Consider the following 72,089-nt stretch of genomic DNA (forward strand, 5'->3'; position numbering starts at 1 on the left):
GTGACGACGGAAAAGCAAGAAGCTGTCGCGTGAAGTTCTGCACTCCACACATACTCGCTAGATCTTGGGGTACAGTAGGAGGATGACGTCACAAGGAAAGGTAGGGGATGTCATCGGGAGAGGCGGAGCTCTTCTTAGCTCATCTTTTCATTGGGTTAACAAAGTAAGTTCACATTTTCGTACTTTTTATCCTCGGCCCACTTACAGATGATGTCGGGTCATTTACAGAGCATGCCAGCATGTTGAAACTTGAGGACGATGATTGAGAATTGTTGAAAAAACAACTTTCCCAGGCACACTGGAATCAGCGTCGGTGCCACTCTCCTCTTTGTATTCGATACCACGGGTCTTGCACTCATTTCCATTCCTACTTTATTCCATTTTTTTATCCAGGTCTCTCATCTTCAACTGTGCAAAAAGATTAACATTTTTTCTGCGTGGTCTCGTATTCTATTTTACCAACGGTGGCCGTTGGTAAAAATTAATGAGTTGCAGCGAAAGGAGGGAATGTACCCGATAGGAGATGGAGCGATGAGATTATCTCGTGTGCGGGAGCGACGTTTATCGTTTGCATAATGTGACCGTGAGGAATGGCAGCAGCTTAGGGAAGCTTTTATCCAGCATTGGATAGCTCGTGGGTGCTAATGATCACCTCTCATGTATCTACAGTATGTGTATGTATGTTTAACTTATTTCTCACCATATGCAGACAACCATGACAATCGAAGGTTTGGTGAAGCACAATAAACTAAACACAAAATAAATAAGTTTTCAGTCTAAATTAAAATTTTCATAGCTCCAGTGGCTTGCTTATATTTGAAGCATGAGAATTCCAAATTTAAGCGCACCTGAAAACGCACGATGCAGTGACCGTCTTTGTTCGACGGCTAGCCAAGAGCCACTGCGGGATGATCGGAGTTCGCGTGATGGCTTTAACTCCTTGACTAGATCAGCAAGGAATTATGCTTTATTTGTGGCAAGCACTTTGTGTGTAATGAGTGCGACCTCATAATGTATTCGTTCAGCAATCTGACGTCAATGCAGCTCATGAGGTTATGAATACATATTTTATTCATTGTAGTATAGTAATTGTATTGTATACGTTATATGCATAAATACATATTATGTAGTTACGTGTTTTATTTAAATGGTATTGTTCATATTTGAAAGTGTGTTGTTTAGCGTGAACATTTTATAGTCAGATAGTGTTTGTTGTGTCTGCTCCTTTTATCCATGTGCATAAACATTCAATCCAATGGTTCAGAGGCATACATGCTCTGACCTTGTACCAGTACCGTATTTTCCCGCATATAATCCACGGGGTATACCACTTTTTACAAACAAAACAAGACCCTGCGGAGTATATGGAGGTGCGGGCTATCCAAAAAATATTTTACACGTGTGGCATGTCATGACTCGTTATTTTTTTTCATGGTAGGACTATCCACTATGCAACACTTACCTTGGAGGTATTTTGCACGTCAAGTGAGCGGTGACGTCACATCTGTGATGTCACCCGCATGCGGCAGCGTCACGCAGTGTGCCTGCTGACGTCACGCACCCCCCCACCCTCCACATAGAATCCAAGTCTCCGGCGAAGCCAGGTCATAAAGCTAGTTATTCCATAAAGTAATGTTATAATTTCAATACAGATGTCATGTTAATATTGAAAAGCAACTTATTTTCTCATTACATTTGGTGAAGAGGAATAGTTTGATTTGTAAACAGTTAAAATAATGTTGGGATTTATTTTTTAGTCTACTGAAGAGTTGTTCGACAACAAGGTAAATGAACACTAATGGGTTCAAGATATAGCTTATGCTTAAGTCACTGTTACATATAAACTGCATAAAAGTGCCTTCGCATTGATGTATGACTTTAGTGGTCACATGTATGAACAAAGACAAAAACTGTCACTATGTTGGCTCTGGGTTTATTTTGAACCTGCTCCATCTGACGCAATGCCAAACGCACTCATGTCCGGCACAAATACCAGGTGGATATTATTCGCAAACGAAGGCTATAAAGGGAAAACATAACTTTTTCTCCCACGGAAATGGGAAAATGTTAAGTTAATATTCATTATTCCTCTTACTCTTATAAAATAACAATGTGTAATACATAACGCCCATTATTTACCCAGGCAAAGCCTGAGTCTAGGGAACCCTTTCAGGAGGCTTCTGGGAAATTTGGTCAATTCCAATCATGAGGACTTGGAATGTGGAAAGAAACCTGAGAATCTGGAGAAAACCCACACACGCGACGCATTAACACTCAGCACTGCCATCTGCTGGTGAGCTCACGAGTGTGACCTCTGAATTTGCCATTTAAGCAAAAATGTCCATTAATTTGCGTATCGTGTATTTCTTATTTAAATTATACGGGTACATATTGTGACGATACACGGCACTTTTGAGATGTATAAGCTGGCAATGGAATGATGGAGCACCAGGTGCTTGGGTTGCACGGGGAAAAAATTCCTGCCTTAACAGGTTCATGCAACAGGGATACTGCGTTCACAGTTTGGGAGGGAGTGGTTAATGGCGATGGTCTCTCACAGTTCTCAGCAGGTGAAATTAATAGCATTACGGTTGCTTATTTTGAAAAAATAATGTGTTAAATAAACGGTGCATTGATTTAGACCTCAGAAAGAGATCAGTTGGTGTCTGTCACGTGCGTTGATATGAATGCCATTGCTAATGAGGAGCCCAAAAAGACAAAGCTAGTTGATTGTGATGCTTTTGGACAGATTTGCATTCTACAGAGATTTCAAGTAAATAATTAAAAGCTTTATCTACAAGATTTGTTGGATAGAATTGCGAACGTAGCATTCATATAGCATCAATCACATTGGGAACAAAATACTAAACATATATTGCAAAGATTACATTTAAGTCTGATAACCGGAATACATGTTTATTGATAAAATCCATAAATTTTTCTGATATTTTTTTTATATACTCTACCGTATCAAAATTTTCAACAACATACTTCTCGACATTTCATGCATCACATAAGGTCCATGCTGCAGTGATTTGGAATGTTTTTGAAATAATTAGAATCTATTTATAAACAAATGTAAAAGTTTGCAAATTTTTTACGGCTCATTCCAATTAGTCTAATGGCAGTTTGTATTTTCCACTATATCCATCCTTTTTTCCATCATTCTTCTCCACGTAAAAAAATTATAATTCAAGGTTAAACCTTAAACAGGATGACAAAAAGTAAATAATTCTTGGGGAAACAGACATCACACTACTACTCAGTATATATAATCACTTATCACTTGTGTATATTATTGAGTAGTGTAACATCTGTCGTGCCAATAATTATTACATTTTCGTCTAAATCCGACAAGTTTTATCTTGAGTCAGGTTTTCTTTAGCATTTTGCACATTCATCCTTACTGGTATCAGTTCTTGTAAACCCATTTCCCTGCAATACATTTTAGAGAACAGTCCTACAATGACAGAAAATTGAGGTTTCTGCTGCATTCTTGCATATCAAACTTCCACCATCTCCTGTAGTAAATCCAAGGAAGCTTCCCAGTCCAGTAATGCTTTGCTTGGATTGATACGTATACATAATTAGTATGAACAGTACATGTTTCAGATGGGTCTCCTAACCACTATTTTGACATTTTTTGTCTCTGTTAAATGCTTGCCTATTTTGACATTGCTGTTTTGACCATTTATTTACCATCAGATGTGAATTTGAAGTACAACACTTTTGTGTGTGATTTTTGTCCATATTCAGTTAATTTAATTTTTTTAGTTATGTTCTTTCAGATCATACAGTACAATTACTATGGTGCATTTTCTAATTATGTCTAGAAAGCACCTATATGTCTATTGTCATCCTCATAACTGAGGGTTGATAGTCTCTCGTGGAGATTCCCATCCCAACTGCTCACTTTGTTCCAGAAACTGATCCGCTATCTTCCTTTTCGAATTCTTCCTTCCGTTTTCCCTATCCAATGCAATAACGTTTAAATTACAATGTACTTGTTTTTTTAGAATGTAACACGTAGGATTTGGCGACCAATATGATTCATAATAAGGGTTTTTGGGTTATATTGTGTCAATATAAAGTTAACCCACCACCACCCGACACAGCCAATTAGTTTTGCTGATGATTATAATTATGGCAAATCGCCTGATGTACCAGCAAAACGTCATACACAATTGTAAATGTTGTGTGTGGGTTTACTCGGCATCAATCCGATTTGCTGAAGTAATTTGCTAATTGGCACATTTTGTTCACGTGGCAAACCTTACTAATTGGCTGTGTCGGGTGTTGGTGGGTTAATGACACATATATGCTATAACATATTCCTGCGGAGGGAGCTGGTAGGAACGTTGGGTTGCTCGGTCAATGGCCAGGGTCAACGGCGGCGTGGTGTATTCCGCAAATATGGCCGACTGTGAGGGCGGGCACAAGCCGGCGTGAGTAAGTTAAACGTTTAAGGGCACCATGGGGTGACCAGCCCCTCCCCACCCAGCCCCACCCCTCCCACCCCCCACCCAGCCCCGCCCCACCCTCCCCTCCCCACCCAGCCCCTCCCCACCCTCCCCACCCAGCCCCTCCCCACCCAGCCCCTCCCCACCCTCCCCTCTCCACCCAGCCCCACCCCTCCCATATTTTCGATGCACGACGAACGGACACAACCCCTGTGGGCTGGTGTAACCAGAAGGTTCCTACCAGTATAACCTTTATTATGAGTACTTCTTTTTCACTGCAGAGTAAATCAATAAAAACACGAAAGATCATAACAAAACGACGATTGTTAACCCAGTGCCTTGCTGCACCCAGTCATGAAGTAGTGTGCAAACATCTATGTTGAGCAACTGCTATATTTTAAATTGCTCGAATGTAGATCGGTGTACCACAATGCATTAGCTTGAAAGAAATCACACTTTGCGAAATATTATAGGAAAATCAACGTCAAAGTTTAATATTGGCAGAAAAGTTTTTTTTCTGTCACACTCACCTTCGTCCATTTTGTGTGGTACTTAAAAAACTTGTTTTTCTTTCTAATACATTGCCATGCAACATTAATGTTCCATGTTTAATAAAACATTTTATTCAAAGAGCATGTACTGTAATGTCACAGTGCAAAGGCTTTCATTTAACTAGGTCACCTGTTTCATTTTTACCCAGGCTATGTGGTCCATTCATCAAAAAATGGCAGGCTGCATAGCAGGGTTGTGCAGTCAGGTGTGTTTTTATAACATTCCCAACGAAGTGATTAACAGTCCACTGCATTGCCGTAGCATTGTACACGCACTGGAAATCTTTAACGAAAATACGTGAGGCTTGTCCACATTCAATAAACACACGTTTAAAGGGGGAAAATGTGGCATTTAATGACACATCAATTCATAGATTACAGTAAAAATCATGATACATTAAATATTGAATCATGCATGTAATAAATGATTATTTATGGTTCAGGTAATTTATACATACGTGATGAGCTAATTTTCCATTTAGACTAAGGGAGCAAAACGAACTTAACAGACTGGACTACACAAAGTTCAAATAGTCAAACGAATTTAGTTGCCCTGGCATATGTGGCAATTCATAAAATGTTGTAGCCGAGTGAATCGATTCGTGCCTCATGCAAAAGTGTTGCATGAGGCTATTGGTATTTCATTTTAGGATTATGTGTTACTCAATTTTGAACTGCATTTGTTTTTTTTCCAGGTGATGGGGAATCTCATTATCTAGAGAGGATGTTATCTTGTTTTTACCAGATTTCACTACTTATCTGAAGTGGCTTCATTGCATGCCACTGACATTGTGGCCACTCGCAAGTCATATTTCCACATCATGACATTAAGTGATGTGTGTAAGACACACAATTTACAATTATGTCGGAGGGGATTAACCAGATTGGATGGATGGATCGATAATGACATGATAAAACTTGGGAAAGCAGAACATACTGTGTTTATAAGTGTGTTATGGCAGGATAATTTTTATCACAAATGTGCGAATACCATTTTTATCTGAGATATTATTGACGTTAGAAGATTAGGTATTATGAGAGATAAACAGATGCACATGTAAGAATTTGTCATAGCTGGTGATGAAAACGCACTGACACTGTGTGTTATGCTGTAACACTTGATTTCTAAGTAAATTGTATGCTACATTTCTTGAAATTCAAGCAAGAAGTATTTTAATGATATTCTTTACAACAAAGAAACTCTGATCTCTGTTTTCATTACCAACATTTTCATTATTTAAATACAATGTCGAGGATGATGTGCAATTTTAAAAGTGTTTTCAGCATTGCAGTGAGCATATATCTTCCAAGAATGAGTCTGTATACGAAATGATAAAACATTGTTTTTTTAAGTGACTGGAGTTTTCAATAAAATATGAGCATCCCTTTTCATATTCAAATAATACTTTGTATTAAAAAAGAAAATATCATGATGGTGCAGCAGAGAAATGTTCCAATTGATTGGAGAAATTGGGTAATTTACTAATTTCAACATTGAAAACGGTTAATTACATACACAATTTTGTGCACTGAAGTAATCCTGCACCAACAGTTCTCAATCTCACGTAATGGGGGTGAGACTCAAAATTAGATTTGATGTTAGTTTCTATGAGGTTAGGTTGTGTACGCTAACTCTTAAAATTGCAATCAGCGATTAGTTTGCCAACTTGCTGTTAATTAATGGACATATATATCAGGGATTAACCTGTACCATGAAAACTCGGAGGTGGGAAGCCAGGCTTTGGAGGAATGGGTCGTGGAGGTGACAGCGTCAACACTGATGGTCCTGTTGCTCCATCCCCAGCGTTTTGTGCCAGTTGTTTCTTTCTAAGAGTGTTTGCAAGATCATCTAGGAAGTTGGGCTTGGGTGGAGGGATGGGATTGACAGGTGTTTTTTTGAGGACCACATTACTAGGGTTAACTGCTTTTACATGCATGGTTGAACTCGATGTAACTGGTGATGGTGGCGGTGGCGGCGGCGGCGGTGGTGGTGGTACTGCAGCACCAGGAGGGGCTGAGATGGACACATCTGGCATGCTGGGTTGAGCTGAGGGTAAGGAATTGTGGGCTCTCGGTGCTTGATGTATTGTGCCAACTTTGTTATGGAGCTGTGGAGCACATGGGATTTGGGGAGGCTGTGGTGCCTTGCCAGCTGGTGGATGTGGTTTTGGAAAAGAAGGAAGTGTAGGAGCATTGCAAGGGGGTGGAGGTGGCAGTGCCATTTCTTGTGGAGGGTAATATTTTGGTGGTGGAGGAAGGAAAGATGGAGGAGGTGGCATAAACTCTTCAGGCGGGGGTGGTGGTGGAAAGTCATCTGCCATCATCGTGCCTTGCACCTGTTCTATGTCGCTGCTTGAAAGGCGGCTCGATTTGCGTTGTGGCACTGATGGAGGTTTCTTTGCTCTGACTGCCACAACAACTCCGCTCGCCGGATTGGCACTCATTCTAGCTGCCGGTGCTGGCCTGCTTTGAGGTATTGCTGCTGGAGGAGGTGGGGGAGGAAAGGTGTCAGGTGGAGGAGGAGGAAACCCAACACATGGAGGAGGTGGAGAAGAAACATCATCTGGCTTGATAATGGGCCGAGTTTGTGGCGCTGGGCCTTGGACCTTGGTTTGCACAAAAGATTCAGGAGGAGGAGGAAAGGACATTTCTGCTCCTGCTGTGTCCGAGTTCTCCAGAGCACCAGGTGGTGGAGGGAGTGGCAGGAATACATCATCCAGTTGATTCTCCTGCAAAAATTTGGCACGCACATTTTGGTCAGGCAATAATGGTAACACTCTTAGGTTTTTTCGGTAAAGTCACGTAGGTAAAAAAATAATAAAAATAAAATATTAATTGAAAATAAATCAATTGATTTATTTTCATTTATTATTGCAGTCACGAAAGCTTCAAATCTAGAAATATTGGTTATTACAGTCACACTTAAAATAAACAAATTATGACTGTCATCTCCTATGGCAATGCAAATAGCAGCACTCTTTGGGAAGTAAGGGTGGTTGTTCTACACAGAAGTGGCCCCCATCATAAAGATGTGCAATTGGCATCGATGAATCAAAACTGACAATGGAAACTAATGTAGCCCCATTTTGTAATTGAATACAGAGACACTTTAACTTGGCTGTATGAGGTCAGTCATTTTCAATACATATGTAGTATTTACATAAATGTCACACATCAACTAATTTTTGGGTGTCAAGTTGATCGGTTACTTTCAGGACATCACATTCATATGTGTATGCTAGATACAAATTAATTACTGTGTACATAAATCCTGATCGTAATCATATGTATAGGATATTCGATCGGGGATGCGTTCCTGAAAGGTGCAATGAATATCGAAACGATGTAAATCAAAGCAATTTACAGGGTAGGCAGAGGCCAAGGCAGAGGTGACGGATATGATAAAGGATGGATGATGCTGTCAACCATGTAGGTGTGGGTTGAGGGAACTCAAATCAGGTAGTGGTATTAAGTAATGACATATGTGGGTGGTAACTGGAGTACCTGGCGAAAACCTGAGCTTGTGAAGGGGCAACGCTCGATCCCATAAATATGGAACTGGTTTGGGTCCACATTTACTGTTCTGCATTCTCATGGCAAGCCAGGAAGGGAGTTTCCCAATACTTATTTGATCCACCAACCCTCGTCTCTACAGTGTTGGATTATATGCGTTGCTAGCCACCACCACCAAGCGAATATTTAAAAACATATGTTAGGATGTACATATTTTTAATATGTGAGCTGTACTTTTAATTTGTTTCATTGCTTAAATACACATCAATATCAAATTATGACCCAGATATATGGCAAACTGACAATGAAGGCAAAATATCTTAAATCATTGTTAATTACCGGCCTCCATAATCATTGTGCAGAATTTGTTTATAAATGTACCATTATGTAAGCAAAATCAGTGGAGCATGGTGACATAGTGGTTGGTGCATTTTGCTCTGAAAATGGCAACTTGGGTTCATTTCTTGGCCATGGCAAACATTGGTGATGAGTAATACCTGAGCCGGTCTTAACCATCCTGCACTGACGAACGTGGTGGAATATGGTAAAAATAAAAATCACCTTCATGACAGACAGTGTGTGGGGAGACCTTCGTCCAGCAATGGATGACATACAGTTGTAACTAATGAAGCAAACATAGTCACCATGTTTCACCATTATCAAATTCTGTCAGGATGTTTGATAATATGTGATGATTCGTGAGTGTTTGCACGTGGAAGACAGGGTCGCCTCGTGATAAATGATGTTCATAAGAGGCAAATCAATTGTGGCTCTCTGGAAATCTTCAGCTACTGATATTATGATACCCGTTAAAAAATATTTTCAACAATGGAAACACCAGGCCATTTCCCAAAGAAGCTCGTGTTACATAACACGAAATATGTTTTATGTAAATGTTTTTTGTCGTCAACTTGCAATGCGAGTTCAAACGCTTGAGCAGACAAGACGTATGAATCATTGATGTCAGTAACATTTTTGGGCTGTATAAAGGTTAACCCATTACCATTTATGTAACACCTTTCATTGCACCAGAAAAGCACCCAACCAATGGGCAAATTCATATTGGAAGGAATGTCCAAAACACTTTGCAAAGGTGATTTGCCACATTGTTGATGATGACAAAGGCATATGATTGTTTTGTATAGGAACATTTACCCAACATATGAATCTGTACCCCTGTACATCAACAGACAATAAAGTGACATGTACACTAGGGATAGAAAAACTTATTTGAATACAAATATTTTGTTCTCAAAAAGGGAGAGAAAAAAAATGTTGCCATGTAAAATCCTATATCTATAGCCATAGAGTGTAGTAGAATATTTTTAATCTTGATTTGACGTTTTCGTGACTGCAGGAATCCATACTCTTTGGTTCTTTTGGTAAAGTCACGTTGCTTGTGTGGCGATCGAAACGTTGTGATATATTATTGTTTCTACCTACGTGACTTTACCGAAAGAACCAAAGAATATTTTCAGTAAAAAAAAAATACTGGATCCTAAGCCATAAAACCCATATTGCTCTAAATACTAATGGACACTGAATTTTATTGTAGAGACACTTTTATGACTCCATCAACACAGAAACTAAGTAGGTTACCAGCTGCCACCAATGAGAGTGTGCTCTTAGTCACAGAGTGTTTATTTTGTGTTTGTTTAACCTTCGATGAACCGCAATGACTTATGACTTATATCAGGTGACACTAGACTTGATTTACAGGTTACAACACCAGTGGCAATATCAGTCACATTTAACATGACAAGGCTCAAATCGAAACTGAATAACATGTTATTCCATACACTGAATTCTTTATGCCCGTGCATTATGCAGGATTAGCAGCATCAAAGGGAGGGGTTAGACGCTGTCGCCTCGACAGACCTGGTTTTCACCTGAAGACGGCTGCTTGCGTTGTGGCCGAAACGTCGTGAGAATTATTTTATTATGTTTTATTTTTATTATTTTATTACTTCCCTTCTACGTGACTTTACCGAAAGAATCAAGAAGATGTTATTCAGTGTTGGAAATGCTAATAGCGTTCACTCTAAATGAAACTACACTGCGATTCGATTTGACATTATTGCAAGCATTACTTTCTAGCGTACGTGTACGTGCATGCATAGAATAACACCGCCTAACTCCTCGTTGTAAATGCAAGGTCAACAATATTCTCTTTCGCTTACAACTGGGTTCCATGTTTGTGTTGGAATTTCGTTTTTATTATTCATGATACACTATAAAAACAATTGTGCACAGATACATTGATTTTAATGCTCTGAATATATAAATTAATTGCCTGCATTTGAAAATCCAGATGCGATGCACTACTGTGTTGTTTGTCACTTGATAAACGTGCCAACATACAGAGGGAACACTGATTCGCAAGAGCAGCAATGCATGGTGTGATTTTGATTATTCTATGAAGCATTAATCTGCCCACTCTTCACTGGCTCTTGTAATCTATCCATGGGCCTTTTCCCCAGTAACATGCTGTGGCCTCTTGTATCTCTACAAAAAATTCATCTCTTTGGTTACCTGGCATCCTAAAAAAATGAGGTTATGACCCGTGGTGCCAACTGTTTTTATAATCCGTGGGCATACTCACAAAGACAAAGATCCCCCATATAGCTTTAACAGACTGTTGGGGTAAGTCCTGTTAGCGAGCACCTATGAAGATCAGCACGGCACACGAGGGGGTGGGTGGCCAGCACCACGTCCAGCCGCCTTTGTCTCCCTAGTGATGATGTTTACACATCGCACCAGGTACTCATTTATCCAGACCTCGGGGAGGCCCAGGACCGGTTCAGAAAATCATCACTGATGTTGGCCGTGAGCGGGAATCGAACCCGGGTAGTCAGGTTCGTAGCGCAGACCGTTAACCGTTGCACTATCGCTCTCTACTGAACATATACACACTCGTATACACACATGCACACAAAAATGCATCCACACCAAAGATTGGCTGCGTAACCGGGACATATATCCATAGCAATGGCCTAACGCACGCACACACACATGACCGCACTGACCCGGTGGACTTGCGTGAGCTCGGTGCCTCGTTTCCAAGCCTCGGAGAAGATGGCGCTGACGGTGTTGGTGCTGCGCACTCCTTTCGATGTCGGGCTGTCGGCCACCACACCTACACAGCACAGTCACCCGCGTGTCACGAAGAACTTTGTAGGTGATGAGTTTGTTCTTTGCAACTCAGGCTTCTATGTATTTACGTGTATCTTGCTGTGACTTAACTGGCTTGTCCGTACCTGGTGTAGGCTCTGGTGTTTTGACAACCAAGTTGGCCAGGGTGGGCCAGCCCTCGCCCGCCTTCCTGTTCGCCTCCTTGAAGTTGTCATAGAGATACTTGCCATACTGTATGAGAAGAGGATGAAGGAACAGCTCCTTAACCACTTTCAAAAGAAAATGAACTAACTTCTGCTTCCAGTAAATAACTGCTGAATTGTATTGTATGTTGGACTTCTTTCGCACCGTATGTAGCCAACCGAACTAATCGGAGGTATTCAATAAGTACAGCAAGTGTTTGTGAAAGCATCAACAGATGATGTTTATAAAAAAAAGGTTGAAAAAGTCCTATTCTATGCATTTAATAGCACTTTAATAATTGAAGACAGCATTTATTTTGTATGAAGTTATTATGTGAACAAATGGATAGTTAATGTTAACATTTATTTATTTCTTTATGATAAAAGGGGTATGTCGGTGCTAAAATGTCTTGCTGAGCAGCAGTTAATTTGTGTTGCTCAGTGAATGTTCTCTTTGCCCACGCTTGTTTGTTTTCTTCCACAGGTCACATTTTCATCCACTGTGCTACGAAGTTATTGAGCATTCTCGCTCTTCACCATCGAGCCACATTTCACTCCTTTTTGTTTTTTTTATCAAACTGAAACGTTTAGGAGCATAAACCATCACGCGAACTCCGGTCATCCTTGCAGCAGCTTTTGGCCAGCCATTGAACAAAGACGTTTATCGCATCGCACGCTTTTAAATGTGCTTCTGCGGCCGTCTGAAAGCTCTTCTCTACGATCTTAGGAAGCCACTGGAGCTATTCACTTTTAAAACTAGATTGAAAACTCATTTATTTTTAACAGCTTTTTGTGTTTAGTTTATTGTCCTTCCCCCACACCTCCGATTAGCATGGTTGACTATGTACGGTGCAAAAGAAGTTTAACAAACATACTTATGTTAATTCTGAGCGTCACAACAAAGTATGGTGATGGTACCTTGGCAATGCGGATGCCAGTGACCCACTGATGAAGGCTTCGTGCATCATCGCAACACAGGTACTTGATATACTGCGACTTCTTCTGAATCTGAGGGTGCTGGGGAGAATCATCACGTATGATGTAAAAATGAGAAATGTTCCTCATAATACCATAATATTTGCATATTTCAAAGAAAAAAAAGGTTTAAATTTAACAGAATTTGTTCATTCATCCTATGTGATTGTGATATATAGGGGTCATTAGAAAAAAAGTGTGGTTTCAAAGAAATATGTAACTCATTGAATCATAGTGTCTATTCATTTAGACAATATGGCAATCAATATGCACCTCACTTTGGAGTGCTGTTCTTTACAAGTTATGAGCGCAGTGATTAAACGTGAAATTTATCAATATAAATAACGATCCTGTTGCTCCCACGTGTACTTTGAACATCTAGGAAAACTGTACCCTATTACATTCTTTATATCTTACTCTCAATACAGATTGACATTCACTGTGCATTATCACATTCCGGTAAGTACCTTCAGCGCGAAGCAGCAGTCTGTTGGTGCTTTGTACTTGTTCTTGTAGTCCAGGCAGTAGTACACATTGAGATTCTCAAACTGGATGAAGCAGGTGAGGTCCCGCAGGGTCTGACAACATACAGTGTGATATGTGACATTCAAAAGGTTGCATATGCTGTATTACATACAGTATATAGTGCTGCATTTTTAACTAATGCAGGCTTTTCTAAAAAAGTATTTCTAAAAAAGACAAAGGAAAGACGTCACGGATCAACCAACACAGTACGAGAATAACTAATGCTGTCCTCTACCTTTGAACATCATTGTGCATAACAGACTCTATGAAAGGGTATTTTTGGTAGTAAGTAGCAATTGATATCATTAAAAGCTCGTACGCAGTATGGTTCCGTTTGTTGCTTGTTAGGGTAGTCAGTACATCTGTAGTGGCATGGTTGAACATGATTGCCACTACCTATAGCCGGCAATACTAGCTTGTGCCAGTAGGGAGCGGAAGGGAGGCTGAACCTGCTGGATAATGATGACGGGCCATTGGCCCGAGGCAATCCCTGGGGGGAGCATCGTGACAAACGGTCGGGACCCCAGACCCCAGGAAGGGGGCTGGGGGATGATGTCATTCTCCAGGCCCTTGGAGATGGTCCTGGAAAGAAGGCGTGGCTAGGGGCGGAGTGAGCCGGGACCCTGTATATAAGCCAGGTCCCTGAGCGGTCCCGGCAGTCATCGTCAGACCGAAGTGCCTCACCTAGAGCCCTGAAGAGAAGAGCCCAATGGACAGAGCCGAACCCCTGGCTAGGGTCGGCTCGAGCTCGTACCAGTGAGAGCTCCAGCTTATAACCAGTGAAGACTCAAGAGAAGACTCAAGCCCCAGCAGTGTAGGCGTAGCCAGTAAGAGGCGAGCTAGCCTGGAGGGACTCCCTCCATAGAGTATCGAGTAAAAGGGGCCGTTACCCCTTTGTGTTGTAGTCTGGTGTTGTAATAAACGTGTTGCCTCAGAGTAAGCTTCCTCCAGTTTATTACCCACTACACATCCTTAACTTTAATACTACAATCTGTATGTATCATTGCGTGGAAATGTGTTATAATTGATGACATAGAAGAGGGTGGGCAGGTAGTCCAAGAGTGCTAATGCCATGGCGTATGACTGATCTCACACAGCTGAGATCCTGTGTTTGTATCTGGGCAGCCATCTATGAGCACATCTGTGTGCTCAAGTGTATTATATTCATTTGACGGTACCAGCCCTGTTACTAATGATAGCTAAAAAAATCTATCTTACTGGCCTTTGTTATTTAATTTCAGCTTATTTCAGTTTCTGAGAATTAAACGTTTCAGTTTGATCGAATGCGACAAACGTTGTGTGAATGGTGTGCCTTAAAAGTGTGCAGACAGTGTCAAGGAAATTTGAAGGCATAGCAGTTCAATTCTGTTATCTGGGGGTCATTTTATGTATATACATTGTATTTGCACTGCTAGAATAAAAACATGGAAATGTGTTCATCTCATTATATGGGAGAAAATAAAAGCAAAACAAGGAGCAAACATTTTTGTTTACAGATTTCCTACAGCTTCCGTGAAAGCCGGTTAACCAAACTGTCATTGTTCACAGGGCATGATGTCGCATCACAGCACCATGGGGCCCACTCACCTTGGTCTTGCCCTTGGGCACAAAGTAGATTCCAGAGGCTCGAAGCAGAAAGTAGCGCCGCTTCCATGACTTTTTGCCATCTTCCTTGAGGAAAAGCTCTCCTTCCAGCTCAGGTACAGCCACTGAGGTCCCACAGAAACATTCCTGCCCATTGGCAGCACGAGCAGGGAGGTAGGAAGGAAGAGAGGGAGCAGAAGGACCGGAGATGAGGCAAGGTGGGAGAGGGATGATCTGGTGCTGTTCGCAATCAGACAATTGCTTCTTCACGTGGGAACTTCTAAAACTCACGTTCGTAAAAATAATTATCATTCTGTGGTGGTGAGTACATACATAATCTTAACTGGAAATGTCCCTTCGTAGTTAAGTTGATGGGAAAAAAATAAGTATTTTTATGCATTGGTCAATATAGCAAATACAATGTATGAATTAGTTTATTTTATTAGTTATAGAACAAGCAATAAGAAGTAATACATATTTTGCAAGGGAGGCATAGATACTCTTACATTGGCTGAACCTTTCCTAAAATGACTCATCGATCAATGCACGTTTTTCTTTAAACTTTGGATTTATGATATAAACTGGGACATGATAGTTCACATAAATTACAACATTCTAAAATCACAATTTAATGGAAGCTGCTATGCTTTCTGGAACTCTTTCATGGTGGATCACTGATGGATACTAATAATAACAGCCCTGAATTATTATGCACAGCTACAATGGAATTCATGGAGAGATTAAAGGTCTAAATGAAAGAAAACTGTTTCTGCTACTTGTTAGCTTTCATAGCATTAATTAATAATCAATGTAAATATTACAAGAACGTTGCATAAATGCAGTTCACAGATATGCAGTCCTGACATTCTTCTCGAGTTCCTAACTTTAATCCCAGTGACGAGAGATTATTGCACATGAGCAGCCTCTCAAATACCCAACTGACCCGTGCACTTGGTGGGCGTCCCCTAAGTCAATGCAGGCTACAATAAGCACATAATCGTCCACTTGTGGCCCCGTGCTCGGTATTACGCAGCTGGGTGTAGTGCTGAACACACCATCAACACGTGTGTTGAACCATGATGTAGTGAATTTTCCGTGACCAAATCACCCTAAATGCAATTGACCTTGTTGGATTTCAAAAGAAAGGCAGGGCTCAGACTGGTTGGTACTTGGATGGATGAGCACCAGAGTTTGCCAGGTGTTTTAGAGGCATGGCAGTGCTTGGTGTCACCCCACTAATGTGGGTTTTATCTGGCTTCTCTGGTCAAACAATCCAATGCAAGACACTCCTGAAATAGTCTTGAGACTCATTATGATTTTCGTTGGTAATTATTATTACATGCCACAGATGTCAAGGTGTACATAATGCTCCATGCAGGTTGCAGCCATTTAATACAAACCTCCAGGAGTGATTCCTTATCCCTGTCCTTCACATCCTTAGCTTCTTTGTTTCCCAGCAGATAATTCTGAAAAGTGTAAACAATTGATAGAAAACGTATTGCACAGATGTCATAGCATCTTGGCCATTCTGTGTTTGAAATGTGTGTTTAAAATAAACTTAACTATTTTTATTTTACCAGGTAAGGCCCACTGAAATAGATAGCTTTTTTCAGAAGCGACTTGGCCACACATGATAGCCCAACAAAGTGACTTATCATGTGGAAATTTATAGCAGCCAAATACTCTATTTATTGCTGAGATGCACCGTTGAGATGCTGCATTATTTCATTCATTAAACATAAACAATATCGATAATAATAAAAATGTACAGCCCTTTATCAATCTACTACTGGATGAAGGTCTCCCCATTGTTGTGTTATTAGTCATGGGGGTTGTTTGTCCATATTTCACCATGGTGCTCAGCGTGAGTTGGTGAAGGAGGTAGCGAGGGCCAGTGCAAGTTCAGTTATCACTCCCCGGGCACATAGCTGGCTCGCTGCGTTCCTCACGCACTGCACTAACCTCTGCACCACCACTCCAACCCTTGCACCAGATGCATCAACGTTGTGTATGTTTGTAGCGCACGGCAAATTAACATTTTGCATAAGCGGGAAGGCATGACATTTTAAGTACAGTAGTTGTGTTGGAAATACGTGATATAAATTTTCTAGCGTTGCATTCATGATTTTGTTTGTCTTAGAAAATGTACTCTTGTTATATATATATATTTTTTCTAATTTTGTGTAATTCTGCTGTGTTGCAGTGTAATTAGCAGGCTTGGATCAAAATTGGAAGACTGAGAATTCTAATTCCAGCTGGAGGTTGAGACAGGGCCCAATGGTGGCTCCTGGCTTGATTGTTGGGGAGCTATAAACTATGCCTCACGTTATGACATCTCACTGGACGAGTGCAGTTTGATTAATTGACAAATTAAATGTGTAAGCAACGTGTAGTAATGCATTAGACATGGGCACCAAGCATTGGTTCTACTGGGACACTGCACAGACTGCACATGGTTGCCTGGTGAAGAAAGCGCCGATGAAGATGCCGCCATTGTTGCCAGATAATTCACTTGTGCACATCACAGGTGAAGGTAGGAAAGCCCGAGGCAAAGTTAACATTGTCCATAAACTGGGGTCGTGAACAACCGCGGACACAGCTAATCACTCAACTGTGCTATATAAAATAGGCACCACTTTGTGGGAAGTCAACAGTGATCGTCCCACGGAATGGCTCTCGTCACAGCAAAATGGGATAGCAATAGCTGGCTCTCTCCATCCAACGGAGGTAAGTAGGCATTTCTCTAATTATCATGAAGATATATATTATTATTTTACATTAAATGTATATAAAAATATCCTATAATAGTCGATTAAGTTTTATAAGAAGGTGGTGTTGATTACGAAGTTGGCGATTATTATTCGATTTTTAGTATGGCTATGATCGAGGGAATTTTGGGGAAGGCATGGATTTAAATACCAACAGGCCCGGGTGTTTTTCAGACCAACAGATGTTGAAATGTATTCAGAGATGTGGTTTAAGCTGTGGTAACCGATGTACAGTTCATATAACCTCTGTGAGGTATTCGGGAATTCAGAAATATCGCACACAGTTCACTAGTGTTTTCTTTTTCAGTTCCGTGACCTGTAAATCTCAAGAGGGTTGTCATAATTTAAACAAATTTTTATGTAGCCCAAATGAGCCTTAACGGTAAGACTTTAGAATGTAAAAATTATATGACAGAGTCATATTATACTAAATCTAAAACAGTTGTACAACATTCCTTGAAACCATGTTCCATTTTTACGACGATTATCTACAGTAAGCATGTATGCATGGTCAACTTATTTACGCACCGTACTAAACCAACCGCTCTAATCGGAGATGCCGGGGAAGGACAACAAACTGAAAGAGATATTCAGGCCATGCTGGTGCACCTGTGGGTTTTTAAAGAGAGCGTTCTTTTCCCTGCGCTCCACGAAGGTGAGCCCATTCTGTGTATCGCGGGTCCACGTCACCAGGTTTTGCACCAGGTTCTCGTGGTCTTCGTAGAACCGCTCTGAAAAGCCACGTCACGCAAACACACTCGGTTTAACACTTCGGCTTTCACGGCCAACATTAATAACGAAACATGTATTTGGCTTAGATCGCATACATATAAATGCGTCGTTAACCCACCACCACCCGACATAGCCAATTAGTAAGGTTTGTCACGTAAACAAAACGTGCCAAGTAGTTGCTACTTTAGTACACCAGTGTGTTGAGTAAACCCACAACATTTACAATTTGAGTATGAAGTTTCGCTGGTGAATTCAACCAGCTTCACAGGCGATTTGCCAGAATTAACTGGCAGAATGAACTTATTCAACTTCAGAACACACACTAAACTATTGACCTCAATCCCTTAACCAGGAACTTGGGTGTCCGTAAATGTTTTAAAATCACGAGTTAAGACTTATTTTTCCAGTATAACGTTTATTATCTCATTTAGGTTTGCCTTTTTGTCTTCATTGTCAATTTTCAGTTTTAAATACACATTATCTCCATTTTAGAAATGTTTCTAAGACTTTTTGTTTTCCTAAAAGTTGCCGATTTAAAGTGTTTGTACAGATATGTTTGCAAAGTACCTAGAAACAACTTGTTGTGAAACCCACTGTCAACTTGATTTATTATTTTTATTAACAACTGCAGTGTCATTGAATTGGCTGCTCGTAATAACATGTGAATTCATCGTCAAACGTTGGCTCCTCATCATCATCACGATCCATGGGCAGGGAGCATGTAGGTGTCCACTTCACATTTCGTAATTTGTTTTCACTTTCCCCTGTCTTGTGCCAATATGCTCAAGTAGTGCCACATCTTTCTGGCACCAATCTCTCATGTCATCAAACCATTCTCTGTTAGGTCTTCCTCTCTTTCCGGTTCCTTCCATTTCTTCAAACAACACACTTTTTAAATTTCAATGTTGTTTTCCTACATATGTGTCCAAATAGTGCCAGTTTCCTTCTCATCACTGCTTGCATCATCAGGTTGTCTTCTTCTATGTGCAACCTTTTTTTACTTCTACGTTGGTCACTCTTTGGGTCCAGCTTAGATGCGATATCGTTATGTAGCAATACATTTTGAATGCCAATATCTTATCTCTGCCAGTAATTTTTAAAACCTGACCAACTACTGTAGTAAATTACACATGCCATTCAGTAACTTCAGAAAATTGTACAGTGTTCTTGAAATGTGTACCAAAGTAAATATCAGGCAGGTGATATAATCTGAAGGTGTGAAGGGAAAAGTCATTCCCTTTGGGCAAAATGTCATTACACAGTCGCTCACCACATGAGCATGGCTCTGGATTTCCCAGCTGACCTCGGACTCCACTCATCTCCAGTAAAGTATCCAATAGCGAAAGCATCCACATGGGTAATTGAATAGTAGCTGTGCACCAGTGCATGAGTAACGTATCTGTTGGCCACGCTCGGCATCAATATATTTAATAATATGATGGCACTTGGTTTGATTAGCTCAATACAGCCTAACATGACCATTTTGGGTTTCCGCACAATCAAACACACATAAGCCGTGCTGAGAGTTCTCTTGGGAGGGTATATTGTGATGATGGCGTTGAATACATTGGAATGCGATGTGTTCCTGTCTCAGATACTTTGAGCAATTGGCTTGTCCTGTTGTTGGTGATTGGTGATCGACGTGCTGTGCATCAGTGCAGTAAGTGCAGACCATGTAATCAGTTCCTCCGAGAAATGCTCTGCTGCACAAGAAATAATAACCACGATTTAAATCATTACCTACTATAATCACCCAGAAATGTCTGTCCGTCCCGCGCGTGACGTCACTCCACATGAGGCCCACCCCCCGCGTGACGTCATTCCACATGATGCCCACCCCCCCTCATTAATATTCATAAGTGGGTGGATTTTTACACTAACGCAGAGGAAGGTTGAGCTGAATTTAATAATTTATCACGCAAAGTCGCTTCAAATATGACGTTTCTTTACAGAAAGTGACGGTAAAAAATAAATCTACGCAGCACAGTGCTACATCCGTGCGTGACGTCACTGCAAAAGAGCCCCCACCCCTTCATTAATATTCATGCCCGCGTGGAAATTTACACTAACGCACAAGAAGGACGAGCACTCCACATGCCGCACCCCTCCCCTCATTAATAATCATGAGCGGGTGACGTCACTCCACATGCCGCACCCCTCCCCAATAACCATTAGCGGGTGACGTCACTCCACATGGGGCACCCCCCCCCCCTCATTAATAGTCATGAGCTGAACAATTTTTCTATTGAATATTTCAGATTTACTGCAATATACACTCGTCCTTGGACGGGCATAAAGGCCAGTTCATGTATATTATGCCTATAAAAAAATGGTGCACATCTTGCCAGTTATTGTTTAATATAAAACATGTAATGCAATTGACATACTGTATTTTGAAGTGCTTCCACGTTCTATTTTTCTAAAGCAAATAACATTGCAATGTTATCGTACCGTAACTCACAAAAATCGGGTGTATTTGTTCACATCACACAAATCATTAAGTGTGCGAATGACTGATTTGCTACCGCTTTGAGAAGATGTGTTGTGGTCTTTAAAGTATATGCTCATGTTGAGTGGGCCCAGGTTAGGCAACACAGAGTGTCTATCTAATATCGGAAGGAAGAGTTTTCCAGACGGCTGCAGAAGCGCATCATGAAAATGCGCGATGCAGTGACCGTCCTTGTTTGATGGCTAGCGAAAATCCACTGCGAAGATGACTGGTGTCATCTTCGCAGGTATTGTGCTTCATTTGTGGCAAGCACTTTGTGTATAGCTAATGGAGGTAAAAGGCAGCAAGCTGTGTTATTCAATGTCCTTCCACTCTAGCCTCATTACAGCTGCGCTGCTAAATCACAGCTAAAACAAAAACTTTAATGATTTTCAGAGAGTTTGTACCCTTGAGATTTCGCTGTAAAGAGAGCATTACTCGTTTCCTTTCATTTGTGTAGACAAAGTGAAACAATGCATTTAGAGAGCTCTCTTGTGAAGACAAGCCAATGGGCCTCGTTAAAGCTATTCTTTGCCACACCATGCAGAAAAGCTTTCTGCAATCATACATAACAATAAGCAATAAGGGTTGTTGCCGCGGTGTAATTATGAGCACACTGGACTTTCAGTCCAGAGGTCGCTAAATTGATGGGATCTCATCGTGTAGTAGTTGAAGGAATGTGGAAAGTTTCTACAATACCTTCACCTATTTGCCCACCCAGTAGTATAACTGGGTTCAACCACGGTTAAGTGATCGGTGTGGTGGAGTAAAGTGTGGATACTCCCACCTCTGGCCAGTATGGAAGAATCGCCCAAACCTCTAGCCCGGCACTCGAGAGCTTTCTCTAATTGGAGGCCTTTCCGCCAGCAGTGGCGTGATCGACAAATTGTAGGGCTGTGCATTTCTCTCTTACCTTGACATATAAATATGGTTGTAATTGACATGTCAAAATTATGTAACGAACAATGTAATTCATATGTTTGTATGTTATACTGCATTGTTAAACCTCATGTGGCAATAAGGCCAATGCATTTTCTGGGATGAAAATTTATACTGTGTTGAGGCCATCTAGCATCTCAAGTCATGTACAATTTGACTTATATTCTCCACATGTGATGTGGCATCTCAAGTCATGGCACATTTTAACTCTCCTGAGCATTGTCCCACTCCCGTTCCATAATGTGTACGTTCTGTGAACCCTCGGCTGTCCTTACCCATGTCCAGATCAGGGTTGGTCTCCACCAGGCACCAGTCTGGGCTGTTGGTGCTGTGTGTCTTTTCACGGAGGTTGTCCATCACCTCGCGCACTGACTGCTGCTCTTCCACCATCAGGTTCTTGGAACTTGTGTCCACAAGGCCAATTCGGATCACCAGCTGCAACAAAAGGATGAAGATATCCTATTCATATTTATCGACTGTTGAGGCAAGTGCTATTGAAACCAGCATGGCACGTGAAGGGATAGTGTAACCATTACTACCTATGGCTGGGAACCATTAATTGATTATTACATTCTGAACCTGGTACTCAAGTTAGAGGAAAGCTCATCAGAGGCCCAAATAGCACTTGCCACTGATGGTATCCATGGCCTGGAATTAAAGCCAGGTTGCCAGGTTAACTGGACCACAACTCCCCAGCTACACACACATGCATGGATACACAGGTGCATCCAAATAATTTCAACAGGTACGTCAAAACGCTAGCACTTGAGATATTTAGATATGTATAAAAACACACAAAATAAGTAAAAAACACACGTATGCTATAGAAGAGTTGTAGCTCTAAGAGATCAAATAGAACCATAGCACATGATATATACATCATTAGTAAGATCGTGGAGAAATTTCATTCAGATCTCTAAAGAGAATTTCAATTCGACAGGTAAGCATTGATTGCTCAGATGCGGAGGATAACAATCCAGATATTGCACCTTAGGAAGTAACCACTGCTTTTCACAGTTTGAAACAAGGGAAATCTCCTGGACCAAATGTAATATCTGTCATAATTATCAAAGTAACAGGATTAGCTTTTGAAACTAATTTAGAAGACCTATTTACCAAATGTTTGCACAGGAATTGAATGCCACAATCATGGAATGATGCCTCAACCATTCTTATATTCAACGAGGATGATAAAACTGACTTGAGGAACAACAAACACATCAAGCTCTTATCACACAAACAACCACGTGAGCAAGCTGAATTTAGGAAAGACGTTTCCACCGTCGACCATATACGCACTATCCATCAAGTCCTAGAAAAGACAAATTAATATCAAGTGGATTTTAGATATGTTATGAGTAGGCTTATTATTCATGGACAACTGAAGAAGGAATACATTAAGAAGCTTGCCCATTGTTGCAACTGCCAAGCCGGGAGATATGATCAAACCAACAACTCCTGGATTGCAAGTCCAGCGTGCTATGCATTACACACGTGGCATTATCCCTCTTTTACATGGACAATCGTGGGGAATGATTGGCAGTAATATAAGGTAAACCGGCAAGGTGGAATACAAGACGTTTCCCTTCAATACATTTGTTCAACAAACATTTACTCAAGACATACGGCAAGGCTATTGCAGCATATGGGCAGACATGAGAATACCAGGAATACAAAAATACATATCGTGAGCAAGTGGAATTAAGAAAAATCTATATTGGTCCCAACCAATATTTATTCATTGATATTTTTTTATGTAAAAGGCTGCAGTGTGGGGTGGGATTTGCCTTAATAAAACCTGCACGAGTAACGCACGCGGATCGCATGGCTCACATTTCATTTGCATGCAGCGCTGTTAAAATGTTACAATTTTTTTACGAAAATGGGTTTCTTATTGACATTCAAATTTCAGTTTTGTGTTAACATATATTCGCTAAATTTGTATAATTTTGGAATGCACTTTCATCCGTTTTACGTGGCATTTTTTCAATTTAATTTGCAATTTAGAAGACTAAATGTTTTATACTTAAGCTTCCATGTCATCCAACGGTTTAATGATTCACTATATCATGTGCCAGATGTAGGGAAACTTGCTGATCTGGCTTCACAGCGTAAAGTATATGCACTCGAGTAAATTATTATCATGGACTATTCGTAACCTTAAATTTCCACTTCAGATTTTTTAACCAATGTTCTATTTCAAATGTTGAATTGATACTCTTTTTGTGAACTTTGATTACACCGTTTGCATTGTTTGTTTTCAAACTGGTGAAAATGTAACTATTCAATTAAAGCTACACCATAAATAACTTTTATTGATTCGTTGTTTAATTGGCTTAAATAGAGAACACTGTATAACTCACCTTCCGAACTTGTGCCTCCTTCATCTTCTGTAAAGCAATACGGATCTTTTCAGCTTTTATTCTTGCTGCCTTCTCCTCCTACAAACACACAAAATGCAACTCCCTCATTCGGTGCTCCTGCCAACAACAAAGACAAAGATCCCCCGAATAGCCAACACAGCCTGTTGGGGAAAGTGCCATTAGTGGGCACCTATCATGGTTAAGACCACGTCCGACTGCCTTTGCCTCTCAAGTGCTGATGTTTTTACATAACACACAAGGTACCCATTTAAGGCTGAGTCGACCTAGTAGAGGGGGCCCAGGACTGCTTCAGATATTCGGCAGTGATGTTGGCCATGTGTGGCAATTGAACCCGGGTCACCTAATTTATAGCACACTGTGCTAATAACTGCACTACTGCTCCCACCCAACCATGCACGTATTAATACAGCACATTGATTCAGGAAGGTGCTCTCCTGTATGTATAATATCATTGTTATTCAACAGTAGTTGATGAGTGTGTAAAATAATATTAGCTTGCATGCATGTCTTGCCAAGACTTTCAACCCTATCTTAATAATTATGTATTTGGAACATGCTTTCTAAGCATGAAATTGTGTTCTTGCAAATCGTACATGCAGGACTCCTGATGAAACAGGCTGTATTTCATGCTGGATTATATGAATATCTCTTGTTAGGACTATCAGTAATGGGTTAATATTTGCTGCATGCACATTAATTATGCCAGTAATACTGGTGTCCTTAAGCAAGTATAGTCTGTGTCTGTAAGCATCATTTTAGAGATCTTAGCATATTTGCCAACGAATGTTTATAACTTTTGGTTGACAATGCATACTTATGCTAAGGGATTTTTATCTGCTAGAACAAGTCTTGAACGAAGCATTTTTTTGAGCAGTGATGGTGTTGAACGGACTTATTATCACCAAAATAAGTGTTCTGCTTAATCACCATATGAACAACAAAACAATCTATGTTATACTTGTCACAAAACAACTTCCACATTAATACAATGCACCTTTGAAATGTTAAGCAAATTGGGCACCTATCTAACAAGTCGACATGCATTGCAGTTTCATGCACTTGAGGATCACAAGCAAGGTTCTAGAATGGGTATCAGTGGAGAGGAGCTCCTTAGGCTTGTACTCAGGTCACCTCCGAGAGCAGCTGGGCAGGTTTTCCGGCCATCTGATGCAACAGCAACGAGGTTTCGCTATCCAGGAAGCTTAACTTCACTTGCACAAACATTTGTGGGAAGCCGTTTTACAACAAAGCGCACATGAGAAAGCAGTTTTTACAGCAGTGTATTACAAGCGTCAAGTTGAACAGTTAAACGCTGTACACATTTAATCGGGGAACAATGAATGCATCAACTCATCACTCTAAAATAATTACATTCCTCATAGGTTTACATGTAATACATATCTAAATTAATTATGTGATTAAAAGTCGCTTAAAAATAGTTCAGAGACAAATTTGCATAACGTATTTTCTCGTAAAAAAGATGGGGATACTGATACAGCAGTTCCTCAATATTTGTAAATATGAAATGCACGCTACCCATCATAGTCACTTATATTGATTCCACAATCTTGCATGTCGTCATGCGAAACAAAATTGTGATGCACGTTGGGCATACGCTACTCTTATTTTGCACTGGAGCACTGCCGTGTGGCATCTGTGGCTGAATGCCTTCACTGGAAAATTTTTATTTTAATCGTGAAGGGACTTCCTAACACAATTCATTTTAATTTTACAATAAAAAGAATGCACTGTAGATTCAGCAGACTTGATGGAATTGCAACTAACGCAAATCAAAATGCAAAACATAATCCCATTAGCAGCATGCTTACACAATGTCTGAATGTGGAATCATATGAGAGCAGGGCAAGTGCATTAGAATGCACACGCACACTTTTCATCAACATAAATGTGCCAACAGCCCGGTCTCTTCTTCAAACCAAAACAAAGGGAACATGTAAATCAATGACATTTGTCCATCTCGTAATACATTTGCATCAGCGCGGATGAAGTTCTTCAACTATAGGTCCCCATGCAATGTTGTTAGTGACTTAAAAGACCGATTCTTGAACTGCAACCCCTGCCACACTACATGCTCGCAGCGTACACGTACAACCCGGCAGCAGAGGAAGGCCGGGCTGTTTCACACAAAGTTTGTGACACTTTTTTTTGTCCTTATTTTTTTCTCCTACGCCATCGTCGACATAAAGAAGTTACAGCACGAATGAGAAATTTTTGAAAGTTCCCCGTAAGATCTTATACGGAAAACTCATTTCTTTAGAAGTGTATAGCTGAGTAACGAGGAGAACAATATTACAAAGAGTGCTGGTGCAATATATATCCTTGATCAACTCCATTGCTGATTTCAACACTGACAGATTGATCACCGTCATACTGGCCTGTGGCCCTCAGTCTTTCGTGATTGGATAAAATCAGACTGATTAGGGTTCTTTGGCAGTCAATCCTTTCTAGTGTTAAAGAAAGGCCCTTCCTTCTGACCAGATCAAATGCTTTGGCGAGATCTATGAAGGACACGTAGAGAGAAGTTTTACAGGTAGGAACAACAGTTCCACACTGCCCACCAGGGATTATGTCTGTCGTGCATAGCCCCTCCCAAACATGTACGCTCCCGGATTGGTTGAAGTGCGTCACGTGACCGCGAGCTTTCTGTCGTGCACGAATGCGCTGACCAACCAAGTTCCTACCTGCCCACTCCGAAGGAACGTGTTTTTCTGATAATTTTCTTGCGAATGTCGGAAGCCACTCTGACTTTGTGGGTACATTCTTTCAACGTGAACCTGTGGCCTCTCGATAGAGCTTTGCAAAGGCCCTCTTGAAATAACTCAGAAATCTGTGCAGTTATGATAATTAACATGATAAAACACAATTTGATTCCTAGCTTTAAGTACTAGTTTTATTCAAAATGTGTGTGTGCGGTATGCTCTATTAACTATACATTGCACATTTGAGATTTTAACCGAGTCTTTGTTCTCTTATCTCCCACCTTCATGGCAGAGATCCATGATCACCATTATCTCAATTTGAGCAATTGCTTCAGAATTGATTTCTTCAGAGAAACAACCAGACCTTAACACCACTTTGAATGATTCATGCACCCACTAAAAAGAAACAAACCATATTGCTCTTACCAAAAACTAGTAGCTCATACCCCATGTACAGTTTTTATTTTGTTTACTATTGTAGTTCATACTCTTGCCTTTTTAAACCAATAAATCAATATATTAATGTATTTATCTTAAAAAAAATATTAAAGTACTTTTCAGTCAGTAGCTATGATTGTAATAATGCATTATCAGAACAAATATGGGATTATAAATAGACAAACACACTAAATAGCCAAGGTAAATGTTCGAGTCTTTTTGCTAGTTTTTTCCCAAATGTTTAACCATAAGTTTTGATCTTCAAACTCTCATCAGCAAAGACAGTTAAACATACTGCTGGTTAGCTATGTTATTTACAAGAGCACACCACCAACACGGGTCCCAAGTCAACACAGAGCGTAATAATGTATACAAATCCATTATGCATTGTTCTCTGAATACTTCACCTTTGATAATTAATAATAATACTAAATAAATTTCGATTTAAAGCTTTCGTGACTGCAGGGATTCATCTTCTTGGTTCTTTCGGTAAAGTCACGTAGAAGGGAAATAATAAAAATAAAACATAATAAAAAGCATTTCTCACGACGTTTCGGCCACAACGCAAGCAGCCGTCCTCAGGTGAAGACGCTGTCTTTCAGACAGCCCTGTTCTTCACCTGAGGACGGCTGCTTGCGTTGTGGCCGAAACGTCGTGAGAATTGTATTTTATTATGTTTTATTTTTATTATTTTATTATTTCCCTTCTACGTGACTTTACCGAAAGAACCAAGAAGATGAAAACTAAATAAATAAAGCAATATCTGTTATTACGCTATGCGTAGGCTGGAAAACGTCAAAATGTAATGCTCAAACACACTGCCTCTACAAGCACTGTACCTCGGTAAGATTCTCATCTTCGGGCTTGGGGGTGGAAGGTGGAGGTTCAGGAATCGTGGAGGAAGGCAGCTCGTGGCTGGGCTGTGGACTTCCTGACCCAGGGGCCACAGGTGTCAGGGCCTTGCTCAAGGGTGCAGCAGTCCTCTGCTCCTGCTTTGGGGGTGACTTTGCGACTAGCTGTGCGTATAGATGCGAAGGTGACTGTGCAGGTGGCTGGTCTGTGACAGTTGGGCAGCTGGCAGGCTCTTGGCTCAGAACATCTCCCATGGTCATCTGACTGAGCTCTTCCTCCATGGAGCAAAGGTCTGCCATGAGGGTGTCCAGACCCATGCTGTCGTTCAGCATGTCTGTGTGTCAGAGTTTGAAATGCTGTTATCACGGTGGCAATGTTCAACAATGTTTAAACTGGGTCCAATTTTTTTTTAAATGTAATACTAGCTTTACTACCCGGCTTCGCCCGGGACTTGGATTATTGTCAAGGATTAATTTCATATTCCCTTATATTTAACTGAAAACCCCTGAAAAACATTGATGCTTGCAAGAAAGAAAAAAGCCGAAACAAATCAATTTAACTAAATCGGATGTTTTTCACTCAAGGAAATTCAACCTTAACCCACTTATACGTAAGGTCGATCGGAAACTCGGGAAGGGAAGGAATGACGTGCGAGCTGAAAATAGTCGCGTTTTCTTAGAAATTCCAGACAGCGTAAGCTGTGCAAATTTCATGACGTCAGAGCTCTGGGTTCGAGAGTTTTTGCTGCTTCACACAAACAGATGTATTTTCTGCTTTATATTTAAGAGCGAGTTGACAATAGTCGCGTTGACTTAGAAAATCGAGACAGCCATGCGGCGCATTTGTGCGGGATACACGGCCTACGCTGAGGGTTTGGGGGGGGGGATGCGTGACGTCAGCAGGCACACTGCGTGACGCTGCCGCATGTGGGTGACATAACAGAGATGTGACGTCACCGCTCACTTGCGTGCAAAATATATCCATTATTGCGCCCCCCCCCCCTGCCCCCAAAAATTCAAAAGTCTATTTTTATACTTTTTGCATTGTGTACAGTCTGGAAGCTATCCACATGCCCAATTTCAAGTTTGTTGCATGTCGGGAAGTATGCTAAACATTTTGAACAGACTCACATATTCACACATTTCCCTTTTATATATATAGATGATGATAAAGATATACTTCAGGAAATATTAAAGCATTTGCGACAATATAAATCAGAGTTGTGCGACATCCGACATCAATATTAATTTAGAAAGCGATAAGCATTTTCTGAGCTACTATGTTTTCAACTGCTGTAATTTATCTATTGCATTACTGCACTTTGTCACTTTTGTAGTACCCCCTAGTATACCAAGATAATAATGTGCTGACATGTGTGATCTATACCATAACTGCCATTGTAATTTAACTTTTTTTAACAAGCGTGTGAACACAAACATTGTGCTGTTTTCCACCCTTTGTATAGTTAATGCACAGTACTGAAAAAGGTAGCTATCCTGTATTGGAAGGAATATGTAAACAAAAAGTAAATAGAAAAATAACTTTTTTTGCAGTAATGATGCTTATTCGTTTATATGTATTAAAACAATATTTGATGATTAATGCATAGATCTGGTTAACAAATGTTTATATCGACATTGAATATGTATCTGGTGTAAATCATACCATCTAAGTTAATGGTGGGCCAATCATTGAGCTTGGCAGCAGGCTGGCTAATGGTTGTGTCAGATGCAATTCCTCTGTCAATGTCCTGTGGAGAAAGCAATGAACATGTTAAGATTACCTTGGTCATTTTAAAAATACAGAAATGTATTCTGCAGTTGTGTATCGTGCCCCCCACTGTAATATACTGTATTAATTTGGCACGAAAAAAAACACACCAGCATTACTACAGTCCTGAGTATTTCTGTTCCGCACTGTAGTTCTAAGATGTTTTGCTATGTGCATTGATAGCATATATGCTATCTTCATATATAATATATTGAGTTCACGGACAGTATATGACTTCTAGAGCAATCATAGAAGGAATTATTTTAAATATGGCCACTGGGCAGCCGTTTTCCAGACTGACGTGACAATAAAGCCTTCCAATGTGCAACTGGCTTATTTCTAATGTTTGAGTTAACACCACAAATAACCAACGGGACAAAGGGACAATAATTACGTACAATTGATATATGCTGTGAATTTACAAACGGTCTTACTTTAGTGAGCTCTTCAAGCTCTCCAAGAAAATCACCAAACATTTGATCAAATTCATTGGCGCCTTCTTCACACGCCTCCAAAATTTCATTTTCGGATTCATCCATCTCTGTATTAATCTGTTGAGAACAACAAAAACGTACTTGGTCAGGGCACATATGACTTACGATTTATGCAAATGTATGCAACTTGTCTTTTTCTAGCTGAATTTTTACTATGGAATGATTGTTAAAAATTATTTGTCTGAGCCAACCTTCGCGACAGTAAATTTACATAATCTAATATATATTTTTGTTAGCCCTGTTTTTTGATTGTTCTACTGGACATCTGTGATTACTGGACACCTGTGAAAACATCTTCATAGCTCATCGGGTTTCTCCAGGATAAAGAAAGATTATTATTCTGTTCTTAGGTTTTTTCGGTAAAGTCACGTAGGTAAAACATCAAAATTAATGAAAATAAAATAAAACAAAAATCACGACGTTTCGGAGGCAACACAAGTCTCCGTCATCAGGTGGGACCGTCACAGCTAATTCGGCTGTGACGGTCCCACCTGATGACGGAGACTTGTGTTGCCTCCGAAACGTCGTGATTTTTGTTTTATTTTATTTTCATTAATTTTGATGTTTTACCTACGTGACTTTACCGAAAAAACCTAAGAATATGATTCCTTGCAGTCACGAAAGCTTCAAATCTAGAATTATTATTCTGATTATTTCTTCCATAACGCAGTTGTCTTTGCTCTGTCTCTGCTCTGATTATTATTATTATTTGGTTCATTGTTGTGCTCGTGTTTATGTTATTGTTTTGGTAATTTTGGTTACCCAGGCCACTCTTCAAAAGGAGGCTATCCTTGTCTGTTGAGTTCTCACCTGGTTAAACACAATCAAATTAACTAAAACATAAATTTTTCGTCACAAACGCTCACATTTTTACTTGGATTTATTTTATTGTATTGCAATTTTCAAGAAATACCGCGTGTAAATAACATTTCAAACCCATATACTGTACGGTATAGCAAGGTGGCAGTGGCAGGGCAATGCTTTGAAACGTTGACAAACATCTATGTTCCTTTCAAGTTGAGTTCATGTATGTGAAGTATGCAAACACCTTTTGCAATGCGAATGTTCATAATGCCTATTCTGCAGTGCAATAGCACCTTATCACGTGGACACAAGCATTCGACATTCAACGTCATCATTTATGTTTGCGCTCCTCACAAAACTCAGCATTGGAATCTGAATGCTTATTATCCACGTCAAATACACCAGGCTTTTGGCAATGGTAGTTAACCTCACGCATCCCCCTTTCAACATGTGAAAATCGAGCTTGGCCGGTCTAGTGCATAGAGGTTTCCTGTCACACAAAGAACACAGAAGCCATGCAAAGGGCGAGGTTATGAGTGTGGGGGCAGGGAGGCTGTGACTGTTGGCTTCTCAAAAACAGGAACATGAGGATACGTATATATAGACTCACACAATACCCAGGGGATTATAAACCAATGCAATGAGTTCTCGTTTTATTTTTCATCAGCAACATTTTGTAAGCCCTTATGACCTACATTTTAAAATGTACGAAATTTGCATCCATACAGTGTGGTCATTTTTACGTAGAGTATAGTGTATGAAAAATAAGTAATATGGTATTGTAAATAATTAATGTAATTAATAATGAAGCTCATGGCTGACACGATTCTGTAAATATATTTTACAACACTACAAGGTATCTATGCAGTAATTACATTGTGTAATTCACATATCATGCTCAGTATATGCATTTCAAAATTACACTAATGCGTCATAACTATATTGTATCATCGAAAATGCATCCATGTGTAATGTAGCTCTCAGAGACGCCGTCTTGTCTTCCGTCTATTTATCTCCATATATATAAAAGGCAAAGTTGTGAATGTGTGTCTGTTCAAAATGTTTAGCGTACTTCCCGACATGCAACAAACTGGAAATTTGCCATGTGGGTACTTTCCAGACTGTACACCATGCAAAAATTAGAAAAAATACACTTTTTTTGGGGGGGGGGGTCTCAATAATGCATTTATTTTTTGCACAACAAGTGAGCTGTGACGTCAAATCTGTCACGTGACCCGCGCATGTGGAAGCGTAACGCATTGTAGTGTAGTGGTTAGCGCGCTGCGCTAACCACGACGGTCGGACACAATAATCCCCTGTGGGCTGGTGGAACCAGTATTATATTATGTGTAGAGTATTGTGTTTATTTAATATATAAGCAATTTGATTAAGTTTGTAACGGTTTTTTCTTGTATTTAATTAAAAACAGGATTGCAATTGAAGATTAATATTTGCTGAATACATTATATTCGACCATGTTTTTCTTTGTACACTTCTTATTGCTTTTGATTACTTTCAATTCAATTCAGTTTATATACTCTAATTGCATTTTTCTGGAAATATTGTATTTGGAAAATTGTAATACTCGTTGATGACATACTATCCAGCTGTGTTCAAATATTTTCACTTTGATTGTAAACCCTGGTATAATCAGTTTAAATGTTATCCGGTGAACGGCATTTAATGATACATCAAATCATTGGGTCAATTTTTATTATTCATAATTGTCTTGAATACATTTAGGGTTTGGCAATGAACGACACAGAACAAAACTATTTAACAATCCACAAAACAAATACGGAAAATATCGTAAAAACACACACACCTAAAGCAAAATCTTGAATCAAACTCTGAAAATTCATGAATGTAATCTCTGATGGGGGGAGGAGGGGGACAGGGAGTCGCGAAGGATGACTTGTTACATGCCTAGTCAATACTATGTTAAACTCTAGACGTACTGCATGTAGAGCACTTGTGGTGTTCATGCGAATCAGAGGGGTGCTGGAGATGAGCATAAACACACACACACGGGTGTGTGGCAACAGAAGCAAATTCCCCAATACAAGCACACACATTGAGCCTGATTTTATCACTTGACGTTTTTTTCAATTGTTATTTTCCAAAAAATACATTCCAATTGTGTTATTTGATGAATAATCCACATGGAAATCTCAGAGCAGTGCGCTAAATGTACCAGCCTACAAAATAGATTATTTTTTTGTTCCACAGGACTCCTCCCAAGTGATCATTCAAGTGGCCTAATTAACCTTCACATTAAGAGGTACATTCTCACACACACTCTAATGTGAGATTGTCACATGCCAGCAAAAAAACCATAGAGTGCAAATTGTATTAAACGTCACATAGCTGGAATATAGCAAACTCGGTTGCAAAAGGCACATTTAACAGAGTGTGATGTGTGTTTTATGCAGCTATTGGTGAATACACTAAAACAAACCATCAACCTTCAGAACCCACTTTAATCGTGGAAGGCTGCCTGGACTCAAACCCAACATCTCAACGGTGCCAGCTCAGTGTCCTGACGTCCGAGGAGCCACCTGGCGACCGCCTCCATTTATAAGATTAGAAAAAATTAACCCGTAAAAACAAAGTTTTTCACTATAAATCCTTTAAATGCGTGGCGGCTAGAGTCCTCTCGTCCTCTGGCTTGAGATGGCTGCCACCTATGGGTCAGATGATTGCCTGCCACCATTAAGCAATTGGTAATTACATATCATTTTTTTTTCCTAAAAATGTAAAATTTTGGAAAAACATTTTCACGAAAATTAATTGTCACGCACAACGAGTCTGTGTGCAAAATGTCATCTCGATTGGATCACGGGAAGTGTGTTAAAAAACGACCGAAAGATTTGCATGGTCGTAAGCAAGCAAGCACGCAAGCAAGCAAGCAAGCACGCGAACTTAATATAAAGGATTTAATAACCCGTAAAAACGAAGTTTTTCACTATAAATCCTTTATATGCGTGGCAGCGAACTTAATATAAAGGATTTAAAAATAAATTCGCCTGTGGAGGACGCGGGGATCAATCCCGCGACCTTTGGCATGGGAAGCGAGGGCGCTACCAACTGCGCTACTCCGCCACGGCCTGTGGAGGGGTTACGCTCTGGGTTCTTACACTCTGACGTTCAGCCAAAGCCATGAATGCGTTCTATTTGAATATATGTAAAATAAAAAATTTTTGCCTAAAAAATGTAAAATTTTGGGATTTTTTTTCACGAACAACAATTGTCTGGCACAACGAGTCTGTGTGGAAAATGTCAGCTCGATTGGATCACGGGAAGTGGGTTAAAAAACGACCGAAAGATTTGCACGGTTCTAAGCAAGCAAGCAAGCACGCAAGCAAGCAAGCAAGCACGCGAACTTAATATAAAGGATTTAATAACCCGTAAAAACGAAGTTTTTCACTATAAATCCTTTATATGCGTGGCAGCGAACTTAATATAAAGGATTTAAAAATATATTCGCCTGTGGAGGACGCTGGGATCGATCGCGCGACCTTTGGCATGGGAAGCGACGGTGCTACCAACTGCGCTACTCCGCCACGGCCTGTGGAGGGGTTACGCTCTGGGCTCTTATACTGTGACGTTCAGCCAAAGCCAGGAATGAGTTCTATTTGAATATATGTAAAATAATTTTTTTTTGCCTAAAAAGTGTAAAATTTTGGGAATTTTTTTTCATGAACATTAATTGTCTAGCACAACGAGTCTGTGTGGAAAATGTCAGCTCGATTGGATCACGGGAAGTGGGTTAAAAAACGACCGAAAGATTTGCACGGTCGTAAGCAAGCAAGCACACAAGCAAGCAAGCACGCAAGCAAGCGAACTTAATATAAGTATAAGTATAACCCGTAAAAACGAAGTTTTTCACTATAAATCCTCTATATGCGTGGCAGCGAACTTAATATAAAGGATTTAAAAATATATTCGCCTGTGGAGGACGCGGGGATCAATCCCGCGACCTTTGGCATGGGAAGCGAGGGCGCTACCAACTGCGCTACTCCGCCACGGCCTGTGGAGGGGTTAAGCTCTGGGCTCTTACACTCTGACGTTCAGCCAAAGCCATGAATGCGTTCTATATGAATATATGTAAAATAAATTTTTTTTGCCTAAAAAGTGTAAAATTTTGGGATTTTTTTTTCACGAACAACAATTGTCTGGCACAACGAGTATGTGTGGAAAATGTCAGCTCGATTGGATCACGGGAAGTGGGTTAAAAAACGACCGAAAGATTTGCACGGTCCTAAGCAAGCAAGCAAGCACGCAAGCAAGCAAGCAAGCACGCGAACTTAATATAAAGGATTTAATAAAGGATTTAAAAATGGGGGTAGATTAGTGATGCGGTGGTTAGTACGCTGTGCTATGAACCTGCTCACTTGAGTTTGGTTCCCGGCCACAGCTAACATTAGTGGTGAGTGATACCTTAATCAGTCCTGGGTACCCCCTTCAAAAACCCACACTGAACAAGATGGTGAAGTATGGTCAAACACTCTCCCATACTGACATGGCAATTGGGAGTTCCTCATCCTGCAATAAACTAATAAATGGTTAAAAGTACTTCTATCTTATTACGCATATAGACTGTGCTCCTTTACATTTAGACCTGCACCAACACAGATTTCACCATGAAGAGAATGATACTGAGTGCACTCACAGGAATACAAATGGATTGCGGGTACTGGATCCTGTTGAGTTTTAACGTAAAATATTGGCAGCACCTGAGTGTCTGGGTTGAAAGGTAACAGAGAGCAGATGCTCTTTTAGTTTTTTGCACAGTAAAATAATTATCTTATATCAATAAATACAATTGAAGCTGCAACCCACAATTATGATAAATTATATGGAACATATCAATTAACTCAAGATAAATGTGGGCACAGCCAATTATTTCCAAGCAATATATCCTTTGAAGAGCTAAGATCTAGTAGCCAGTCTCGTGAGATTGTGGTCCAATTGTAATATTTGTACATTCATTAAACTATTCATATTTTCATTACAAACACATGCATTACTGTACTGTATTTATAAAATATATTATAAAAACATACCACACCCTAATTGTAGCGTGAGAATAACATTGCATGTTAGAGTAGCATTTCATATCCCTAGCAACAATCTGCCCTTTGTGGGTTCGCAAATGTTCCCAACAGAAAATGTTTGGCTGTCACTATTTGCTGTGGCAAGCAACAGCTGTGTACATATCCAAGCATACACAAAGTTAACGGGTAGCAGATATGCATTGCAGTTATTCATAAAGGGGCACGATTGTTCTGGAATGTACAGCACGTGGTCAATTGAAATATTTATAAGATGCCGTATTGTCTTCAATTCATACACATGGTATTCTACGCATTCTCTGAGACATACCACAACAATTTCTAAATTCTTTCATTAAATGCTACATGAAGAGGATTTGGTCTTTCAACGACGATATTTTACGGATAAAATATTTAGAATATGTATGAGAAAATATCTACAAATCCACCCGATCTTGTTCAATGTCAGAAGCTAAGGAGGGTTAACCCTGTCCTGGTTAGCTTTTATATCGGTGGCCACCAGGGCTTGCCTGGTGTGGTAGGGGTGTCGCCAGGAAATCGCAGCTCTGAGTGTCAGCCCATTTTACGTGTGGGGTTTCTCCAAGTACTCCATTTCCCTCCCACATGCCACTCATTCATGGTATTGGCAAACAATTTCAATGCTGGACTCTCTTTAGCCTTGAGACTCATTAATACTTTATTGGGTAAACAATTGGCATTGCTGTATTTTATTATTGGGTAGAGTGGTGGATTCCACAGCACGGCTACCATCAGCAGCAACTAATATCTAAACTGCTCCTGGAGCTCGGCTTTACATATCTGCTGCACTCAGCAGTATGGTGAAGTGTAGTTACACGACCTCTGTAACTAACACGACACGTTGATGCATTTATCAGCAGTGAATTGACAATGGACTGATATTTATTTTTATTATCAGTATGTTGTTTCTATTTTATAACATAGTAAAAAAAATAATTTACATATCTTGTGTTACTTTACAACGTGGTCCAGATGTCTTGTGACCCCAATTTATTTCTCTAAAACGTTATATTGTTTTATTTCGATTTAAAGCTTTCGTGACTGCAGGGATTGATATTCTTGGTTCTTTCGGTAAAGTCACGTAGAAGGGAAATAATAAAATAATAAAAAGTAAACAATAAAATTATCATGAGGTTTCGATTGCAACACAAGCAATCATCATCAGGTGTGAAAACCACAGCAAGAAATTTTATTGTTGAATTTGTATTATTTTATTATTTCCCTTCTACATGACTTTACCGAAAGAACCAAGAATATACTTTATATTGTTGTATACCAATAAGTGTTTAATATAATGTAAGCAACATAAACATTACATAATCACTTTATTAAATATCATCGTATCAATCATCTGAAATAAACAAGCAATGCTTATTTAAAACAGAAATTAATATGCAATGTAAATATGTTAGGGGTAAATTAATTGGGGGCCACAAGACATCTGGACAACCAAATACTATTAGATTAACTCATTAAAGTCATGTCAATCAGGAGGCTTTTTGACCATAAGTTGCCATGCTGGTCAGTGCAGCTTTTTGAAGTGGAGGGACTCAGGACCAGCTGAGATATCACTCGCCACTGTGGTTCACCGTGACCAGGAATCAAACCCAGGTTACTGGGTTCGGAGAAGAGCATGCTGACCACTGCGCCACAGCTACCACCATTTCTATTGCTTGTGCTTTGTATGAATAAAATTACATGAAAGGTATCCACATTCATGACATTTTCACCATGGTAGTATATATTTTTTATATTTCCTTGTATGAGAACAAAGTGTAGGCTGTAATGGTTATTGTATGAATAGTTCTCACATACAACTAGCTCATGTTTGAATGTTGCCTCTATACCTTAGAGGGAAAAAACACATTTTAGATTTGAGCAAGTCATTTCTATTAACTCTTTATCCATCACCCGTTCCACTAAAACTCTTCAACGATCAAAGTTCAATTATGTTACAACACCACTTCCATTTCAGAGGATGATTCGTGACCAACAATGGTGTCATAATTGAATGGTGTCAGAAATGCAATGTATCACTTAGTGCCGGAATTAAGCGGCATGAGTTGGACTATTCGGGGTTAAAAACGGGAAATTCCCGAACAGTGCTTTGTCGTTCGCCAGTGGCATAATATGATACGATGGCTCCAGTTGTGCGATGAGGACACACCAATTGTGAAATCAGAAGTAATGCAACAGTTATCTCGGTCTTGTTGCTTTGACTCTGTAATAAAATGCTGTCCCGGTGCTTTAGAATTTTTTTTATGATATAATTATTGTTTGCATTTTTAGAGGATAAAAATAAAATAATCAGGCGGGCTTTTGGGTGAATATTTTATGGCACGAATGGGAAAAACTGGAGAAACCCTAAATGACCTCCACTGTGAATGAGCCGAGATGAGCTCCCAGTAGCTGTGTATTGTTACCATAAGCGACTCTTGGCATCTGTTGGTGGAATGAATGGTCATGCCAGCTGTAGTCATAACTACTGTTGAGAAGGGAAACTGTATCGAGGCTCCAGCCCACTCGCGCTGGAATTGTAGGTACTTAAGCGCTATGAAGAATGACGAATGTCTGAAACGTGATCTCTTATACTATTTTCCTATTTTATTAAGGTAGTCTAGTTGAAAAATGTGTTGAGTTTTTCTTGTTAACTGTGGTTGTAAACCACTGCCAACGCACCATGAACTTACTTCACACCGCACGTAGCCAACCGTGCTAATCGGAGGCGCATCTCCATATAACAGGAATTGTGAATAATTTTAATTTGGCTTTATTGAAATGGACCATGAGCCAGTCATGTATGAGTGTATATACTGATGCAGCTATTATTACAAAATATCCTGTGCTGTATATGCTCAGTGTGATAAATACATGAGGATAGTCACATTTTGTTGTTTCTTTAATCTTCATATTTAAGCTACATGTATCTTTAAATTTCACCTTTACCTAATACTGTGTATCTGAAGGAACTATAATTCGAAGCAAATTTAAATTAAATGTGTTGTAGACTAGCACTGCTTTTAAAGATGAAATACACTACAGTATAATGAAATACTAAACGCAAAGCTACAACAAGTATTCCCATATCTGCGCATGATTTAAGAAAAACCTTTGATATAATTTCACTGTTGTGTTTGCATATTATACAAATAATGATATACAGTAGCTCATTTTAGTAGTTTACTTATCAACTAAATTATAAATAAATTAAAATATCACTCAATTGGCAAATATGTTAATTTTTTCAAGAAATATATTATATTTTCTCGTAGATTGATTCTACCCACTGGCAGAGCCAGTGGGGGGGGGGGGGGGCACGTGATTTCGATCGGATCATTGGGGCTTATTAGTAATGAATCGGCATTTTTGGACCCCCACTGCCACTATGTAGCATATTATTACGTGCCAAAGACTCTATGAGATGATAGGACAATAGTCTGAGTCCATAATTGGCAATAAGTAACGGCAAAGCAGTTATAAGTGACTCAGAATTGTGCGCAGTTGCGTATACAGAACACGACTTCCCTGAAGGCAAACATCTTCAGCGAGCACGATGCCGATCACACAACACGGTTCGAATTCGACCCTCGATCGATGGCTGCGCCATCGCCACACACGCGTCGAATAAAAAGCAAGGGACAAGTCCTTACTTACTAACAACTCCTATCATTTTTCATTTCTGGAGGGATTGCCCCCCACCTGAAAATCCTGGCTTGATTCTACTCTGTAACATACGTAAATATAATGCTAAATATCCTTACCAACATTTTCGTGATTTATAAAATTCATTTAAAAATAAATTATGATGCATGTCCAATAATACAGTAAATTTAGTTCGACGTTTTTTTCCTGTATAAAAATGATTAAACTTTTGTCTGTGCATTATAATTAATTGATTTAGATACCTTTCCAATACAGTCCACGGCTTTCAACAATGCTATATGAATCATATACAAAGTTACAACATAATATACGCTTAAGTTTTAAAGCTACGTTTTGTTCTGTTAAAAATTACGACATGAACTCTCTCCCGAAGCCCTCTCGTGGCTAACAAACCTCGACATTGGCATTTAGCTCCTGAAAATATAACCATTTACAAGAATAGCATTAATGCATAAAAAATACGCTTTTGTTTGTATCCAAATAAAGTACTCTATATATTCCACGACAGTTATAATGCTTGAAAACAAGACGATGCAAAGCTTAGTTAGGAGGAAGTGTTGAAAATAATATATACGTTAATACTACGGTTGAAAGTAGCTCATCTAATGTTTTTTTACAGTATCTAAAATAACGAGGGAAATCAGATTAAAAATGTAAAAAGAAAGATCAATAAAATTGCTTTCTCCTACCTTGTGGGATTCTGTTGAGTGACTTTCCAGTTGACAAACAGATGACAACACGTTGAGTTGAAAAGAGATGTATGGTTTGTGCTCAGCTGTGCGTCCTTTATCAGTTTTAGTTCGAACGTATTCCTATGACAGTCAACGCGTGACCTCAGCCTGTGTCAGGACCTTTGAAAATAATGGCTTTAAAGATACTCGCAATGACTTTTGTTCGAAGCTCAGGTTCTTCCTGTAGAAAAAAATAGTCTCGTATGCACGCACACGCATCATGAATGTTGCTTTGGTACAGGCGCGAAACAGGAAACATGGGCAGGAAATCGTTTTTGTTATCACGGTATGCACAGTGTGTTGGATGAGTGACAACAACGGCTGCACATTGCAGAAATGTGCAACACGTGGGGACAATCACCGCACAAGGGTCGTCTATGTGCAATGACAGCGCCGCACACACACGATGTCATCGACACAGTATTAGTACACTTCTAATGCTGCATCTGAAGGATCTCCAATTGAAGAAAACCTCCTGAGAAACATTTATGAAACGTAACTTTTAAGCCGCTTTAAATCTAGGTTTACAGATTATATTCACTTATAATTTGTCAATCGGTGACTACAGTGGATGGAGCATAATTTCACTGACATATGACTTATTCCGGTAAATTAATCAACAACGTATGCAGTATACTTGTGTTTGCCGCATGACAAACTATGAGCCGAGCGCACGATGCGCCGTGCAGCGAGTGAGTGTGCACTTGTTTAAGAAGGCGTGCTGCCAGACCTCCTGGGTAAAACACCATTAAACTTCACCAATGTGATTAGACTGACCACTCATCCCACACACTGAACAATATTTGTCCAGCTCCCACGTATGTATGTGTACAAATAACTCATACAGAAGGCGTGCATATAAAGAAAAAAATCCCCTCCAGTGCAAATTTAATTTGAACTTTTCGCTGGCATCCAAACATAACAAATACCTGGGAGCTGTGTAAGTGTTTTCATAGAGGTACATTCCACATCTGACAAAAAGCCACTTTATTGAGCGCACTCTAAATGAATTGTTAGGTTCAAAAACAATTACTGACAGGAGATTGAACCTCATCGGATATTTGTACACTTGTGCTGACCTTGCATAACTATGCATGTGCACACGTGGTTTCCTCCCAGTAATGACACAACATCGTGTGTATATAGTATATGGTAAAATGATAATTTTAAAGAGTGTAGAGGAGTGATGTTGAGAAAGGGATGAAGAAATTATGATGAAATCAGATGATGGAATGTTGGTAGAGAAAATTGCGAACAATAGGACTACATCGTTATGTGGTGGGGGGGGGGGTAGAACGAACATGTTAGAGAGGACAGGGACAATGATGTATGTTGTACGTAAATACTGTACGTTGAACTTTTTCCACACCGTACGTTTACAACCGTGCTAATTGACTTGGTTACAGAGATGGAACTACTAGAAACTTCCCAAGGGGAGATGAGGGGGAGGGCAGTCATGAAATTGCCACGGTGATGAGATGTTAACTACAGTACCTCGCCTGGTACACAGGAAGTTTGAGTTTGCATGTCTCTCTCCTTGTGGTCACGTGAATTTTTCTCCGGGTCGTCCGGGTTTTCCCTCCACATTGAGAATCAACGTGGGTTTAGAGTATTCGGCTGCTATGCGTTTCCACGTGATAATTCATTTCGTTGAGCTATCATTTGTGGCCACGTCTTCTGAAAAAAAGCTATATATCTCAGTGGGTCTTACTTGGTAAATAAAAAAAAAGTTTTATTTAATACTAATTCAAACATAACCAATGTATTTATAATGGTGAATACAGGGTGACCAAAAAAAACGGGCCCCGTGTACACTTTATGTGATATCTCCTTTATTTATTCACCGATTGCCCTTATTTTACAGGACATGGCAGAATCAACGACCGTGAGTACACCAAGACCCCAGTGGGAGCTGGGACAAAGAATACACTGTGTTAAATTTTACTACAAGACAGGCTGGTTCAAGAAAACCCAGGACAGTTTCATGCGTCAGTTCGAATGTGAAAAGGCTCCATCCAAAAGCAGAATTCAGAACTGGGTGGCCCACTTCGAGAAGTATGGGACCGTGGAGAACCTCAACGCTGCCAGTGAGAACCGTCCAAGCCACTCGGGACGTCCCAAGAAGCGAACAGCCGAGCTGGTCGAAAGTGTGAGAGAGTCTCTCCAGCAGAATCCGAAACGCTCTGTGCGTAAGCGAAGTCAGTCCCTCGGTATGTCCCGTGAGACTTGCAGGTGAGTGCTGGTGAACGATATCAGGGCTTACCCATACAAAATACAGACGCTGCAGACCCTTACAGCCTCAGACAAGAAGCAGAGGAGCGCTATGGCAGTCAAGATGCTCGAGAAGATCGAGGAGACACCAAGTTTCCTTAACCTCCTTTGGACCTCAGATGAAGCCCACTTCCATCTTGACGGAAAGGCGAACTCCAAGACAAATGTCTTCTGGGGGTCCTCCAGACCCAATGAAGTAGCCACCAAGCCCTTGCACTCTCCTAAGTGCACGGTGTGGGCTGCAATCTCGGCCAGAGGCATCATCGGACCAATCTTCATCGAAGAATCTGGCGCAGCAGTGACAGTCACCAAGGAGCGGTATGTGGAGGTCCTCAAAACCTTCAAGAGTGAGCTCCAGACCCTCTACCCGTCGCTCATGAGCAAGTTCTGGTTCCAGCAAGACGGAGCAAGTTCTCACACCTCAAACCTGTCCCGAGATTGGCTGAAAGAGAACTTCGGAGGCCGAGTGATCAGTCTCAAGACTGATTTTGAGTGGGCACCCCATAGCCCGGACCTAAGCCCCCCAGATTTTTTTCTTTGGGGCTATCTTAAGGACAGAGTCTACGCAGGGAAACCCAGAACCATCACGGAACTCAAGGAAACCATCAGGGAGGAGATGAGAGCCATTACCAATTCAGTCTGTAAGAACGTCATGGACAACTTCGTGCTGCGCCTCAAGAAATGCACGGAGCTAAATGGAGGCCATCTAGAACACATGCTGTAGAACGGAGAAAAAAAGGCCAAAGACCCTAGTGTTTTGATTTGATGTTTCGAATATAATAAACTAGTTATGACCAAAGTTTCATTTCATTCGGACAAAACACTAAGAAACGGGGCCTAATTAGAGTTGGGGCCCGTTTTTTTGGGTCACCCTGTATAAAGACAATAAAATACAAATTGAAGGGGCTTCAAGGTGCAGACTATTACCACCCCCATGCCCCCCTCCCCTGGATCCACCACTGGTTGATTTAGATAATGATAAAGGGTACCGTGCATCGGTTCAGTGAAAGACCGATAAAGGGTACCGTGCATAGGTTCAGTGAAAGAATGATAAACGGTACAGTGCATAGGGAGAGGGAGACTGAGACGCAAGCTTTCATGTATTTAATCGCAAAAAAACGAATCAATTAGAGAGGGCCTCGAGTGATGTATGGATGGAAGAAGGGTTGTAAACACAGGGAGGTTTGTGAGGAGAACAAACAGGAAGTGCATCATGACTGGTGGTGTTGATAATGGAAGACAGAAGTAAAACAAAAGTACGTAAGAATGTGCACGTGTGCTCTGATTACCAATGTACAATGTAACAACAGCTGCATTGTCATTTTTACATGGACAAAAACAACTATTCCATTGCGTTAAGGAATTTAGGAGAACAGCTATACCCGTTATTACATTTGTGAACAAAATTGTTGAATAGCATATAAACTGCAGTTGTTTCCCTATTCTTCTAAACTATTTTTATTACAGTATTCAACGAGAACAACACATATCTTGTAGGGAAACAGATAACACCCGTAGCTAAATGTTATATGTGGGAGAAAACATTCCCACCTCAAATACAAAGAGCTGAGGTATGGTAAATGTGCTTTTGAGAATCCGGTGTGCCATATATATATTTTTAAATTCCTGTATACATTTTCTCGTGACTAACAAATAAACTATTTCAAGCGACTCCATAAAAAAAAACAAATAACCAATTACCTCCTCCACGCAAAAGTGTTCTACTTCATGGACAATGCATGAACTACATATACATCCAATATACAAATGAACCCAAATACTTCGATTTAACATTACAATCTATGTAATCTAGCCGAGTTTAGAAACACTTTGCTCTCCAATGCCAAGTCACTTGGTCTTGTTCACAACGAATGTAAATGTAACAGAATCTTGAGCTGCTGTACAGAGACAGTGGGCATATTTGTGTTGTCAGTCATAGGCCAAAACGGTGGCAGGGAATCGACAGCACGGACGGCCGGGGGAAGAGAGTTCCAGACGGGGGGTAGACGGAGAATGAGTGAACTCCCATTGTGCGAAGAATGTTTACTCAGTGCTTTGAGAGAAAGCATTGGTTGCTGGAACAGAGAGTGCACGGACAGGAGTAGAGTGAGACAAGGCAGGAGTGGTTGGCAGGGTGAAAGTTCATAGAGCAGCATTGCCAAACAGGAGGTCGCTACCCCAAAATGGAAACATTTAATCGGAGGATGGGGTCGCAAGAAATACGGTGAAATTCCGCTTATCTCATGCTCACAAATTTAAAGTTGTGGTCGTCTAAATAAATATTTCGGACATTTTTATTGTTCAATGGTGTTTTCAGTTGGGATAAAACAGCATAAGGTCAAGCCACGGTCCGATTGTGGCCATGCACCCCAAACTATGGACCACAACAAACCACAGAAGAACTCTCTTCTGAAGCCCCCTTATGTCTAGCAGACCTCGGATATTGGCATTAGCGCCTAAACATCATGTCATACGTAAGAATGGAATAGTTAAAACTGTAATATATACACTATTATTTTAATACGAATGAATGTTTGGTGACTTATGTAGATTGAATTATGGTTAATGCGTTCATTATGATTAATATCGTTAGTAAGTTGTCAACGTTATACGTTAACGAAAGTGAAACTCCATTGGATACGTATTCATCGTGTGCACTGATATTCTATGCAAGTTAGGTCACACTGAAGATTGTGGTGGAGTTTCATCTTACAAAGGCACACGTTTTACTATTTACAAAAAGCTGGGCGGATATGCAGGCGGTAGGACGGGGTGGTCAATTGCAGTTCGTTCATGCTGGAATGCGGTTCATGCACGCCACCTGCAGGCGCAGTTAATATCATCGTATCACCTTGTATGTATGTATTGTACGCAGAGGCGTAGCTAGGATATTTTGCGCCCGGGGACGAACTATAAAATTGGCGCCCCCCCCCCCCCCCCCGTTTAATCACATTTTCCTATTACATCGAATAAGGAATAACAATTTAAATTTTAATAAAACATTGTATTTAAAGAAGCAAATTTATAGAAATTATATTACATGGCTCCCTCAGTCACTGTCGTAGACTGGTTGACATAGTCTACAAAATATTAATTTTTCTTGATTTCACTGTCGCAAACTGGTCAATCACGTAATCAAAATCTGTTTTTTCCAATGTTTCTCTTTCAACGCTAAGAAGAGCAAGATCGCTGAGACGATCTTGTCCGTTTGAAGCACGCAAATACGACAAAATAAGTTTCAATTTGCCGAACGACCGCTCACAGCTTGAAATTGAAACAGCTATTGTTAATAAAATTTGCAGTGAATTTCGCAAATTCGGAAATATGCCGTCTCCATAAAACACAATAAAACCAAGAAGATCCAAAGGAGTTTCTGGTAGAACTTCATTCCGGTTACTGAGCAGCGTTTTGCAATCTCCAATTTCTGTGAAAAGTTCGTGGCCATTGATGTCGGTGTCATAGAAATTTCAAAAATTTGTGCAATTTCCAGCAGAAATCCAAATTTTGTGTTCAGGTCTTTTAGTCGTAAAAACCGTGTTGACATCTCCTGTTGAAGTCGATAAAATACGCTCTTCATAACGCGCACAATTTCTTCTTCTGCTGAAAGTCCTGCATCTCTTGCCAGTTCTCCTGGCATCTTCCGACGTCGTCTAATTCTTCTGTCCACATCGATCCCCCAGGCTGTGCATCTTGTTTTGGCGTTTTCTACAGAAACTTGGCTCAAATCATCACGAAGCTTGACAAATTCATGCTCCAAAGATTCAAGATCAGTTGCTGCTTCCTTGAAATTCATAGTAGGATCCTGTAAGCGCTTCTGAACACGATCAATTTTTCCCAAGAATGACATTCCAGAAATGTAATAAAATTATGAAGTTAAAATTTAATACGCATGCCTGTAACTGTTCTGCATCACTTCTGGTTTCAGGCGTCATAGTTACGTCCTACGATAATTTGTCTAGCAGCCCTACTAGTTCATCCAGTCCTTCATAGATAGCTTTAACAGCGTGTTTCAGACTCCCGCTTTACTGTGATGGGCACAGCTTTTTTTAACTCTTCCCAACGAATTGTTGAACGAGAGAAAAACAAATATATACTTTCAACTGTTCCAAAAAAATGTGACGATAAGTGGATCCTGTTTAGCTGAGTGTACTCCTGCTAAGTTTAAGCTGTGGTTGTCACAGTTGACAAACAATGCTCTGTGATTGTTGTCACATATTCGTTGTTGAAGGCCAGATATATGCCCAGTTATCACAGCAGCATTGTCATAGCATTGTGCCCGACAGTCGGCTAGAGGTATGTTGTCAGATTTCAGTCTCTCGACGATGACCCTTTCTTGGCTTGCTGCATCTTTTGCATGTATCTCGATATAACCTAAACATGATTTTTTCGATTTAAAGCTTTCGTGACTGCAGGGATTCATCTTCTTGGTTGTTTCGGTAAAGTCACGTAGAAGGAAAGTAATACAATGTTTTATTTTTATTATTTTATTACTTCCCTTCTACGTGACTTTACCGAAAGAACCAAGAAGACTAAACATGATTCTTTGATAGTTACTTTTTTAGTTTGAAAATCCACATCCACAAATCTTATGACCTGAGAAAGCTGTTCCCGATGTCCTAGATCAGGAGTTGAGTCAAGTAAGATACCGTAGTACTTGTTTTTCCTGATATCACTCAACAATGAATTCTTTACAGTCGACGCAAGTATGTGGATAAATTCATTCTGGATTTCCGGTGACACATAAGAAACTCATCCCGGATTTTCTCCTGCGTGCTGTACGTGTTTTGCTAACAATGGGTCATACTGAGCAACGAGTTTGATCAGCGCGAGAAAGTTTCAAACATTTTTATCCTCATCCGCATTCAAAATTTCCTCATTGCAACGTAGTGCCAAATTTTGTGAAACCAGAAACTTAATACAGGTGAGTATTCAAATATAAGGTACGAGCGACGTACACGTATAAGTGAGCCTTGTAGCAAATGCTGCTAAATGAAGGCCACGCTATGTTGACGTGCGTGGGCTGCTCCAGCTGCTGCAGCCACCTGGAGCGTGGTGGTGTCACTAATAAGAACTCAAAATAGGCCGTCGTAGTTTCCGCCACCAAAAAACAGGCCAGTGACTAACGCTGAAAGACTGCGCCTGTCTGTTGTTTGGGACGTTCTTCCATGTGTTGAGTAGTAGACGGAGGTACTCGGAGACGGAGGTGAGTTAGGGGCTTCCGCCAGGGTTTATTAACACGTATCACTATCCCTGGTTCCCTCTTCACCCCTTCTACTATCCCCGTTCCTCCAGTGACCCCACTTACGTCACGGGGTCTCCCTTAAATACCCTCTGAGGCGTGACGTCACGTGCACTGCCCAGCGCGTGCGACCCCACGTCCCGTGATGTCACCGCACCGGACAGCGCACACGACGCCACCACTCTCCTCTACTCCTCTACACATGTAAGTTCTTAATAGTCGCGCGTACCAAAATGTAATTAAATGACATGTAGGCTGTGTGTGGCGGGATATATAAACTTTTAGGTTGAGGTGTAGATTTGTGCAGTAATTTCAGGCTGCCGTGCCCGCCGCAATAAGTTATAATGTAACGTTGTAAGCCTCATTTTGGCGCCCCTTTACCTTGGCGCCCGGGGACATATGTACCCCCCTGCCCCCCCCCTAGCTACGCCTCTGATTGTACGTTTAACTTCTTTCGCACCGTACGTAGCCAGCCGTGCTAATCGGAGGCGCGGTAAAAGGACGACAAACTAAACACAAAAAGCAGTTCCGAAGAAATTAGTTTTCAATCACCTGTAGTAGGCATTACATATGTACATCTTTGGTGGGTGCTTTTTTGGTCTGTCTTGTTGGATTCAATAAAATAACACAAAATTTGACATATTTTTGCATGGTTATTATCAAGTTTCATATGCCAGTCGTATTAAAAGCTTAAACGAGGGGATAGCTTGATAAACTGTGATTACAACACAAATGCTCATGATGCAGATGTAGTGAGTTCAACTGAGTCACAGACGTACTCTTTGGAGGCAATACATTTATTAACACCAACACATGGGGTATATGACCCTTTAAAGGATAAAAAAAACCTATGGTGGTGACCACCAGGCTAACTACACTAATTAGACCATAACTAGCTACAACGGACCAGACCACAGCTTGGGTACAGGTCCACGTGTTGGAGACTCTGCAGGACGTAGAACGTGGATTTCTTCAGGATGAACAACAGCAGCTAGTCCCTCTGGGGGACCCGGCTTATATCCTCTGTGGCGTGGCTGACCCCGCCCTTAGCCACGACCACCTTCTAGAATCCTCGAGCAGGATCTCGACCCTGACACGTGACCACCCCTAGCCCCCACTTGGGGGCCCTGTGTAGACTTAACCGGTTACGTGTCCTCTGAGATCAACCAGAGTGCCACGGCCTATAGTAACCCCATTTCCATGGCCGGAACTCCCGCACCCTATCCTGTAGGGGCCGGCACTGCACGCAGAGCGTGATGCCATCCAGCAGTGTCAGTCAGCGCTCACCGAGCCCCTCTCGGGCTGGTACTGCACTCACATCCAAGTGGTGCCCGCGATGTCGCTACAACGCACGCCGTGCCTCTCTAGGGCCGGCATCACACAGTGACATCCCTCGATGTCACTATACATATAATACGGGATTTTATGAGAGCAGGGGGATTTAAGCGAATTAGGATAATTAATTAAGTGAATTTTTGCCAACGTATTTGTCGCGATGACGTAATAAAATATGCATTCAAAGCGAATTGTCAAGTGTTTCAATAAAGCTAGCGTGCACTCTCTTATTGTATTTGTGGCTAAATATTTTTTTCAAGATCACTTCACGTATCATGAATACGTTAATCAGATTTAGAGCCAACTGACGCTTTTTTATGTTTTATTTTCTTTAAATTGCCCAAAGTTATGGCGTCCAATGTACATGGGACAATGAAAACACGGGAATTTTGTTTAAAAAGGCTGACGCAAGAGAAAATACGTGTTATCATCAACATGTTTGGGAGTCAGGCAAACCAACAACACTTTCATAAGGCATGTGATGTATGATTTCGTTAAAATACTTTGGAAACTTTCGACTTTACCGAAAGAACCAATAATACTTTGGAGACTATTTAGCTAAAACACATCTTAAATATAATACACTTGAATTTAAGATGCTATGCCAATAATACACACATTATAATTTGACGCAAGAATAGAAATAAAAGTCTAAGCTGATAATCTAAAAAAAGCATGAAATTAAATTAATACCAATTAAACACCAAAAAATACGACTACTGTAATTGGGATTTGGCTACTTTCAACACTTTCTTTTGTAATGGACATTTTAATCGATATGTTGTTGTTAATTGTTGTGCTTGTGCACTGCTGCCAATGTGGCTTCACCATAGAAATTTCAGCAATTGTTACAGCAGTCCCAGTGTGAACTTTGTTGTATTTGTTACACTTTATAATTTTGGTGCTCACCATAATCTACGATTACAATTTGCAAGGCAATTTTGAGGTGTATGGGCATTTTACATACCTATTAAAATGCCATCGTATAAGTAAAGGTAACGTGTTAATGCTTGCAGGAATAAACACCCCATGAATGTGCATATACTTATAGAGATTATCTAACATGTTTTTGCTCGTTAAAAGTGTTGTAACCACCAAAAGTCAACTAATCTATTGTGTACAATGCGGTACAAGAGCAGTGTCGTGTTTCTGCGTCGGGGTGGTCTTTCCCGTTATCCAACACAGGAGGGCAGCACAGACAACATATTCCTCAGGACAACTTGTCTCAAAAGACAAGGATCTCCCCTTTAGCATTAACAGACTGTTGGTGCAAGTGCTGTTAGCGAGCACGTATGAAGGCCGACACGACACACGAGGGGGTGGGTGACCAGAACCATGCCCGACCGCCTTTGTTTCCCCAATGACGATGTTTACACACCACATCAGGTCCTCATTTGAGGCTGAGTCTATCTCGGGGAGGCCCAGGACCGGTTCAGACAATCGTCACTGGTGTTCAAGCCTCATGAAACACGCGTGTGATGGTGGTGCAGCGAGTATTCATCGAGTAAAATCAAATCTTATGCTCCAGATACATGCATTGAGGTGATTAAATTACATCGGAGTTCAGAATCAAAATTACATTATGGGTGGGGGGCGCAGTGGGGAGGGGGATACATGGTTTTGGCTTGAAAATGTAACTGGAAATTTTAAATGTAAATGATATTGCATGCGACTTTGTCTTAAACACACTTAAGCCACACAGCGCTTTAAGTACCTTGTAGAAAGGCACTTTATAAATGTAGTTTATTATTAAAATAGGTTTTCCCCATTTTTCTGGCAACAAAACAGGTTTTAAGATGTTAAAACACAAAACTGAAACCTTTAACAAGGAATCATGTCTGCATTAACCACAATACTTGTGGTCAGAATGCAAAAAAAAACATACTCTGATAATAAATGCATTGTCTTTGAAACTGATTGGTCCACACCCGAGACGGCTTTCTTTGGAGCCTCGTCTCAAAAGTTATTAGACCAAAGGACGCCAAAAAAGGGGAACACCTATTCTCATATTTTGGTACTTGCAAATGAGGCCCCATGATGTATCTGCTCATCCCCGAGCTCTCATTACTCTGATAATGCTTGTGCTTGTGCTGTAAGCCTTTTGGCGTCCTCTGGTCTAACACCTTTTGAGACTCGGCTCCAAAGAAAGCTGTCTCTGTTGTGGACCAATTAGTTTCAAAGACAATGCATATATTATCAGAGTATGTTTTTTGTTTGCATTCTGACCACAAGTATTGTGGTTAATGCAGACATGATTCCTTCTAAAAGGTTTCAGTTTGGTGTTTTAACATCTTAACACCTGTTTTGTTGCCAGAAAAAACGGGAAAACCTATTCTCATTTTTTGGTACTGACAAAAGAGGTCCCTTAATGTAGTTTATTGTTAAACAAATATCCTAAACATCCCACCACGACTTACTTGGATATAAAGATGAAATTCTTAATGTATAGAATACAGGGATGATATGATTTTATTTCACGAGCCAAGGAGAAACTCTCCGATATTAGCACAATCCACATCGCGCTTGCCACTTGCTGTGTGATAAACCTTGCCTTCATGTAAGCAAAAATACGCCATACAGAACATGAATACATCTCCTGTAGAAATCGCATTTTTTAAACGTGTTTTCTGCCCCACATTTTATAGCATGGGACTTCTATTGTGCAATAGCTGTATTCGTAAACCTCTGGCTTTGGGTCAATATCTTAAACGTTAAGTTGGATTTATAGGTAGGCAATTTCCTTGTCAGATTTGTGGCCCATAAAATCGGCATAAAACCTGAAAGTTTGCCTTGTTTTTGGCAGCATTAAGTGTCTTAGACATGTGAAGCCAATTACTGTGAACAACTTCAGCATCTCTTCCCAGATATATATTTTTAAACAAGACATTTATACAGCTGAAAGGTACTTAAACGTCGTACAGATTTATTTGTATACTATATGAACGTTTCACGCTTTTAAAATGTTGAGTAGCGACAGTACACACATTGGAGACCCTGTATTCAGTTCTTGAGCATTCCAATGCCGTACTATGATGACTTGTAATTCTATAGCATTGAATCAAGTTATATAACTGCGCATCCTCAATTAGGGCAAACCACTTTTGCCAATGATGTTAATAGCTTACATGATTTATACTAGGCATGTAGGAATGTACATGTTTTTGTCCACTGTTGTGTATGCTCAGCCAAGCTGTGGGGGTTTCTCTTGAAACGTTTATAAATTTGCACCAAAATGTGTACATAATTCAATCTGTACCTATGCTTGAATGGCATGTATTTATATGTTCTTACCCGCCCCTACCGGGCAACTGTGAAAAAGAGCTTTATAACTCATAGGATTACTCCAGCATAAATACATATTCGGATTCTCATTTTGCATGTGCTTTATCATGTGAAGGATGAGCATACCCTCATTAACGGCAATCTGCAATCTGGTCACACAATAACGGCTTCCTGTGCACTAATTAAATGGAGAATGGCCATAAAGTAGAATGATCCGTTTATGACTTTTTATAACCGATAAACAGCATTAAATGTAAAACAATAAAATTCTGTTTTCCTATTTCTTGATATAGTAAACATGTATAATCCAAGATGAAGCAGCAGTGTGAAAACATTTTGATGCACTGTAAGATTATAGTAACAGTCACCCACCTTTCATGAATAAATGAATGAGCACAATTCGAGCTAGTCACATTTAGATTCAAGATTCAATCATGTTTGCCATTGAAGACAGGGTTTATCTGAAAATATTACACGCAACGTATAGGAATGGATGAGGTTGTGGTATAACGGTCAGCACGCTGCACTTGCAATGCAGAGGTTGCCGGTTTCATTCGATCACCTGTCGTGGTAAGGGGCCAAGGGTCTGCATATAACCCCCCACCTCTGTCCACCCAGCAGTATAAATGGGTACACCACGGGTAGTTAATTGACACGTGGCGAGTGGTGGATTAAAGTGTGCATGCGCCCATCTCCAAGATGTCTTAGCAGAATGGAAGAGTAGACCAAATACCCTCTAGTGGAAGCCCTTCTGCCGGCAGTGGCGTGAGCACCTTCACCAATCACCTTCACCAATCACCTATGATCTACAGTCATACAAATCGAGGAAAACAGTCCCCTTCCCATTCATCAGGACCTCTATAACGTCCCTCGTCACCACTTGAAATCACGGAAGCCCTTTAGGACCCATGCATTTAACCTTCAACTCCGATGAAGCTTGGTGAGCTGAATGGAGTTTGAAGTAAGTCACAAACACTTTGGTTAAAGACCAAACACAGAGGATCCTTGGATTTGATCTTCCACGAAGCTCATGGTCCACCTAAACTGTATCTGCACAAACCATGGCAGATGCGGATAGCTGAAACACAAATGGAAAATTTTAAATTCTCCGGTAGCAGTGTACGACTGTGGTCATCCAGAACAGACCATACAACATATTATTACGCAATGCCCGATCCACGTGAAATTGTAGTTGGTGCTCTGCATCTACATCAGCCATAAGAAGAAGATGACTGAAAATAAGCTCTCCTTGCCCACACAAGTCGATGCCATGTATTGTGAATATCTATTTTATACACAAAGCAGTTGTTACAATGCCTAGAACACAATATTTCCTTTGTTCAAGTTAAACTATGTATACACTATATTCCGTAATATTGCGATTCTAGAAACTAACCATCATACTTTTATGCAAAAAGGTATATATATATATAAATGTATCTGTCTTTTAAAAAAAAGACTGTTTTACAAAAACATTTGTGTAAATTTCGAATTGTTTTGATATACTCACTACATACCTCCATCTAAAGTCGGTGTGTGCTTCCATTGCTCTGCTAAATAAATGTGCCTCATACTTTTATGTGCTCATGCCATCATGGTAAGTCATTAGTTTTTTATTGTAACAATTACAGTACAAAATTACCACGATCAATCTTGAAAATAGAAGCATTTTGGAGCAAAGCTGCAGAAAAAAGTCCCAAAATGAATGTACTATATTCTAAAAGATATATATCACACGTGTGGTTTGGTTTGTGGACGTGTACATCTAAGGTAGTAATTGCGGCATTGCAACATGCAATGTGATTTTTTTTTTGCAAATATAAAAAATTAAGGGAATTTGACACGATAACAAAAGTGTACTCTTCTCTGACAGTGGGATATGCAAAGGGATTATTGCATTTAATGTAATATGTTAATGGTTTTGAAAATTACTTACCTAGAAATCATGCATTACTAACAGCTTCACAGCAGTATTGTAAATTTCGCTTATATAATATGGCTTTAGTCTGAATCAAAGCAGCCATTATTTTTAAAGGACACCAATCGGTTAATTGTGAGGATATATTTCACCACTATTCAGTCTCTTACCCTGACCACAATTGCATTCCACAATAATCCTGAGTATGAGCGTTACATAACAACTTTTCTAATTTACTTTAGTGAGTTCTGTAATGTGATGGTAGTTGTATCTTTCTCATCATCATCATCAGCAATAGGAGCCGTGCATGAGGGTCTCATCTTGTCGTCACAATTCCTCACGATTTTGCGATTCCACAATCCATTTCGCTCAATTGCACACGAGCTCGTCTAATCACTTCATCTCCGCGGTGCTTATCCTCTCAGGTGTGTTCCTTCATTTGGTGTGTTATTCACCTGCTGTAATCCCTTCTCAGTGACGTGTTATGCTCAGGCCTACTTATGTAACAGTCAATATTACATATTCTTTGGGTCTTTCGGTAAAGCCACGTAGATAGAAAAAATAATAAAAATATCTCGACGTTTCAATCGCAACACAAGCAATTGTTATCAGGTGAAAAAAATTAACCCGTAAAAACAAGGTTTTTCACTATAAATCCTTTATATGCGTGGCGGCTAGAGTCCTCTCGTCCTCTGGCTTGAGATGGCTGCCACCTATGGGTCAGATGATTGCATGGCACCATTAAGCAATTGGTAATTAAATATAATATTTTTGTCCTAAAAAGTGTAAAGTTTTGGAAAAAAATTGTCACGACCATTAATTGTCACGCACAACGAGTCTGTGTGGAAAATGTCAGCTCGATTGGATCACGGGAAGTGGGTTAAAAAACGACCGAAAGATTTGCACGGTCGTAAGCAAGCAAGCAAGCGCGCAAGTGAACTTAATATAAAGGATTTAAAAATAGCGGGAGAGCTGCTGAGGCAGGATGTTATAAAGGTTTGAGATGGGTGTAGCCCAAGGGTCATAAGCGAAGTGGGCAGGGCTAGTGATGAAATTTGCATGTAAATGTGAGATTGGGTAAATCGGAGAGCTACCTCCATGACGACGAAGCTGCACAGGAGGCCATTGTATTGTGAGAGATTAGCATGTAAGATTGTAAAGCCACCGCCACATCGAGGAAACCGAGCAATGGTGGCTGGGTTAGTGAGACATTTAGTCCGCCAAGCTTGAAGCGGGGATGTCCTCGTCATTTGACGTCCAGTCGCTCCGCCATCGGCTGCCCTTCATTAAAGAATTTGTTACCGCCAGCGGAGATTGGGTGGCGTTTAAAAGAAGATTTCTTACGAATGTCGACGTTGCGGGGTGGTCGGCGGTGGACGTGCTGAAGGCGTTTCCCGCCGCCCTCGATGACGATGCATTGGTGGCATTCCTCTCCATCCCGCCGTCCGAGAGGTCCACCCTCACGCAGGCGTTTGACCAGATGGCCACCACTTTTGCGCCTCCACTGAACACCCGCCAGAAATTTGCCGTCATGCGGAGAGGTGACGCTGAATTAGCCCTCACGTACAGGAGTGTGCTCTTTGTGCTGGCGAAGGCCGCGTATCCGCGCATGGGTCACGATGGCCATGCCCCACTTGTCTTTGAGAAGATGTTGGAGCTCGCTAAGGATCTCTGCACTGTGCTTCCCGCCGACGGCGGGGAGGTTTCTTCACTCAAGATCACCAGGTGTATCCAGGCGCAACAGACCCTGCAGTGTAACAGGGTGTTGGTGGCGTTCACCGCGTCTTCTGCGGGGCCCGAGGGTCACACAGATGGAGAGGCTGCGTCCGCGTGCTCGCTGCATCAGCGGGGCACCAATCGATGGGGTGATGGTGATCGGCGGCGGGACGACTGGCGGCGGGCGAGGTCTGCTTCATCCCATTCCAGCAACGGACGGGTCACCTGCTAAAACTGCGGCCTGCCGGGGCATGTCCAGTCGGGCTGCCGGGTTCCTCGACGGTGGGCCTTGGGATGTCCATCTTCCTACGACTCCATACCTCCTAAGGCGTCGCGCAACTGTTGCCTCACACGTGGCCTCGCGTGCTCGGAAGGGCAAGGACCCGACGACGCGGCCTACTGCTTTGCGTGAGAAGCCGGCTTCGTCGGGTCGATTTCTTGCTCCCCCCGGCGGTCGAGCCCAACCTGTCTGGAGGACTGGCGTTACGGACTCATTCAAAGACTCAATTTGCGTGATCCCGCACATTGCCCACTCCCACACCGTCATGAGCTGTCGCGCTCGCGTGAGTCATGGCCAGTATTTGGCTGATCCTGCTCGCCATCGAACTCACAAGCGTTGTTACACGTTGAGGGTGAGAGATGTTGATTGTGGGGATTTCGTGCGCCGCGGTTGTCGGTTTTTACTGGTTGTTTTTTTTCTTTTGTTGTAATGTGTATATATTGTACAGTTGGGTTATTTATTGTTGCCTTGTTATGTTGTTGGAGCACACTTGTTGGTTATTCTGTTAGTTATGTCGGTTGCTTGCTTTAGGGGGAGTTAGTAGCCGGGACAGTTGGAAGCTACTTGGGGGGGGGGGTTGATGTAGTGACTGTACTTGTCAGTGTATGGTGCCGGGCTTGCGAAGTCACGGCCGGTAACGTTATGATTGCGGGCAGCCCGGGTTATGGGCTGCAGTACCAACTCTAGTGGTGGTTGGGTGAGCGCTGGTTAGCGCGGAGGCACCGCGAGCAGTGTGCGGTGCCTGCTCCCGGTGAGGGAGCGAGAGGGAATGTAAGCCAGCCAGGGTTACTCTGGGGCATGACACTCTGGCTGACCTGTTGTCACGTGACTGGACGATACTGGAAGAGGGCCACCGGTGGACGGGGGCCGAGGGGCGGTCACATGGTTCCGAGGGGCTCTCGGGAACATTCGAGAAGGAGCTCGAAAAGCCTGGAAGGTGGGCGGGGCCCCACCTTCCAGGCCAATGTTAGTAGTTATTTTCGACTAACACTATTTTCGACTAACACTAGTTAGTCGAAAATAACTACTAACATTAGCAGATAGGATGAAAACATCACAGCCAGTTATGACTTGAACTGCTTAATAATGTCCTTCTAAAGATTGCTCAGTTTGTACCCATCTTCTCGGTTGAAATTGTGTCTGTGTTTAAATATCTGGATGGCTTCATGAACGAGTCTTTGCTAATAGCCAGTGGGTTTGCAGAGTACATTCGTCTTGGAAAAATCTATTTCGTGTGTGCCCACAGCATTAAAACAATAATCAGCCACGGCTGAGATATTGGTCCTACCATGTTTCAGATCTGGCTCATGTTCATGAACACGATCCAATATTACGTCTGTAATTTGTACCTGTACAGCAATTAGTTCCACTTGCTGAGCAGACTTGTTTATTACTCTTGTTTTTCTCAAATTTGCATTTAGCCCCACTTTGTAGCCTTGTATGTATATATTTTGAACTTCCGTTACGTACCCTTATGTGTTATATTAATCATTTTGGCAGTGTGTATGGATTGGTTAATAATTGATCAATTTATCTTAATAGATTTAGTTATTGAATTTCTTTAGTTGTGCGACTTCAGTGCAGCCGTTCCTTTTATAGAAACTTGACAATTGCTACGTATTTTATTAAGGCCTTTGTTTCTGACAGCTTGGATGACTGTATCAGTTTAAACTTAATCAAGTGCCATTTCACAGTCGACAAAAAGCGGGTAAAATCGATATTTGATATTCATTTGTTATTTTCTAAAATTAAATTGGTAGTGTAAATATGGTCATTGGTAGAAAAGCATCTTCGAAAACCATCTTATTCTAGTGATTAGGTTGCCGTCTACATTGACCATTATTCAAGTACCTGCGATATTTGTGAGTGATGTATATAAGTGCATTAAGATTGTGATAGATCTCTAATTGTGCAGTCTTGTTTCCCTTTTGAATATAAAAATGATAGCAAAGAATGATATCACTCTATAGTAGCTATTTATAGTACTGCATTTAGATTTTTAGGGGTTTTTTTGCTCAGTATCTGTCACACTCTTGCCTTTAATGACATAAGTGACCTTATTTTGTTCCGGTGTGAGTCAGACATGGTCTGCTTGACAATTGAAGTGTGAAACTACACTAATTGTGAATACTGGCATTATCAAATCATCCAATTTATCATTTCCATTGGCAAAATGCTCTATGGGAGAAAAAAAAACTGTCAATTTGAGCTGGAAAATGGATTCGAGCATAGAATTTCCTCCCCTCATATTTCATGTCAGATCCTCAATGGGTGCCGTGAAATAAAGATGATATGAACGATATTCTTACACGATGTCTGAATGCATAAGGAAATCACTCTATATTTTAAAGATAACGACGTGAACCCTTTAACAGCCTCCTGGTCCTGGGACAAAAATACAATGTGAGGTTTGCGAGGGTTGAGCCATGGCCTCTTTGAAATTTGGTAGTGCACAGGTATTACTGTTTAGTATTTGTTATATTGTACAAGCCAGCCCACCCTTGAAGTGGAGATATTTCTATGAATCCGCAGTTCTGAAAAACGCTGGCTTGCATGAGTGATCAAAGTGTAGTGTGGTGTTTATTCACGCGGACAACTTCGTCTTTTTCTCCTGTGTCACTTTATTTGCAGCATTCCACACGGATGCTCCTCACGTTCAACACCACGTACTCCTGTCGCGAACTCTTCCTCTCTTCCTCCCCTAGCCTGCCACTTCGAGCTTACTCTTTCTCGTTCTGCTAGCCTATTACTCCCCACTTTCCTAACCTGTTTCGGACTCTCTCTCTGTATACTCTGCTAGCTTCTCCACCTGCTAGCCTATCATACTCAGACTAAGTATTCTGCTAGCCTATCCTCCGCTAGCCTGTCTACACCCGCACCTCCAACCTCGCCTGTGCCCCCAGCGGGGGATCAGCCAACACCGCTGGGGAGGATGAGGTGTGGAGGGCGAGGTTCCGGACTGGTTTTGAATTCTCTTCACTTCTTCATCTCCAACCAACTCAACCCGTTGCTTCACACACCCCCCTTATATCCCCCTCCTCATTAAGTGCCCTCAGGTGGCCCTTGTTAAGCCGGCGTCCTTCCGGCGTCTCTTGCACGTGCTCTCCCCCTTATCGCCTCTATCTCTAGCCTCCTTGGTGCCTACCCTACGTTTGCATTTGCAGCAAGCCAATCACTGCCTCTTTCCCGAATTGCTGGCATCTCTCTGTCTGCTGTCTCCCAGGCCACACGCTCGCACCTGCTCGTCCTGACTTGACCTCACTGCTGTGTGCAAATCCTGCTTACGTAATGCCACTACAAAAGTACAGCGGTTTTTAGAGTCTCTTTCTGGAACAATTGAAGGAAATAATACGTTGAAATCTATCTGTGGATATAGCCCGCAAGTAATTTAAGTGATTTGTGAAACCGCTCCTCTTTACCAAAAAGAAAATTGCGGATAATTGATGGGAAATGTTCACATATGACAGCAGATAATTGGAAGAATAGGGTCACAGGCAATAAGAGTTTTTGTGACCCCATCAGCTCCCGCGGATAATAGGAGTTACGGACAATAAGGACGCAGATAAGAGTTTATCCTGTATAATACTTTTTATAAAAATGTCGTATATTATACTTTACACGTGTAATGACAGTGTCCCATCTGTTGAACAGAAGGGATAATAACGAGTATGGTGCGTTATATAATAACCAACTAGAAGGGGGGTGTAACTGGGTTTAAGGTAAAAGGTGGGGTCAGTTGGGAAGCTCCGGGAACCTGCCCGAAGGTTCTAGAAGGAGGCATGGCCGGAGGCAGGGCCTGGCCACGTCGGGGAATATATAAGGGGAATGTGACCAAAGGTTCGGGGCTGTCGTGGGGTCTGGGTCCTGGCTGCCGTCGCTGTCTTCGCCATCATCTCTCTTCATCGTCCGGCTGCATGGCCGATCCTCTGCACGGCTCCCATCATCGTCGTCACTATATTAGTCAGCCAGCTTTATAGTTAGACGCCGACAATGGGGCTGTATAGATGGGTCAGCTATGCATAGCCGTGTATATATATGTCGCCCAGTGATTGTGCCTGAAGTGTGAAAAATAAATAAGAAGCCCTCTACACGTTGCATCTCGGAAGTCACTCACTACACATGTAAAGTTTTTGCCAGAAATTAATCACAATACCTTGCTGATCTCCTCAACCATCACGTGAATTCCAGTCATCCTCACAGCAGCGGCTTTTGGCCAACCATCGAACAAAAACGGTCACCGCATCGTGCTCTTTCAGATACGTTTCTGCGGCCATCTTGAACGCTCTTCCTTCCAATATTCGGAAGCCACTGGAGCTATGCACTTTTAAATCTCTGCAATTATGAGATGCAAGCACCTGTCACGTGTTGCATGTTACCTTTTCCTTTATGCCACTGAGGTGATAAATGTTAGGAATTACGTTTGTTGAGGACTTTTATGCATGCCAAACACCCTTCCCGGACAACCTTATCTTTAGCCACCATAACCTTGGTGTGCCTTTGCGGGCAGTAAGTTATACACTTGAACACCAAAACCCATCGGACACCTCAACAGGTGGGTTTGGGACTCACGGTATTATTGATAGCCGATTCAGCAGACATTACAGAATGGCTTATGTTCGTGTGGTAATAGTCTTCATCCCACAAGAGTTCCAATTGTGTCAAGCAGTTTTCTGCAATTCCTTTCTCTCTCTCTTCCAGTGCAGTGTTTCCGTACAACAATTGTATGCTTGTCATAGATTCACAAACAATTCAGTGGGATTAAATGTGCTGCTGTAATTTCTGGCAGGCTACCGTGCACAAATTGGTATGCCGAAGAAAAACTACCATGTTGTGATATATAAACGGTGACATTTCTGTCATGGCTAGTCGTGTGTTTCCACATTATTTTTCTTCCTTATTTCTCCGCTTTTAGCTCTTAAGTTGTCTTGTCGGCCAATAGGTGAAAGGGTAGTGATGCGGTGCAGAAATAGCTGGTGTCTCCTGCACTCCTTTTAATCTTCTTCTGTATTCACATACCCTGCCCCTGAACCCTTCTTCACCTTTAGTGTCCATTGCTTCTTGCATTATAATTTGTTGTGTGCATGCAAAAAATGGTGACTGGATACATTCAATTATTTATATGTCACATCACGTGGCTAACAGTAATATCTTGTAATGTGTCCATAAGTATGTTAATTATGTGTAGCGTGCATGAACACTTTTCATTCGGAATTGATATCTCGAGACCATCTGGGGCCGAATGCAAATGTAGCCTTTTATCTCCTTTAATTTTACTAGGGATGATAGCAACAGTTTCGATGATGCACGAGCTCAAAGGGTCTGTACTCTAATTATACCCCTCCACAAAAATATTTACTCCACTTATGCCTAACAAGTACAGTACCACAACAGAGTGTGTGTTTAAAGTTATGCTCCCCTTTATCACGTGAAGATGCAAAGGGGTGGGCATAATATGAACGTTTTATTCCTTATATATTTTAATAATGCAATTATAATGCGCTCAATATATTTCACGGACATGAATGACGTGACTGAGGTGAAAGAGTCGGGGCCTTTAAGCACCTCTGAAACGTAGGTGTCGATTGCTCTGAACGTGCAGTGGGATGGCATTCCAGATGGAGGGTGTTGCTATGGAGAAATTACACTTACCATTGTTGGTCCTGGTCTTTGATATAGACAGGAGGTTGTGTGTCATGTTGGAGAGAGTTCTAGAATTTTAAACTATATCGTGAAAGGGTGGAACGGTGATGCAGTGGTTAGTGTGCTGCAACATAAACCCGGCATCCTCAGTTTAATTCCGGAGGGAACATTGATTTCGGGTGATTTGAAATCACACGTGCCGGTCGCTGTGCTAAACCGCGGATACACAAAACTACACACCGCGGTTAGCAAATTGGTATGCCGAAGAAAAACTGTGGATACAAAAATACCGCGGACAGGGAAACGCGGTTGGTGAGGGATTGCTGTACTGTGTTTTAGAATGCGTTCATTGTCAAAGGCTGCCTTGTATTCAGCATACTGGCTTTACATGACAGTATATGAGTTTCTATGGCCTTTGTGGTCGTGCCGAAAGGAGGTTTTTTTAATAAAACCTCTCGTAATGTTCACCTTCCAAATGATGTTTTATATTCGTCAAATTATCCATTACATATATAAAAGAAACATCACACCCATGCTTGGCTTTTCCCATACTGTATCTCCTGGGCTGGAATTTAGTCCGAAATCAGGGATTAAATCATCAGGAACAAGCTCTGAGGAAAATGTCAATCATAAAATGTTATCAACAGATAATTATTAAAATCAGCCACATCAAAGTCAGCTTATTGCAAGGGAACTGGAATATAATCACATTTTAGTGCAACGGAAACAGTATGACATTAACCAATATTATGATTTCAACAAAGAGTCATATTTCCCAGAAAAGCTTACATAGTAAAACACGTTGCTTTCAGTTGGTTACTGCACTACATTTCGTTATGAGATTTCCACTAATGTTCTCTCGTGAGTCATTCATTACCCCCAACAGCCGGTAGTGTGCAATACCAAACTGGAGGAAATGCCAGCAGGAGGCAAATCATTATACCTCTGCTTCGAAGCCACTGGCCTCTTTTAGAAGTAATGTGCATATGTATGTGTGGCACATAATTACAACCCTGCTTTGTTTTCAACATGTACGTGGACAGTCTTGTCAATCCACTGCTGGATGAGGGCCTTCCCAAGACACGCGGGTCATGGAAGTTATACTACATGACTATACTTCACGATGCTATCCAGTGTGGGTTGAAGGTGAGGAGCAAATATATGAGAGCATAGAAATACAACACAGTACCGTACAACAGTGAATTTTGCTGCACTGCCTACCAAGTAGCCCCAGCAGCCTAAACCACATGTCACATGCATGGCGGTCACCCATCCAAGCCCTATTCAGGCCCAAACCTGTTTCGCTTCTGAGGCTTAACGAGATCGGACACATTCTAGCTAATTTGGTCATAGGCTTGTTTGCAACAGGAGTGTATATATATAAACTTAGCAGTTTATAATTGTCACCTTTACTAAGATTGTAATAGATATGCACCCATGTTGTGGTGATGCTTTATTTTATTGTCTGGGGAATCTGCGTTGCCTCATCTCAGCTGCAGGACACACACAACCTTTGCTAACAGTGTATGATGTAATACATAAATATTGTGATGTTTAATCTCGGGTGGTATGGGCACATTATTAAATAAAATTCCTCCACTTAGGTTGCCAAATATTTCCAATCAATTTGGCGGGATTATAGGAGAGGGGAGTCTAGGATTTTGGGTGGTCAGAACTGGTTAAAGTGACCATGAGAGATGAATTAGTGGACTTAACTGACCGTGTAATTCTGGTAAATGGACATGGTTCGGGAACATAGACCTTGACATGCATACACACTGTGTATACATATGTAATGCTATATGTTCCATTTATCCTTGTCATAAGTATTATGAAAAGGAGAAATGGAACATATAGCATTTTCGTGATATTCTTGGTTCTTTCGGTAAAGTCATGTAGAAGGGAAATAATATTATTTTATTATTTGAATATGAATCCCTGCAGTCACAAAAGCTTTAAATCGACATATACGTGATGTGATTGTTGTTGTTTTGGTACACGCCATTGATGTTGCAACACACACTTCGTAACGAAAAAATTAGAATTTTCGGGGCAAAGCCTAAATTGAAAAGGTACAGTCACTCTAAGAAATGTATACACCTTACGGTATAACCAGTGTGTCTTAATCCGCACGTTCACACGTTTTTTGTCAAAATGATGCCCTCTCAGTTGTCACGTCCCTTCACCAGTGCCACGAGTGAGGTTTGTCGGGAGGCAGTGCAGTATACCAGCTGAGGGTAACAGCCAACGTTCAATATAAAAATATTCATTCTCATGTTTTTTCCTTTGCACTTTTTGCAAAAAACCCAAACTTTGTTTACAAAACCGATCTTTGATTTGCTGATTGCAGCACGTTTTTGACATTGCGGTGATATGATTTTACATGCACACCGCCGCAAAGGTTAGGTTATTGTTATCCTTACAAAATGTTGGATCAGTAGCAAACGTTTGGCCGGCTAGAACGAATACACGCCAAGCTTGTGTTGCTGCTTTGCATGTATGTGGAACGTCTTTCGCACTGAACATTGCCAACCGTGCTGAATTACGGTCTTGCAATAGATGAGTGCACTCTTCGAAAATAGCAGAGAAGAGAGTGAACGCATGAGTTGAAATGAGAAATTTAACACTGTGTATGTTTGCTACAGCGATGTAATTTGCTTGCAGAAAAGGTAATTTAAAAGGGATTATCCAATAATAGTGCATTACATAACCATATCTTGCATTTTTGTTCTTCTCGGCTACAATTCCTATTACCCTCTTATGGGGTCGACTGCACAGATGGTCTCGGTCCACGTGCTGCTATTGTTGATATTTTATGCCTCTTATCTTGTCACATCCATTCTCATCACATCTCACTCTACTACACATTTCCATCTCCCCCTCAGTCTCCCACTACTTCATGTGCCCTGCACGAGTGAATGGCATCTCCGTGGCCCTTCTCGTTGCATTTGCTTATCTCTAAGTCTCGCCTCCCTTACCTTCTCGAGAACATTAGTAACCCCTGCTAAGGCTCGAGCTTCTTCAGTCCTCCTCCATTCCATGGAGATATCTACAACATCCATCTGAGCATTCTCATTTGTGTCCACGCCTCTGCCCTAACATCACAGGACTGGTCGTATCACTGTTCTGTACGTTTTCCCTTTCAGTCTGAATGCCATATTTCTATCAAAATCATATTCTAAAATCCCTCTCCGTGTATCCCATCCTGCCTCTTTCCCTTACCTCCAACTCACCGCATCACGCGCTTTCAGATGTGCTTCTGTGGCCGCCTGGAATGCTCTTCCCTTCGATATTAGGAAGCCACTGGAGTGATGCACTTTTAAATATAAATTGAAAACTCGTTTATTTAGTTTGTTGTCCTCCCCTCCCTCCTTGCACCTCCAATTAGCATGGTTGGCTATGTACAGTGCGAAAAAGTTCAGTATACATACATACTTACTAATGCACCCAAATTACTTAAAACTACTGACCTGCTTTGATGCCTATTCCTCTCCAATACACAATCTTAATGTCGTCTCTTCCCCTTATCCTATTGACCAATCGAAATATATAGAAGGAATACATTGCTTTGATGGTTATTTAAAGCAATCATTGAGAAACCATAAACAGGTGAAAGAAAATCCAAGCTGTGATACGTGTGTAGTGACATCAGGGATGTCACTGTATGGTGCTGGCCTGAGAGGGCCATGGCACACGATGCACTGTCATCGCATCCACCCTGGGAGCGGGTGTAGTACCAGCGCTAGCGGGGCTTGGTGAGCGCTGGATAGCACGGGCACCACGCATAGCGTGTGGTGGGGGCTCCCATAAGGGAGAGTGCGAGAGTGTCAGCCCAAGGACAGGGTTGCCCCGGGCCATGTCACTCTGGTTGACCCGGCAGACACGTGATCCAGAGTGTCCATATATAGAGTCCCCCAGGTGGGGGGACTAGGGGTGATCACGTGTCCGGGGGGAGCTCTCGAGAGGGATTGAGAGGGAGCTAGAAGGCTCCAGAAGGCGGGCGGGGCCTAGGGCGGAGCAGCCCCGACCGTAGGGGGATATAAGGCAGGTCTCTGAGAGGGATCGGGGTCGCTGCATTCTACAAGCTGAAGCTCCACATCCACCAGCTGAAGCCTGCATCTCCAGCTGGAAGCTCTACGTCTTCGAGGCAAACACGTGGAGTAGTTAGCTGGGTGGTCACCCTCGGCTGTATCTGGTGAAGGGTCAGTTACCCCTTGTGTTACGTGTTACGAATAAATGTGTTGCCTCTAAAAGAAACAACGTCTGCGACTCAGTTGGACAGTGCATACATTATCAGAGTTGTGTTTTTGTTTGCATTCCGACCGTAGGTATTGTGGTCAATGCAAACATGACTCCCTGTAAAAAAAGGTGTCAGTTTTGTTGCCAGATAAAAGGGTAAAAAAACAATGATCATATTTTGCTACCGGCAAAGGAGGTTCCAATGGTGTAAATTTAGCAAACTGTTTGAGTTTTTTCTGTAAGCTGAATGATTTCCCTTTATTCACAATAGTGTGCGTATACAAATGTACGCTATTTCTGCTTGTTATAGGACAGGGGTCGGCAACCAAAATAACAAGAAGAGCCATTTCTTTCCAATTCGGTACAAAATTCAGTATTTCAAGAGCCGCAATGCATCTGAGTACATACTGTACATACGTACATATCGTCAAGAAGCAGCCCGTAAAGAGCCGCATGCGGCTCCGGAGCCGTAGGTTGCCGACCCCTGTTATAGGACCACATTTCTCATTGACAACTGTTCAATTCTTGAATTCCCATGAAAAGCAATGAGGTCACAAATGATTTATGACTCTTATGACAGTAATAAAGTGCATGATTTATTAATTTACTTGTGAATTTCATGCAGGTGTTTCTAATTATGTACAGAATGTTTAAAAAAACATCTTTAAACTCTTTTAAATTGAGAATGCGTTATGTTCTTCAACACTTAGCTTAAAATTTTGTTTAAAATTTAAATCTTGTGTTAAATGTATAGGTTCAAAGATAAATAAACTCATCTAAATTGAAAACTGATTATTTGCAACAGATAATAATTGCCAGTGAGAATGCAAGCTTGCACAAAATATATACTTAATGTTGCATACAATTTAGATTTTTTTTTACGTAAAATGTGACAAATTAAACACAACCCCATTAAAATAAGTGCTAAAATAAACAGATGGTAATCAAATGAAACAATTTTGCAGTTGTTGCGATATTACTGTTTATCATTTGTGGAATGGGTAATGTTGCAGAGAAAAGTATACCTTGTCATATCGTGATTGAGATGCTCAGTTACCCTGGTCTTTGAAAATAGCTGAGCAAATCCACATTAAGTATTATAGTAGAATATTATGAAGCTTAACAAATCAAACATTTTTGTCATGAAAATTCAACAGTTAAATGTGGTCTTGGTAATACAATACATCAGGGAGTAGGTTCATCAATTCCATCGGTTTTAAATGTTTTAATTAACGAAATAATAACAAAATTCAGGTCTTGCACTAAAAGGGAATTCTACACAATGGCCACAGAAACTTATATTTTCCACGTGTTATGCCAAGCTTTATTAGTGCGTGAACAGTTTTCCAGCTGGTGTATGTTGTTTTTAGTTTTTATTTTCAAGGAGACTTCTGGCATAGCCCGATTTTGGGCTTAACTCAGTCTGTCTTCAAAAGGTTTATATCCGACTGTAACGTGTTAATCCATACTTAATTTGTCTAAGACATAAATAGTCCATGTGCTGATAAATTGTAGCACATTCATGTCAAAAGTAATCATTTAAAGTAGTCTCTTGAACAAACAGGTGGGGGGAAGTGCTCATCTTCTGTTTACAGCCTTAAGAAAGTGGTGGACATTCCACATTCTCATGGCAGAGTCAGTCTGCCTATAAAACAGAAACCTGCCTGGGATTTGAACTTGAACATTCTCATTGTGATTCAAGCATTCTACCAACAGTACTGTTACCTACCACTCAGGTACTGTAACTATCACCATTAGACAGTGTTCACTGATTCATAGGTCACAGCTGGCTACTGGGACTGTTACCAATTTATCATGGTCCATATATTTGCGTGCAATGTTTGACAAGACGGACCTGATATACTGTTTCTGAAATTCATAAGCACGTTGTCAATATGTTTCATTTGCTGTCTTATGATGGACTCTGGTAGGCATTCTGTAAATAACGTGTACTTTATTCATGTTTTCCCTCCCTACTTAGCATTCATTCATTCTAATATTATGCTGGTGATAATGTGTTACTGATTCGTTAGAATAAAAAAGTAACCGTAAAATTGTTGTGATGACATATTATTAACTTAAATCTTAAATAGACTTCAGGTCATTGAAGTGAAGTTATGTACTGTATCTGCAATAGTTTCAAAAATACAATTACCGGCCACTTTATGACTAACAGTTCACGTTGCATCAAAAAAGCACAGATCATTCTAAAGGACTCTTCACACCCTGGACACTCACTGTTTGAGCTGTTGCCATCAGGCAGACGATTCAGATCAGTCAAAACAAGGACAAACAGATTCAAACAGAGCTTTTATCCTACAGCGATCACCACACTCAATAATGCTAATTAATTATTAAGTAATAGTGTTTACAATTGAATGTGAAATAGAGATGTGCAATGACAAAATGTAACCTTATGTGGGTATGTGGGTATACTTGGGCTGTTTTTATATATAGTATAAATTGATTATCTTTCATTTAATTTTATTTTTATTTTCTTGTTTTATTTATTTTAAATTTATGAATGATGCCCTGACTGGTGAGCATTTTAAATTTCGTTGTACTGGTGACAATGACAATAAACGATCTATCTATCTATCTAAATTGTCTAAAATTTAAATCACTAAGCCTGAATATAGTTCTCATGCAGACATGTGCGACACTATATTTTCCCAAAGAGATATACTGTAATGGTTGTGTAGTGGTGGTATTGACGTGCGCCGACTGTGACAGTGATGGATCACGGGGCGGCGCGGGGTGCGGGGTTGGGCACGCGTTGTGGGCGTGGTGTGGACGCGCGCGCCGGGAGTGACAGATGACGGGGCGGCGCGGCGTGGGTGGTGAGGCACGATGAGATGTGGGAAAAGAGGATCGTAGCCAGCGCCCGGCGATTGGTCGAATAAGTGGGTGCTCGCAGCGACGTCCGCAGGTGGGGTATAAAGGGGGACGCGCGGGAGCACTCGGGGAGAGTTACCCAGTTGAAGACCCGAAGACGGAGCTGAAGACCTAGTGCCCCGAGACCCCTAGTCCCGCCGTCCTTGTGGGGACCGGGGCCCTGTGTGGCTCGGAGGCGAGGCTGTGGGACCCGGGGTCCGACGCCCCGTGGGTCGGGCTGGGGACCCACAGTCGAGACGGATACCCCGGGCAGGGAGTGTCCCGAGTAGCTCAGTGGTGTTAGTCGCCGAGTAGCTAAGTGGATGTTGGTCATCCGAGTAGCTCAGTGGCGTTAGTCGCCGAGTAGCTAAGTGGGTGTTTGTCACCCGAAGTACTAAGTGGATGTTGGTCATCCGAGTAGCTCAGTGGGCGTTAGTCGCCAAGTAGCTAAGTGGGTGGTTGTCACCCGAGATACTAAGTGGGTGTTTGTCACCCGAGATACTAAGTGGGTGTTTGTCACCCGAGATACAAAGTAGGTGTTAGTCACCTGTGAACGAGTTTGATAAAATAAAGAGTGTGTTACCCGTGATGTCGTCTCCCGCCGAGTTACTACATTACAACTGGCGTCAGAAGTAAACCTGTCTTCAAGGAGTATGGACACGAGGAAGACTACCCGTACCCACGAGCGAGGTCGGGACGACGACGGCGTACCGGGGACACCGACCTCGGGAGTAGAGGACGAGGAGTTGCCGCCGATGCAGCACTTCGCGGTGATGGCCGACGCTCCGCTTGCCTCCGACACCAGCCTCCAGGACGCGCACGCCCGGTTGGCGGAGTTGCTACTCGCCGCCGCCGCTGTCTTGGCCGACATCTCCGTTCCGGCGGGCGGAAAAACGGCTGCGGGGGTCGTGGAGGAAGCGACGGTGGAGGATTCCCGCCAAAAGGCGCTTCGCGCCAAAAGTCTGGAAGTTGCCGCCGTTTTTGGGGGGCCGCCACCGATTGGCGGGAAAGACGGACGCCACGTGGCCGGACACCTCCGCGCAGCGCAGCCCACGTCATCAGCGCGCGCCGGAGCCCTCCATTTTGCGCCTGACAACCGAGCCGACATTTTACACAACTACAGCGGAGCGTGGGAAAATCTCTCCGACGTCGACGACGATCGGGTCCTCCAGCAAAGATTGCCCGCGCTGTCGGCGTTCAAGGCGGATGGGGGCGACTGGGGAGCCTTCCAACGAAGGTTCCTCGCTCATCAGGAGATGTCGGGGTGGTCCGACACCACTGCCCTGCGTGCGTTGCCAGCGATGCTTGACGACGACGCGCTTGCAGCCTTCACATCTGCTGCAAGGTCGTCCCGCTCTACGCTCCAGGCCGCACTACACCTGATGGCGAAGGTGTTCGGGCCGCCCTCCACGTGTCGCCACCAGTTCTACGATCGGCGGAAGGTGGCTGGAGAAACGACGCTCGCCTACCGCACGGCACTACTCGCCTTGGCGGACGCAGCTTTTCCCCGCATGGATAAGGAGGGGAAGGACGCCATGGTGACGGAGCAGCTGCTGGTGTTGGCCCACGAGTTGGGGGTCCCCATCAACGTGGCGGACGAGATGGATATCTGCTCCCTGGCGATCGCCACGAGCATTCACGCGTACGAGGTCCTCAAACGCAAGCCGGGGGTCGTCTGCAAATGGGCGGGGAACGCGGCACTGGCCGCCACGATCGCCGAACCTCAGCCAGCTGCGGTGCAGGAGCAGGCCTTCGCTGCATCGCGTCCGGGGGAGTGGAGAACGGGAGGTCGTTCGCCCACACGTTCGCCCCGCAAGCTGGAGCAACCGAAACCTACGACGTCCGTCGTCTGCTACAACTGCGGCCTTCGGGGTCACGTCGCAGCCGGGTGCCGGGCCCCGCGTCAGCGCGCCACAGGACCACGTCGGGACGACGACCAGGGCCACAAGTCATCCCAACAAAACCCGGTGCCTTGGGCTTGACGGCTGCTGACCGTCGAGAGCCTGAACCCCGGGGCACGCACGGGTCCTCGTTGCCTGGCCGATGTCTTCCTGAACCGCCGGCACCACCGGACGTTCAACCGCGTCTGGTGCCGTACGACGGACCGGCAAGGCGGACTCGGGCTAGGTCTCAACAATTTTCATGAAGACGTTTTTTCTCTACACCGAGCTCGCCCGGTGTTCCCCTCTGCCGGGGTACTGTCCCGTTGTAGGGACGCTCGGAAGAAGAAGGGGACACTGCACGAGTCGAAAGAAAAATTTTTTTTTCCATTTATTTTCCTTTTTGCATATACATTGCTATTGTCACTCGCCGGTTTGTATATATTGTTCTATTGTCGCGGTGGCATTGGTTGAGGGTTGCGGATGGTAGTGTTCGCGTCGTGTTGTGTTGTTAAGTTAGTTGTTGTTCTTGTTGTTGTGTTGTGTTACGGGGCACACAGGGCGGTTGGTATATTTTTATAGCAGCCGGGTCGGCTGCGAGCTATGTGGTAGGGGGT

At 41.7% G+C, this 72,089-nt stretch overlaps 1 protein-coding gene across 2 annotated transcripts; it reads right to left on the reverse strand.

Annotated features, from left to right (window-relative positions):
* Window positions 1-4,927: 4,927 nt before the first annotated feature.
* On the reverse strand, window positions 4,928-41,454 carry LOC144720305 (ras-associated and pleckstrin homology domains-containing protein 1-like). 2 transcript variants are annotated; one of them, XM_078596957.1, is made up of 15 exons: window positions 40,757-41,454; window positions 30,448-30,564; window positions 29,909-29,993; window positions 28,231-28,577; window positions 25,365-25,439; window positions 24,213-24,290; window positions 22,125-22,284; window positions 18,300-18,421; window positions 16,323-16,388; window positions 14,926-15,069; window positions 13,281-13,391; window positions 12,757-12,855; window positions 11,782-11,887; window positions 11,551-11,660; window positions 4,928-7,740 (listed from the first exon to the last, which is right to left on the reverse strand). In XM_078596957.1, exons 2-15 carry the CDS (start codon window positions 30,550-30,552, stop codon window positions 6,712-6,714), a joined length of 2,637 nt encoding a protein of 878 aa, XP_078453083.1. In that variant the 5' UTR covers window positions 30,553-30,564; window positions 40,757-41,454; the 3' UTR covers window positions 4,928-6,711. The 2 variants fall into 2 exon arrangements, with proteins under 2 accessions (XP_078453083.1, XP_078453093.1); XM_078596967.1 differs by lacking the exon at window positions 25,365-25,439 and having other exon boundaries at window positions 40,757-41,452.
* Between the last annotated feature and the right edge of the window lie 30,635 nt (window positions 41,455-72,089).

The sequence above is a fragment of the Lampetra planeri genome, chromosome 1 (assembly GCF_965212315.1).
Source record: "Lampetra planeri chromosome 1, kcLamPlan1.2.h2, whole genome shotgun sequence".
Taxonomy (NCBI): Eukaryota; Metazoa; Chordata; class Hyperoartia; order Petromyzontiformes; family Petromyzontidae; genus Lampetra; species Lampetra planeri.

Excerpts from the sequence above, each read along its gene's own strand:
- LOC144720305 (XM_078596957.1), bottom strand. The coding sequence starts at position 30,552 with ATGGATGAATCCGAAAATGAAATTTTGGAGGCGTGTGAAGAAGGCGCC. Across the intron at positions 25,440-28,230 it reads AAGATGAGAATCTTACCGAG|TTAAGCTTCCTGGATAGCGA; the intron begins GTACAGTGCTTG and ends GTGCAAGTGAAG. Across the intron at positions 11,661-11,781 it reads AACACCAGAGCCTACACCAG|GTGTGGTGGCCGACAGCCCG; the intron begins GTACGGACAAGC and ends TGTGCTGTGTAG.